Here is a 72,089-nt window from a genome sequence, read left to right as displayed (position 1 = left end):
ACCTCGTGAATGTCGAAACTCACTTTCGCAAGAGAAAAAAGGGGGCGCGACATTAACTCTTGGCCTGTATTTTGTCCCAAATCGACAACCTTCAACGAAACTTATTTTCTTTAATTCGTGTACCCTTTCCTTCATGTCACTTACTTATTGCTTGTTATAAATAGAATAAATATGTTAACCTCTAGATAATCTCATTCACGAGTCTACGTCAATTAACTGAAGATGAAATTTTAATATATGAAAGACGTGAGATGTAACAAAATTTCACTATCGTACACTTTGACTTAACTCGAATAACCTTTTAGCAATAGCATTATTTGTTAGATTAGTTAGTGTATGATGGGAGTATTTGAGAAGAGGTTATTTTGTCCCTTATTGGAAAAAGAAAGAAAGGAAGAAGTGTTTAAAAGTACTTCTTTGTCTTATATAATTTTAATATTTTTAAGAATGTTTTGAAGAAAAATTAGAATTTGACTATATTATTAAAAGTCAAGAATGGGCACTTGGGCAATTGGGCTTCAGGCCAATTAAGTAGCCTAAAATTAATATTTAGTCATCTATTATTTTATTAATTAATTAATTAAAAACGTTCTTAATTAAATTTCAAAAAATATTTTTTAACGGTTTTTGTTTTAAATTCAAAAAAGGTGACTATTGGTTTTAAAATCTGCCTCTTATGAAGAGATGAGTCTGTTAATTCCAACAGACTCCTACAATAACAACAACAACCACAATAAAAAATTCAGTTTAGTTCCATAAGTGGGGTATGGGGAGGGTGGAGTGTATGTAGACGTACTGGCCTTAATAGAGTTAAAAATGAGAGCTTACCTGATGACTTACTGGCCTGAATAGAACTATGCTGAGGTATCCCACATCGAGCCATATCTTCAGTTTGAAATAGGTAGGGGTATTTAGACTTCATTTCTTCCTCTGCTTCCCACGTCATCTCTTCCACCTTCTTACTTCTCCATAAAAAATTCACGGATGCTATCTCCTTATTTCGTAGCTTGCAGATTTGTCGGTCTAGGATGGCAATCAAAATTTCCTCGTATGACAAGTCCTCTGTAATCTGTACATAATCCGTGGGCACTACTCAGATAGGATCGCCAATGCACTTTCGTAACATAAATACGTGAAATACCGGATGGACAGACTCCAATTCCAAGGGCAACTCTAACTCATAAGCTACTTGGCACACTCTCTGAATGATCCTATATGGTCTAATATACCTTGGGCTAAGTTTGCCTTTCTTGCCAAACTTCATCACATCTTTCATAGGTGACACCTTTAAAAATACCCAGTCATTAACCCCGAACTCTAAATCTCATCGCCGCACGTCAGAATATGACTTCTGACAACTCTGAGCTGTCAACAGTCGCTCCCGAATAAGCTTTACTTTTTGTATGGCCTGCTGAACCAGGTCTGGCCCATGTAATCCAGATTCTCCAACATCAAACCACCCTATAGGAGATCTGCACTTATGACCATACAAAGCTTCGTATGGAGCCATCTGGATACTGGAGTGGTAACTGTTATTATATGCAAACTCGATAAGAGGTAGGTGTTCATCCCAACTTCTTTTAAAATCCAGCACACATGCTCGTAACATATCCTCGAGCGTCTGAATTGTGCGCTCGGCTTGTCCATCAGTTTATGGATGAAAAGCTATGTTGAGATTCACCTAAGTCCCTAGACCTTTCAAAAATGACCTCCAAAAATGTACTGTAAACTGGGCCCCACTGTCATATATAATAGATATTGGCACGCTATGTAGTCGCACTATCTCTTTAATATATAACTTTGCATAATTTTTTGTTGTTTATGTAGATCTGACCGATAGGAAATAAGCCGATTTCGTGAGCCTATCAACTATCACCCATATGGAATCGAATTTACAATGAGAACAAGGTAAAACCGTGATAAAGTCCATGTTTATTTCCTCCCATTTCCATGTCGGGATCTCTATAGTCTGCATTAGCCCTCCGGGCTTCTGGTGCTCTATCTTCACCTCCTGGCAACTAGGGCATTGAGTGACACACTCAACACTGTTCTTCTTCATATCGTTCCACCAATACACATCTTTAATGTCATGATAATCTTTGTCGACCCAGGGTGAATGGAGTACCACGAATAATGTGCCTCTGACATAATCCTGTCTCGTAGCCCTGCTACACCTGGAACACACAAACGGCCCCTGTATATGAGAATTCCATCTCCCTTGAGTTCTAACAACGGCTTCTTCTGCTGCGAAACTTGCTCTCTCAACTCGACCAACTCTAGGTCCTTGTACTGCCTCTCCTTTACTTCAGCTATGAGAGATGATTTTGCAGTATTTTGGAGTACAACTCCTACATTGCCAGAGTCTACTAACCGAACCCCTAAACAAGACAATTCATGAATTTCTCTGGTTAATTGTCTTTTTTCGGCCTCTATATGTGCTAAGCTACCCATAGATCGGCGACTTAAGGCATCTGCTATAACATTAGCTTTCCCTGGATGGTAGAGAATGGTAACATCGTAATCTTTCAATAACTCAAGCCATCGCCTCTGTTGCAAATTCAACTCTTTTTGCTTGAAGATATATTGTAAGTTTTTATGATCTGTGAACACATCAACATGAACACCATATAAATAATGCAGCCATATCTTAAGTGCATGGACAACCGCAACTAATTCGAGGTCGTGGGTCGGATAATTCCGTTCATGATTCCTTAACTGCCTTGAACTATACACAATTACCTTCCCGTGTTGGATCAGGACACACCCTAACCTAACACCCGAGGTATCGCAATACATGATATAACCATCTAGGCCCTCTGGAAGTGCTAGAACTGGCGCTGAGGTCAACTTGTTCTTAAGCTCCTGGAAACTTAGCTCACAGGCCTCTGTCCACTGAAACTTAGTTACTTTCTGCATCAACTTCGTTAATGGTGCTGAAAGAGAAGAAAACCCCTCTATGAACCTCTGGTAGTATCCTGCTAAGCCTAGAAAGCTATGAATCTCTATCGGAGTGGTAGGTCTAGGCCAGGACACAACCTCAATCTTCTGAGTGTCTACCTTTATACCTCTATCGGATACAATGTGCCCCAAGAATGCTACAGACATCAACCAGAACTCACACTTAGAAAACTTAGCATACAATTTATTATCACGGAGGGTTTTGAGTACCTCTCGCAGGTGGTCCACATGCTCATCCTCTAAATGTGAATAAACCAGAATATCGTCAATAAATACTATGACGGACAGATCTAAATATGGTCGGAATAGGCTATTCATCAAGTCCATAAATATGGCAGGCGCATTCGTCAACCCGAAGGACATGGCAAGGAACTCGAAGTGGCCATATCGGGTCCTAAGGCTGTCTTGGGAATACTTTCTTCCGAACTCTAACTTGGTGGTACCCTGAACTCAAATCTATTTTTGAAAAGCATCTAGCTCCCTGCAACTGATCAAACAATTCATCTATCGTTGGAAATGGATACTTATTGTTAATAGTTACCTTGTTCAGTTGCCTATAATCGATATACATCATCAGCGAGCCGTCTTTCTTCCATACAAACAGTACCGATGCACCCCAAGGTGAGGTACTAGGTCTGATGAAACCTTTCTCCAATAAATCTTTTAACTGCTCATTCAACTCCATCAATTCGGCATGTGCCATTCTATACGGAGGGATGGATATTGGTTGCGTTCCTAGAAGCAAATCGATGCTAAAATCAATCTCTCACTCTGGTGAAATACCTGGAAGTTCATATAGAAATACATCTGCGTACTCCCTTACTACCAGAATAGACTGAAGTGTAGGTACCTCAGCATCTGCATCTTTAACTCACATAATATGATAAATGCACCCGTTTGCGATCATTTTCCTTGTCTTCAGATAGGAAATAAACCTACCTCTGAGTGTCGCTGTATTACCTAGCCATTCAAGGACTGGACCACCCAGAAAATAAAATCTGGTTGTCTTTGCTCGATAATCAACTGTGGAATCACAAGCTGCCAACCAGTCCATGCCCATAATAGCATCAAAATCCAACATCTCTAGCTCAACTAGGTCGGCTGAGGTCTGACAACCACAAACTGTCACTGTACAACCTCGGTAAACTCGTCTAGCGATAATCGATTCTCCGGCCTGTGTAGATACTGCAAAAGGATCACTTAGTATTTTAGGCACTATACCAAATTTCCTCGCGATAAATGGGGTAATACATGATAAAGTAGATCTTGGGTCTATCAAGGCATAAACATCGTGAGAACAAATGGTCAACATACCTGTCACAACGTCCGGTAAGGACTCTTGGTCCTGTCAACTTGCTGGCGCATAGACACGATTCTGGTTACCACCTGAACTAGAACCTCTACCTCTTCCTCGACCTCTACCAGCGGAAGACTAAGACTCGCGCCCTGAAGGATGCACGGACATAGCTAATCCTGTTGTTGAATTCACTGGTTTCGCCATTCCCCTAAAATCTCTATTTGGGCAATCTCGCATCATATGCCTCGGACGTCCACATGTATAGCAAGTATCGGAACTACATCGACATTGGCCCAAATGTCCTCTACCGCAGATGGCAGACCATGGCGGAAATGGCCATGTCTGCCCTGAACCTCGGTGTCGCTGCAAATATGACGCCTAGGAGCTTTCACCTAGTATTACTAATATAAGGTTCATACCTGTAAACCTGTGACTGAGGCGGCGGAGGTCTAGGTGGCCATTTGAAGTACTGTGGCTTATGACTACCCTGAGACTGCTCCTAAGATTTGGCAAATCCATCATCTTCTGCTACCCTGACTCAGTCATCTCCGTACCATCCTGCCGATGCCTACCCCTTTCTATATTCTGGGCAAATGCCTGAATTTGGGAGAAATCCATATTATCCTATAATACAGCGGGGCACATGCCTCGGTCAACTCTGGGGCCAACCCTGCTATAAACCTGTGGATTCTATCCCGCATAGTAGAAACTATGGATGGTGCATATCTGGCCAATGAGTCAAAATAGAGACTATACTCTCGAACACTCATATTGCCCTGCTTGAGGGCTAGAAACTGACCGAGTCGGGCCTGTCGGATCTCTCGCGGTAAGTACTGGTTAAGGAAGGCATCTAAAAAATTCTCCCAAATAGCAGGAGGTGCATCATGCCCTATGGACCTTTCCCATCCCTCATACCAAATGATGGCTATATCTCGGAGTCGAAAAGCTGCTAAATCAACTGCCTTTTTCTCCATGGCATGCATAACCCGAAAGATCCCGAGAAGCTGATCTATGAAATCCTGCAAGTCCTCCCTTTGATCTGTCCCCATTAACTCTTGGGGACTCAATGCAATAAACTCTCGGACCCTTGAACTCCCAGATACTTTGAAAGGTCCTGTACTAGCGGATGCCCTAGTCTGTTGTTGGGTAGCTACCAACTGTGCTAACAAATGCACCACACTCCTCAAATCCTGATATGATGGAAGTGGATGGGGAACTGGATGTGCGGTCACCCTAGGAATCTCCTCAGGTGGCGGAGGAGCCAGTAATTGCTGGGTAGAGGTCTCTCCCTGCGACTCCGATTGGGACCCATCTGCTGGGGGTACCCTGCTAGTCCCCTCATCTACTACCGTTTCTCTCTTCTGGCTAGCCATAGTCTTCCTAGTTACCATCATCTATGCATGCAAACGTCAACACGTAAGTTTAACTCAAATTTCCTATAACTCAGTGCTACAACACGATTTAGATTTGAAAGAAGGGTAACTAACTCGCAAATGCCCTGTAGTCCCCAGTTTATATAATGTGGTGCACCACACATCTATAAACAAGACTCTACTAGACATGGCTTGTAGACTCCCTAGAACAGAACTGCTCTGATACCACTTTTATCACGCCTCGAGCCTGGGGGCGAGACCGGCACCCAGTGCCACACCTATCCTTGCGTATCACTTGCGACTAAGAGACTTTGAACATGTAATATCATACTTTGGTCATGGGCCACATTACAAGATAATGTGCAATGCAAAATATGAAACTAAATAGTGACTAACGATGACTAAATGTCAACATAAAGCTGGGCCGGCAAGGCCGTCATAATTACTACAACTGACAAGCCAACAAAATATATGTACAGGGCCTACAAGCCCAGCATACTGCACTAACTAAGAGGATATGTCTAAAAGCCTCTACTGATAGATGTACTATGATCGGAACAGGGCCCCGACCTACCCATAACCTATCTACATATATACACAAGATGTACACAAAACATCTAGACCGGGCAACTCCGAAGGACGGGGAGCTTACCGATAAAGTTGAACTCGGGCAAACACCTACTGAGGAGGTCTGCCCTTCTATCTGTCTGAACATGCACGCATGAAATGTAGCGCCCCCAGAAAGGGACGTCAATACGAAATAATATACCGAGTATGTAAGGAAATATACTGAAAGCTAAAACCGAACTGATAATATAATAATTGAAAGCAACTGGGAGTCAAGGAAAACCTGAAGATATGCTCATATGTTGATGCTGACTCAACTCTCTCAATATAGTAAGTAAAATAATTGTTCAGCCTTATAAGGCTCGGATTGATTATATATATATATATATATATATATATATATATATATATATATATATATATATAGTTAGTGGTGGTGATCGCCTTCCATTTACCCTAAGTTGTTTCTAGTACTGAACTTTCCATTAACTTTAGAAGTTGAACATTGTCTTATATGTCTTGTACAACATTAAAAGGGTAGCACGATGTATCGTTATCAAACTTAAGTAATTACGGGGTCATTTCAAAATGAAGGAAGAGTTTAGCCCTAACGTATCTGGAGTAGGGAATAATTCGTATGATATTCTTGGAAAAGATTGCACCGTACTCCTTTAGAACCGCAAAATTTCTTGCTAAAACTCTAAAATTCTCGCTGGAATTGTTAGAATTTTAAAAGCCACATTGCTAAGGCATGAATCTAGTATTATGTGATTTTGAGAATGAAAGATTGAAGGGATTTTATGGATGGGTAACGTTCTTTTCATTCTTTAATGGAAAGACTTTGATATACAAAGTCTTGGAAATGATAAGGTTTGGTAAGCCTATGACACCTGACCAAGGAATGACTCTTGGTCATTTCCTCATAGTGTGGCTAGCTGCCACGTGGGGTGAAAGGGTTAATTTTAATCTTTATCTACTTATTAGGTAATTAGGTAATGTCTCATTACCTGCTAATTAACCAATTACTCGCATAATTAAAAATTATTTCAAATTACTTAAAATTCTACATATTTTAAATATACTTTATATATCTTACTATTAAGGTCATATGGTACCTTATATGGTACTAGTCCATAAACATCGGGTATTAACGCTCGGCCCGTATTTTATCCCAGATCGACAACCTTCAACGAAACTCATTTTCTTTAATTCGTGTACACTTTCCTTCATGACACTTACTTATTACTTGTTATAAATAGCATAAATATGCTAACCTCCAAATAATCTCATCCCCGAGTCTACGTCAATTAACTGAAGACAAAATTTTAACGTACCAAAAACGCGAGATGTAACAAAATTTCGCTATGTGCTACGATTAGACGGTTTTCTATGAATAATTCGTATCACTATCGTACACTTTGACTTAAGTCGACTAACCTTTTAGCAATAGAATTATTTGTTAGATTAGTTAGTGTATGATGGGAGTATTTGAGAAGAGGTTATTTTGTCCCTCGTTGAAAAAAAAAAGGAAGAAGTGTTTAAAAGCACTAATATGTCATATATAATTTTAATATTTTTAAGAATGTTTTGAAGAAAAATTAGAATTTGACTATATTATTATAAGTCACGAATGGGCAATTGGGCTTCGGGCCAATTAAGTAGCCTAAAATTAATATTTTAGTCACCTATTATTTTATTAATTAATTAAAAATGTTCTTAATTAAATTTCAGAAAATATTTTTTAACAGTTTTATTTTAAATTCAAAAAAGGTGACTATTGGTTTTAAAATGTGCCTCTTATGAAGAGATGAGTCTGTTAATTTCAACAGACTCTTACAACAACAACAACAACCACAACAAAAAATTTAGTGTAGTTCCATAAGTGGGGTATGGGAAGGGTGGAGTGTATACAAATCTTGCCCCTGCCTTTAAAAAGGTAGAGGGGTTGTTTCCGGTAGACCCTCGGCTCAGGAAGCAAAAAAGGAAAGGTACAATAACAAACAAACCAATCTGACAACCGAAGCGAAAAAACAAAACTAACACTAAGTAATACAATCAGAAAACCGAAACAAGGCAGGAACAAATAATAACAACAATCTAGGGATAAAACACGAAGGACACTAAGTGATGTATCAAAGCTACTGTGACAAACAGGATAATACTCAACTACCTAACCCTCTACCTTTCTTCTCAACCTCCACACCTTTCTATCCATGGTCATATCTTGATTCAGCTGGAAAAACACCATATGTAACGATCCAACCGGTAGTTTTGAGCTTTAGCGCGTTCTTCGGCTGTTTGAGGCCATGAATAGCTTCACTTCAGGTATTATGACTAAAACAATGTTAACTATATTCCCCATTTCCAACCTTAGATTGCTCATTTATCCTTCCATATCAACTAGAATTTATATTTTTGATATGCATGTAGTATGACAAGATTAGTTTTTCTTTTGCTTAGTTAACAACGAGCTAGGAAAGTTTTAAGTGGCCAATAATATTTTTTTCAAAAGAAAATATTATTTTCAGTGGCTAATAATCAGTTTGGTTACTTTAATATATTATTAATTATTAAATTGCTCTTCAGTATAGAAAAAGGTCAAATTTTAATACCCAAAAAAAATTGGCAATACTAGCAAATATCATGAATTTTAAAAATTTCATGGACTATAATGATGAAATCGAAAAATAATGTTAAACCTAAATTTAAAAACCTTAACATATAAACTTATTGAAGAAATTCCTGAACCTAAGGAAAGTGAAAGAAAAGTACTAAAAAATATTCATGTAACGTTAAAAAAAGAAGAGCTAGAGATATAGAGAATTTGCATTTCAATTACGAGATTCCTTGTCAAATATCAAGATTCTTGTACACTCTAAATAAACAGAAGTCGTTCATATGATCAAGAGATTATATCACGAAAAAATATCTAAAGATTTGGAGAAATATTTTTTTCTAAAAAAATTGAAGGACCGACCCGCCTTAGCCCGCGACCCTCTTAGGGTTGGGCTGGGCTGGCCATTTTAAGGCCCATATTGATGGAGAGCCCGCTCGCCCTAGCTTAGCAAATTTAAAAGCCCACGAGGTTTGGGCTGGGCTAGCCCGTTTTGAAGCTCTATTAATACACCCTATTTATTACAAACCAAAATTATTTTAAAATATCATTTTCTATAGCTACCTTTTATATATTATAGCAAAACAGATATTTATGGTATAAACTACCATTGAGGCATGAAATACGCTAGTTATGTTTTTCCTCTCTCTTTCTTTCAATTAACATAAGATTCTCTCAAATATTTTCTTCTTTCTCTCTCTCTTCCTTCTCTCTCTCTTCGAGCAACTCAAGCCTTAGTATTGATGGCCGACGAGAAAGAAGAATCTCTCTCTCTCTCTTCGAGCAACTCAAGATATACGCCATAATAATGATGGCCGACGAGACATTAGAATAGAGTAGTAGGCAGCCAGGAAACAGAAAAGAGTGAATTTTTCGAACGGAAAGGAGCAATGTAATGAACTCTTATCATAAATTTGTTGTACGGATCCGACAAACTTTCTTCTCTTCTTGACTGGAAAACGCCATCTCCGACGAACTTTCTTCTCTTTTTTGCTCTTTAGTCACATACAATGATACACATACATTATATTTTGTACAAGTTCACTCAAACGCATTGTATTTTTATATAAATACCCTCGCGGGCACCTTGAGGCGAAAGTGAGATGAAAAACGGTTAAATAGCAAAAGGTCTGTGGGTGGAAAAATACTTCGAGGTACCGCAGGAAAGCAAGGGTAAGGTCTGGGTAATTCAAACAATTGATGGAAGTTCTGGGCAACAAAGTATGGAAATTGAAAGCTAGTTATTTGGACAGATTGGGCTGATTAATCCAAAATGTATGTCATAACCAATGGCACCAGTTGTCTCGCTCAGATAAGTTTCTTTTCTTTCTCTTTTTAAAACAGTCATCTGATTTTGGATTCTTCTTATCCTTAACTCAAAAATCATCGCATTTCATTTTCTTTTGAGGGTTTCATCTAGCTGAGATGTTTCAGTACCAGTTTTGGTCAATGCAAGCAGAAAGGACTTCAAATCTCACTACCAGCTTCCAGAATTGTAAAGCTCAACGTGGTCAGAGCATGTCAAAAACAACTTGATGTCAAGTGGAATACAGGGAATTAACGGAAGTTTCATCCGTGAAATAATTGAGGAATGTCGTGGGAAAGGCAAAAGCTTAAACAAAAGGTTAGAAAAGTGAAATAACGGCATGGGTGTAAAACAGTTAGGTCGCCAGATGTTGGGAAATTTAAAAGTTGGCCAGAAAGTCAAGCGGTTCAGGGTCAGTGCATGGAAGGCAGTCAACACAAAGCAAGGCAGTGGAAGGATTTTTCAGCAAGAATGCCATCAACTAACCACCGTTTTAAACTGACGAAATTTTCTTTGATTGAAACAGGGGCAGAAAGTTAGCCGTTGAGGAGGAATTCTCCAAGAAGGAAAAACAAGCAGTAATCAGGTTTGATCGCAAAGTGCGGTTTGATTAAATATAAGAAAATCCTGAAGAGCATAGGGGAATATAATTTGGTTGCAAAGTTTGCATGATTAGAATAAGTGCAAGTTGTCAGGACCTTCCTGGATAATAGGACGTAATTCATATACCCGGGTAGATACCTTGATACAGTGAGAAGTAACACCTTAGGTTCATAATTGTTTGGAGCAGTCAGGAGCCCGCCTGGATAACAGAGGAATACATTCAATTACAAATTCAGAAATCAGGAGTCCGTCTGGAGAATAGAGACATACCATTCAAATTTTAAGCAATCAGGGGCCCGCCTGAAGAACGGAGGTGATACAATTCAAGTTTTTAGCTTCCCATCAATCTCTTTGTTTATTTTGAAATCAGGAGTCCTCCTGGAGAATAGAGACATACAATTTAATTTTAGCAATCAGGAGTCCGCCTGGAGAATAGAGACATACAATTTAATTTTAGCAATCAGGAGTCCGCCTGGAGAATAGAGACATACGGTTTAATTTTAGCAATCAGGAGCTCACTTGAAGAACAGAGGTCACACAACTCAGATTTTAGTTTTCAGTCAATTTCTTGGTGTGTTCGAAGTCAGGAGCCCGCCTGGAAAATGGAGGTGTTAAATATTTTAAGCAGTCGAAGTCAGGAGCCCGCCTGGATAATAGAGGAGTAGTTTCAATTTTAAGTTCAACAGTCAGGAGCCCGCCTGGAGAATGGAGGTGTTAAATATTTTAAGCAGTCGAAGTCAGGAGCCCGCCTGGATAATAGAGGAGTAGTTTCAATTTTAAGTTCAGCAGTCAGGAGCCCGCCTGGATAATAGAGGAGTAGTTTCAATTTTAAGTTCAGCAGTCAGGAGCCCGCCTGGATAACAGAGGAATACATTCGAGTTCGAGTTTATTCAAGTTCCACAGTTTGGAGAGAGGGAATAACATCTCAATTCACCAGGGGAATAGCAACATGGAATTTTATCGAGAAAGCACAAGACAATGAGGCAACAAGGAAACACAAGACAACAAGGCAGCAAGGAAGTACAAGAGCAACAACAACAACAACAACAACAACAACAACAACAACAACGACCCAGTATAATCCCACAAGTGGGGTCTGGGGAGGGTAATATGTACGCAGACCTTACCCCTACCCCTACCCCGAAGGAAGTACAAGAGCAAGTTTGAAGAATTTAGATAGGATTTTTGTAATTCATAGAGCATAGTTAGTTTAACTTCTTTTATCTTTGACGTGGTGTAATAAGGGAGGTCAGCAAGCAGTAACAGCAGCACTAACAGCAGCAAGCGCAGTGCAATCACAGTTCCTGGTAGTCCCAGCTACCAGACATTCCTGAACTACACTGACCTGATTCCTGTTTAGCCCAGGATATGTAGGCAACATCCGAAGCAGGATGCGGTCAAACTTTTCAAAAATGCTTCACACGGAATTTTCAAACGGACAAAAATCGCTCGTATTTGCTCACTTATCTTTGCCCGAAAACATTTCATGTTTTCAAGCAAAGAGGGGCAGCTGTGAGCACGTGATTTTTGCCCTAAATATGATTATTCCCAAAATCCCAAACAAAATATTTTTCCTTTATTTTTACAATTTTTGTGCATTTTGGTGTCATTTTCTGATAATTGTTGCATTCTATTTGCGCATATTAATTTTTATAAAATACAAAAATATGCATTTTTGCATTTAGGTTTTAGTTTTATATTTTTTAGTATCAATTAAGGTTTAATTTGTTTAGAACAAAACATGAAAATCACAAAATTAGTTCACTTTTGCATTTTAATGATTTTTTTTGGGAATTCGTCATGAAATAGTTTTTAAACAATTTTAGGAATTAATTAGTCTTGGTTTTGAAACAATCAGGATTTCATGTTAGTTTTACATCTTTATAAAAATTAGAAAAATTATAAAAATATTTAAAAGTGAGAAAAAGGAAATAAAAGAGAAAAGAAAATAAGAGTGGAAAAGGTGGTCTTAAAAAGACCCAAAATTTGGGCCACTTCTTTGCTAAATTTGCCTGGCCCAATGCCCCTTTTTCACTCATCCAAACCAGCCCAAGTACCAGCAACCCGGTCTGTTTCCCCTTCTAATCGAAACGATGTCGTTTCGTGGTCTCTGAATCAGGACCGCTGGATCTCACCAATCCAACGGTCCAGAACTAACGAGGATTCTGATTTAAAATGGTTGGAGAGCCCCCCAGTCCCTCGTCTTCCTCACCCCACCTAACCTCTCAAACCCTAATCCGCGCCGCCCCTAAATCCCTCGCCGGCGGTGAACGCCACTTACACCGTTCAAACCCAGATTAACACTGTAGATCCCCCATGAATCCCTCTTTCCACTCCCGTTATTAGTTTTCCTCGAATGTTGCCGGAGCTCGTCGAATCTTCGAATGAAGTTTCCGGTCAGATCGCAGGTTTATCCAAACCAGCCCAAAATCACACCACACAATCCCCGGTCTTCCCTCAACCCTAATCCATAATTATTTTCCTTCAAATCTCTGTGAAGCGGCTCGAATTTCAGATCTAAGAATTTCTGGCCAAAACCCTAAACCAAAATCTTTATGATTTCGAACCGTAATATCCTTAACCATGTGTTCTCTAGGGATGTTGCCTGTCAAAAATCTGAAAGGATTCGGATGTCAGTGACTGGCCGGAGTTTCTCGTGCTTCCGTGAGTTTTTCCTGTTTCTTTTACTTGCATGGTTGAAGTTTTAGTTATAGTCTTGGTTTCATTAAGTGTTCTGTTAATTTTACGATTTATTTTTGTGTATTAGTATAGTTCTGTCAATTTCTGTTAGTTCTGAGTTTGATGTTTGAATGGTCGATTGTGAGCTTATTGGTTAAGAATTAGTTTAATTTCATTTAATGTTGATCAGTAGCTTAAGCTTTGCTTTGATTGATCCTGGTTTCTGGTTTTTCCTAGTTTGATTGAGTTGGTGATTGAACAATTGGGATTGGGTAGTTTGATTAGTTAATTTTTGAGTTCTACTTAATCAGTCTTAGTTAGTTTTGGATTAATTTAGGGGATTGGTTATAGCTGTTAAGAATGTGGGTAGAATCAGTAACTTTGAGAAGCCTTCAGGGGTAGTTTGGGCATGGAAAAGGGTAATTCTGATAGGAATAGTAATTTCAAAGTAATGAAAGGGCAGTATAGGTATTGATTGGGTAGAAGAATACCCTAGGGCCTTCTAGAATAGGATTTTAGTGCACATTTCAGCACAATAGAGGTGCTTACTTGTGTGGCAAGTTAGAAATAGAGGGGGTAAAAAAGCTAAAAGAAGGAGGGACTAGAAGGAAATAAAAATTGATGGGCTGCCTATAAATAGTCATGGCATTTGCCTGGTGAAAGAGAGGAGAGGGGAGAAGAAAATCAGAGTGGCATAGCCATTACTAGTTCAAAAATACTTTTTTTTCCATTTCGAGTTTTAGATCTGAAGAGAGGGTAGATTTCTGGAGGAAATCACTGTTACATTGAAGACGTTGTTGTGGTTTGCTGGTAAAAAGGAATTGTTGTTCTGCTATTTTTCCTGCTCGATTTGGGTTATAAGCTGGTTCTGTTGTTGGATTCTGTTGACTGTTGCTGTTCGATATTGCATCTGCCAAGCTGATCTCCCTCTTTTCCTTGCTTTTACTTTTCCAGGTACATATTCCTCAAACCATGTAACTTGGGGCTCAAGGTGGAAGTGGAATAAGGAAATGGAAAATTTGTTTGACATTTGTGATGTCCAATTATGTTCAACCATAGTTTGTATTACCTCACTATACAAATTTTAACTGTGAGTTTGTTTGATTGAGTGCATCTGAGAGTGGTATGTTTGATTAATTCGTTCCATGTGGGTCAGATCCAGCCCCTCCATGTATCAAACATCCAAGCTCATTCATGTATAGCTTAGGGTGTGATACTTTGATTTTAACATATTCACACCTGCGTCTATTGAGTAAGGTTGCAAACGAATTTGGGTTTACGACTAGATTTGAGATTGTTTCTATCTTTGGTTGAATTTAGGAACTGTATTTGTAGTTCTTAGAATGTTGTGTGAGACTTCACGATCTAAAATGGTCCTTTAAATAATGGCCTAAAAAGGTTTCATCTTTGTTAACTCATGATTAATATTCTGCGTTTCTCTATATATCTTTACCTACGTCGCAAGGGTTCGAAACTGGATTTTATAGTTCAGCTCTAGTGGTTAGTTTATTATCTTTGTATAGCTATCTCTTTGAAGTCAGAAAAGATGAGTGAAGTTGAAGCTGTTAAACGCTAGCATGTGAGCACGCAAATTGAAAATTAGCACATAGGATCATAATTGTTTAAAAATCCGATAAAATTACTTTTCTTAAAATCGGGTGCACATTGATGCGGCCCAAATCTAAATCTCGATGAAATCGAAATGTGTTGACAATCACGGACGCATTGATTGCGATGGGGTTCAAAACGCGTTTTCACGACATCGTAATTCTTAAAAAATGAATAATGATAGAAAAGAGGTTCGCAAGTTGGGACGAGCCTCACCGAACGAAAATAAATAAATGTGGGGCCCTCAATAAATGGTTATTAAAAATTATTAGAATTTGGGAGGGCCATTTAGCGAACTTCACGGCTTTTCCCCAAAATAATATTACGTTAGAATCTTGAGGTGCGATTTTAATTAAATGACCTTCTTAAACTCGGGTGCGCATTGATGCGACTCAAATCCAAATCTCGACGAAGTCGAAATGTGTTGATAATCACGGGTGCATTGATTGCGACGTGGTTCAAAACGCGTTTTCACGACGTCGCAATTCTTTTAAAAAATAATGATAAAAAGCGGTTTACGAATAAAAGGCACATAAGCTAGCATGTATTGAAATTAGATAAAATCAAATACGACAGTTAAGCGACCGTGCTAGAACCACGGAACCCGGGAATGCCTAACACCTTCTCCCGGGTTAACAGAATTCCTTACTCGGATTTCTGGTTCGCGGACTGTTAACAGAGTCATATTTTTCCTCAGTTCGGGATTCAACCGGTGACTTGGGACACCATTAATCTCCCAAGTGGCGACTCTGAATAATTAATAATTATAACCAATTCCGATTGTCCTTTAAATGGAAAAACTCCTTTATGCCCTTACGAGTGTAGGTGAAAAGGAGGTGTGACAGTAGTTATTGTTATACAAGACATTATTAAAGTAATGAAAGTTGGAGGCAAATTTAAAGTGTGTAACATTTGATAAATAAAAGACCATTCTAATTTATCAAATGCTTTTTCAAGATCCAACTTTAGAAGTATATTTAGATTGTTACCCTTCAATTTTTGAAATCTATTAATGATTTCTTGTACTATAATAGCATTATCAGCTGCTCTCCGATTTTTCTAGAAACTAGATTTAGTTGGATGAATAATATGTTCTAGAACTGGTTTTAATCTATTAACTATAATTTTCGTAATAATCTTATAAATCGTATTACCAAGACTAATAGGTCGAAATTGTGATATAGTGGATGCATTCGTATTCTTAGGAATTAAACAATGAAAGTTGTATTAATTGAAGGATCAATTTGATGGTCCAAGAATACTTTATGACAGAAATATTTGACTAAGTTGTCTATGGTATGCCAATATTTCTGATAAAATAGTGGGTGTAGACCATCTGGGCCAGGAACCTTCAGAGGTTTAAAGGAATGAAGAGCATTAAGAATTTCAGAATCTTGTAAGGGTGATGATAAACAAGACTGTTCATGTCGTGTTAATATATTAAAAGGCTATAGCAGGGTTCTTCTACTAGAATTTATTTTTTGAGTTGTGAAAAGATGATGGTAGTATTGTGTAATGTCATATTTAATCTGATGAGGGTCAGTTATCCAATTGGCCCCTAGATCTTGAAGCGCAGTTATACGATTATGTCGTCTACGATTTAGAGTAATAAGGTGGAAGAATTTGGTGTTGGTATCACCATCATTTAACCAATCAATTCGTGATTTTAACTTCCAAAAATCTTCCGCAAGCTTGAGAATGTTATTAAATTCTAATGTTAATGAATTTTCTAGGTTATGCAAAAAGGTACTCGTTGGATAATTGATAGAAGCTTGAATACCACCTAGACGGGCCAGTAACTTCTTTTTACGCCTAAAAATATTTTCAAACGTTGATTTATTCCAATCTTGGATTTTTTCAGTGAATTGATTTATAGAAGGGAGTAAGTGTAAATTTTCTAGCCAAACTTTTTCAATTACTGATGAAAAAGAAGGGTGTGTCGTCCATATAGTTTCAAATCTAAAAAAAAATTCCTAGGCAGTGAATAGTGTTGTAGTTCAATTTTAATAGGGCAATGATTGGAATGAGTGCGGGGAAGGTATGTAGCCAAAGCATCAGGATAATTTGTGATCCAATCATAATTAGCTAGAACACGATCAATACGCTCGAGTAAATTAAAACGATTATACTTAACATTTGTCCAAGTATAACAACTACCTTTATACCCTAAGTCTATTAAGTGACAATAATTGATACAGTCTAATAACTTATTAGCTCTTGAATTATTAATAAGTAACCCACAAAATTTATCTTCAGCATGCAATGTCTCATTAAAATCGCCCCCTAAAATCCATGGTCCCTTATAATTATCATAAATACACATGAGGTTTTCCCATAAAGACAGTCTATTTGCTAAGTCAGTACTTGCATAAACCGCACTAAATAAAAATTTAAAGATAAAGGATGAACCTGAACATGGTAATGTATTTCTTGTGTAGTAGTGGTCACCTGTTCCACATTGAGCACCTCAGAATGCCATAGTATAACAATGCCTCCGGATTGACCTGTAGCAGACACTTCAACCATACCCATGAAATTAAAATCATCCTTTAATATTTGATGAGTGTGACAGTGAGTTTCCAATAAAACCACCAATGATGGTCGGTTGTAATCCAATAAAGATCTAAAATTTCTTTTGAACTCAACTGACTGAGCACCCCTACAATTCCAAATGATGAAATTCATATGACTAGTTATTAGTTCAAGTTGACTACTATTAGGAATCCTTGGATTTCCAATTGAATCTCCTGGACAAAGCCTTAATATGGTGTGTAGAAGCATGGCATACTTCCCCACCTATGGATTTGTTGTTGGCTTTAAACGAAACGATGTTGCCAGTAGATTGAGGGGGAACCTTATGAAGATTTTTTTTTCGTACTCCACCTTCTGGACAAATATCTTGATGCCATCTAGACATGCATGTATTGGACATGTTTCTCCATTGTAGACGACTGCTTCATCTAGTTTTGCTTGAAATATCACATCTTGTTCGAGTGGAGGTGGTGATTGTGTTGGGGAAAGAGGTGTTACTGGTTCCAAGATTGGGGTATGTGGTTGTGGATCCCAGTAAGGCTAAATCCAAGGGGTAGCTGGGGTGAGTAGGGGATAAAAAGGCATCTGCAGAAGATGTGGATGGAGATGAGTTAGATCCCAATATGGTGTTGGTAGAGGGAGAGAATGGTATGGTGCAAGGTAAGGTGCTTGCATCATTGACCAATGGTAACGAGAGTAGAGTTCTGTTCCTAACTGCATGCCCTCCGCTACTATTTGTGCTAAGTCCCTCGGATGGTTGATAAGTATGGTCACCTCCTGTTGATTGACCTCCATGGTGAAGGTTAGTGCATGGTTTTGAAGGCCCGCCTCCAGCCAAGATGTTAGCATTATTGGTGCATGTGGGGTTTGAGCTGTGCAGATGATTGTATTGGGATCCATTATTAGATGTGATAGAGGATGGGAGAAAGGATTTTGGTGGTGTTGAAGACTATAGGTGTTCTGCCTCGTTTGGTTTTGTGGTCTATGTAAGTGACTGAGTAGGTTGAAGGGGAGCATCTTCTAAATTGAGAGGAGTTGGTAGTGGGTTAATTGAAGTAGTAGAGTCCGGATTTGATTGAAGAACTATTGAAGGAACTATAGTAATGGTAGAACTGCGCGGTTTGAATGACTGATTTGGGGATGGTGTGTTGGAATTGTCTTTAGAAATGGGGAAGTCATCATTACCTAGTTGCATGGGGGCGACAGTAGGTTTAGTCGATTGGGATGATATTCCGATATCCAAAGTAGGTGGTGGATTATTGGATAGGTTTTGTAGGTGGTTTTCTTGTGGAGCAGAAGAGGTTGTGTTTGGGTATTGGGGCATATCTTGCATGTAGGGTGGGAATACATGTCCATTTGTATGGATAGTGATAGGTTTGGGTTGTGGAGTATTTTTTAATTGGGCCGAGTAGTTTTGTACTCGAGTAGAAATGTTTAGGCTCTTTTCCGTTTGATTTGGTGTTGGATTACCATTCTCAGACTCATTAGTGAGTAGATTAGCAAATTTATTATTATTTAAAAAAGGGGAAGGGGATAAGGTTGACTTAGAACTATTTGGATTAATATTAGTAATTGTTAGATTAGTGAAAGGAAGAGAATTAGGGGTAGTTAACCCATTTTTACCTGAAAAACGTGTGGAAGTAGCCTCCATTGGTTGCATTACTTAAAATTGATTTACAAGGAAAGGGTGTCTTTTCATAATTGATTTTTTAGAAAATTGAACAAGCTTCCATTCTTCAGTAGATTGCAATGAGGTATTTGAAGTGGTAGGGGTTGTATTGATTAAGTGTTCCTTGCTTAAGGTTTCTGTAGGAGGATCAACTTATAGTTGATAATTGCAAGCCCTTTGATTATGACCCATCCGACCACACTTACTACAAAGCAAGTTTAAGCCTTCATAAAGGATATTTTGTCTATAATTTCCAATGTGTGTCCGTAATGGTTGATCCAGAGGTACCTCAACGCATAGTCTTGCATATCTACCTCTCGTCGTTGAAGAGGTGCAAGTATCAACAATTAACAATTTTCCAATTTTATGACCTAGCTTCTGTAGTATTTGATAATCATAAAATTCCGTAGGTAATTCAGGTAAGCGCAACCAAATAGCAGAGGAAGTGATTTTAGTTTCAGAAGCCATAAACTTAGGCTCCCATTGACGAACGTATAGAAAATGATTTAAAATGAACCAAGGACCATCCTGTAAAGCATGATTTTTATTTTCCTCTTTCTGAAATTTAAGGAGGAAAAAATCTGACCTTAAGTCAATGAGAGGGAGATTTTCAGTTGGTTTCCATAACGTATATATTTTTTATCGAAGTATTTGATGTCCAATCTTACGACCAAAAACTTTAATAATCACTGCATGTTACCATGGTTTGTAAATCCTGTTTTTTTATTCCAAAGAAAGTGGTATAAATATGGAAGAGTCATTTGGTGCCTCTAATTCAGCATTAATTTCCAAATTAAGGTGTAATGGTTCTTGAGGGATAGACGGTGGAGAAGAAATATTATGTTGGGTGAGGGTTTGTAGGTATGATTTAGAAAGTGAAGAAGAAGTGGAAACCGGTTCATGCATATCAATATTCATAAGACTAGGCAAGTTGATGTTGGAGTTGGTTAAGGAATTATGGGATGATATTAGAAAGGATTTCATTTGAAGATCAAGTGGTTTTGGTGGCATGGAATTAGAGGATTCGTATTGTTGGGAGTATTTTGTCATTGGAAAATATTTTAGATGTTGATTTCTAGTATTTGAAATTTGGATATAATATAACTAGACATTCCATTTTACTCTTTGTGATAAGCAAAACATAGCATATGTTATTTATATTTTAAGATCACAAATTTCTAAATTCTTATCATCACAAAAATATTAAAAAGTATTTACGGCCAAAAGTTGTTTTTAAATAATTCTTCCTTAACTTCGCACCGAATTAAAGTGTGCCATATAACTTGAAACGGAAGGAGTATATAAAAAATAAGAGAAGGTACACAGATTACTTACTAAAGTTAGATCTTTGTAAAAATTAGAAAATTACTCAATAAGCAATACTCCTTTAGTCCTAATTTATCTGGTGGTGTTTAACTTGACGGGTGTTTAAGAAAGAAAAAAAGAAATTTTTTAAAATTTTATGGTCTAATACAAACCGTAAATATTAAGGGCAAAGAAATTATTTCTAAATGAGGGAGTATAACATTCCTTTTGGCACTTAACTTTTATTATACTGTGTTTCTTAATTTTCCCCCAATAATAACAGTTTATGGGGACTAGATTACTATCGATAATATTTGTTAATAAAAAAAATACATATAGAAGAATATAGTAAATGGAAGTTATCATCCATCTTGCCCTTTCTGTAGTAAGTATTTTATTAAAATCGCGCAAAACGTAGATAAATTTATTGGCAAAATATTTAGTTTACTCATTAACCTTGTAGCGAAATACGTGTTACACACTTTTCTTTTACGGAAATTTTTTACACACTCAACTTTTTAAAAGTGTGTCTAAGACAAACCATTTTTGTCAGATAACGTGAAAGTCACGCCCTAATAGGGTCGTAACACGTGTCATTAATTTTAAAAAGGAAAAAAAATATTAGAAATTAAAATTAAAACCCATCTTCTTCATCTTTCCATTTCTATCTTATGCACCATTGTTGCTACCACCATAGTTGTCTGTGAGAAAGTTTCCAATAACACCAAAATTCAATCACATTATCCAAACAACTAGCCGAAAATAATCGAGCAACAAATTGAATTCAATAACCTAATAATCAACAAGATCCAATTGAATTTTCAAGCTCTTTCGATACCCAACAATGGTGGATTCTAGATTTTTTCACCAAACGTTTAATACTATTGTTAAAACTTTTAAATCTATTACAAATAAATAGTTTTCATAATATTTGGACAATAAACCAACAAAATTCGCTCAATTTTAGATCTAAAATTGATATATTCTTTTAAAAATTTTATTTTGGAAAGAAGACCAGAGGGAGGGGAAGGGTTCCTATGGGGAAGGGAAACAAAAAATGAAATTTTTTTAATGGCTTCACACATTTTTTGTGTGTAAATACGCAAGTGCTATCTAGTCAAAAGTAATATGTGTTAGACGTACTATTAAAAGGTTGAATATGTAAAAAAAAATCCCATAAACGAGAGGTGTGTGTATTTTGAAACTATGTAGTTTGCCTAAATTTATTAGTTTTAAAGTAATTGTTGTATCTGGACCAGATTAATAGCCCGTTTGGCCAAGTTGTAAAAATCAACTTATTTTGAGAAGTGTTTTTTTTCTCAAAAGTACTTTTCTGAGCAGCAATTAGTGTTTGACCAAACTTTAAAAACTGTTTCTAAGTATATTTTTCTCAAAAGTGCTTCTCAAAAAAGTGTTTTTGGAGAAAAACTACTTTTTTCTGCTTCTCCAAAACGGCTTCTGCTTCTCCTCAAAAGCACTTTGTTTTCTTTCCAAAAATTTGGCCAAACACCTCAATTTTTGGCTAAAATTACTTTTGGCAAAAAAAAATAGCACTTTTAGCCAAAAAAAAAAAAAACTTGGCCAAACAAGCTATAAAACGACTTGAAGATTAGAAAAAGAAAAAAAAAAAAGAAGAAAGAAGAAAGCCATTTATTTTCCATAATTAAAACACAAGGAATCTGAATATTTCCAATTGTAGAGGACCAAACAAAACCTCCGAAAACTTCTCCAGAATTCCAACAACCGAATCCCACAAGTTATGGATCCGTCAATTACACATAAAATCACTTCCAAAAACCCTACTTTTTGACTCAAAACAATGTGCTGAAGCAGAAGAAAGCAGTAGGCATGGACAAATTAAAAGAAGCCATATTGAAACTGTCAAACAGTGAACCAAATGGGCCATTATCACCGACCCGGAACTCCATTCTTCAACAGCGCCTTTCCCATTTGCTTTCTTCTCTTCATACTACCCCTGATCATCCTCCTTATTCTTGGGTAAGTAATTTTTCATACTAATAATTTCATGATTTTTAGTCAGTGGTTACAAAGTTTTACTGCACCCATTAGTTAATCTTTTATGAAAGTAATTGTGAACTTAATTATTTAGAGTTAGAGACAAAAAAAAAGAAAAATGGTAATCAGTCAATGATTAGGGCAGCCCGGTGCACTAAGCTCCCGCTATGTGCGGGGTCCGAGGAAGTGTCGGACCACAAGGTCTATTGTAAGCCCCTTACCCTTCATTTCTGCAAGACAATGTTTCCACGGCTTGAACCCGTGACCTTCTAGTCACATGGCAACAACTTTACCAGTTACGCCAAGGCTCCCCTTTAATGCTATAATTACTCTCTTGAAAAAAGATGATATAATTACTCTCTTGGGAAAAAAAATGAAATAGTTATTCAATATTTGTTAATGCGTGCTTGTCAGATTCTTGTCAATTCTGGTCATTTCATGTTAATTGGGTTTGTATGTATATGGGCAAAAGTGAGATTTCTTTTGTTATTATATAATGTTAATATCTTCCTCAGACAACTAGCCAAAAAGATTTGCTTTTGAAAGTTCTTTTCTTAATTAATAGCTTGATTAATCAAACTAGCAATCCAAGTTCAGACCTAGGAGAGTTGATAAGCAATTTCTCTTCCCATTCATTTCTTAAGGAGTAACTGTGAATAGTTTTGAATCCTCAGTTTCCACATAGTTGAAGATTTTCCTTTTGGTCTAATCACATGTTTTCTTCTTGTTATAGATGATTCAAAGGGCGTTGCAGGAATTGAATGAAGAAGGAGGCTCGAGTGAAGACTCAATATCTAAGTTTATCAAGAAAGAATATGACAATTTGCCAATGGCTCATATGTTCCTGCTGAAACATCATCTACAGAAGCTGTCTGAAAATGGTGAAATTCTTTTGATTGACGGAGGAGGGCGCTTTTTGCTTGCTGGTGGTGGCAACAATAGCTTGAATCCAAAAACAAAAAGCAAGAGGAAGTACAAGAAGAGGAAGGGAAGGTGGGGTTGGGAGATTAAACAAAAGAAGCGGCGGCGCAAGGAAAAGAAGGAGAAAACGCATGATGATGTAAAAGTTGTTAAAGAAGAGAAGAAGAAGTTGGATGAGCAACAAAATGAAGTCAAACATGGGCAACAAAATGGAATGCACAGGGAGTTGAATGGGCATCATAATCAACCGAACACAGATGAAGATAAAGGGCTATTAAGTGAGAGGCAAAATGGTGTAACTGCAAAGCAGCTGATTGAATTGTCAAAGATGAAAGAATCTCACGAGAATGTACTTCCAACAGTTGAACCATCATCTGAAAAGAAGCAGCAGCTGTAAGAAGAGACATCTACCCCGGAGAAGCTAAATGAGGATGATGATTCTACAGGATTTGAGGCAATGTCAATTGAGATGTCATCTCAAATAAATCGTGAACAAAGACAACTGAAGCGCTGGAGCAGAGACCGATCTGAACCTAAATCAGTAAGTACCTCTAAAGTGGAACCATGCCATTATGTGCCTCAGCTGGTAAACATTTAGTACAAATGGAAGAACCTTTGGCATTGGCAACAAGTGAGGAGGCACTGAATTTGACTGATCCTCAGCATGAGGTGCACTTGGAACTACCAAAACGTCAGCTTTGTCGGAGCCCTCCTAAGTACAAGGAGGATGTGGCCAAACTAGGTACTAGTACACTTTCGGCCCTGGCAACAAATGAAGAGGTGTTGCCTGATAGAAAAACAAATGAGGAGGTATTATGTTCGAATGATCCTCAGCATGAGGTGCACTTGAAGCAACAAATACAAAAGTGTTGTGGGAGGACCCCAAAGGGCAATGACGACGGGGCCAAACCAGGTACTACATTTTTGAAGAAGTTGGGATTATCTAAGAAGTCAAAGAAGAAACAAAATGGTCGAAGTCTAGGAAGGCCTAGGAAGACACAGTAAAGTGAGTATTGCAGTTCCTTGAATCTTAAGATGATTAATGGTATAGATTGAGATAAATCCCAGAAGTTCAAAAGTTAGTGAATAACAGTAGTTGCTTGTAGTTCTCTTATGCTTGGCCCTGTACAGTAGAGGTACAATAGTGTAATTCAAGCTAATAACTTGAGTGACATACTTACTTTAAAGAAGCTATAACTTTATATTAATCGCTTGTAGTTCTCTTTTCTTTTTAATTTTGCTCTATAAAGTAGATGTTATAAAAGTAATCCTGCAATGAAGAATTAATCTGAGAAAAGGAAGTTGGTGCATGGTTTTTAATCCATTTAGAAGCTTTTGTATTACATCTCTATGAGGTAGAGACCTTGATAGAATTTGTAAAGTCCTAGAGGCTTAGCCATTCTGAGTGCTGTAATTATTTAGTTCCAAGTGCACCTCATGCTGAGGATGAAGGATTTGATTGTTTAAGGTTTATTGAAGTAGAATGGAGTTTCTGGTTCTGTTCGGCTATTTCACTTTGGTAGCATCTCTTTAGCTGTTGAACTACCTATGATTTTGCCTCCTTTGCTGGAACATGTCTCTGTGTAGCCATGAAAAATTTTCTTCTCTTCCTATGGAGCTAATTGGTTTTAGGGAATGAGTGACTCCAAAAAGAGTAAGAGTGCAGGAGATTTTGTCTATGATATAATAATAACTCTATAAATATAACGGAATAAATAAAGGAAGAGAGGAGGTTCAGTGACGCTGTAGAAATGTAGTGCAAAAGGGGGACAAATGAAATGGACATGAAACTGAAATTCTGAAGAAGAGAGGAATTGAAACTGAAAGAAGGTTTGAGGGTGAACAGTGTTTAAAAAGTGATCGCTTTAAGCGAGAAGCGACAGGCCAGAGATTTTTCGAAGCTGAGGCAACACGACCAGCAAGCGATCGCTTCGGTCCAAAGGGGTCACTTTTAAAAAACAAATGTTTGGGTCTTTTTTTTATTATACAAAATAGACCCCAAAGTGAACGAGAAGACATTTCTTTCTCTTCTTCATCGACGTTTGAAGCTGCTGCTGCTAGGGTTCCACGACCAGACGACATCTAGGTCATTTTTCTTCTCCTCCTTTTTTTCTCTCTTCTTTCCTCTTCTTCTTCCCATCCAGACGTCTGCTCATAGCTAGGGCAGGCGGTTTTTCTTACTTTTATTCTTCTTATTTACTACTTCCTCCGTTCCAGTTTATTTGAATTTATTTTCTTTTTGGTCCGTTCCAAAAATAATAACCCCTTTCTTAATTTGGAAATAATTTAACTTAAACTTCCAATTCTACCCTTAACGAGAAGCTTTTATAATCACACAAATACTCTGGACCCCTTTTTAACTTATTTATGACCACAAATTTCAAAAGCCTTCATTTTTTCTTAAACTCCGTGTCCAATCAAATAGGTTCACATAAATTGAAACGGAGGGAGTAGTATTTTTACATCTATTTATTAATTTTTATGTGTATTTCAGTTTATAAAATTAATTATTATATATATATATATATATATATATATATATATATATATATATATGTGTGTGTGTGTGTGTGTGTGTGTGTGTGTGTGTGTGTGTGTGTGTGTTATGTTTGTTTTTTTAATATCTTAATAGGGATTAAAAATGTGCCAAAGTTCAGAAAGACCCAACTTGACGATATGGAGATGAAGTTAATGAGAAGAATAGTATACATGTTATATGCAAGTTTTGTAACAAGATTACAATGGGGGGAATTTATCGCTTTAAATTCCATCTTATTGGTGGCGATAGAAACGTCACAAGTTGTCTGAAATGATCGCTGGAGGTGAGGAAGGAAATAAAGAATTTTGTTGAGAAGAAGGAGCAAAAAAATCAAATGATTCAACCATTTGTGACCAATCTTGAAGAAGAAGATGATGATGATATAGAAGAAGGTGAAAGTTTGTCACTTCCAACAAAACGGGAAGAGATGCAATCTCTCCGAGCCATAGAATGATGGGTACGAGTAAGACTAAAGGTCCTATAGATTGTTATTTTCCAAAAAAGCCAGAACCAAAGAATGGTGGAAAAAATGTGCAAAAAATTGCCAAGGACATTTTAAGGGATCGTGCAGTTAAAGTTTTTGCACGATGGGTCTATGATGTTGGGCTCCTCTTCAATTATGTCAGCTATATTGACACTTGGAGACTTTATTGAGGTCGTTGGTCAATATGGACCTGAAATGAAGCCCCTCACTTATCATGACATCAGATGTCCTTATCTAAATTAGGATGTGGAGGAGACCAATAAAATTGTGGAGGAACATAAAGTTCCGTGGAACAAGTATGGAAGCTCCATTATAATGGATAAGTGGACGACAAGAACTGGAAAAATGATTATTAATATGTTGGTGAATTCTTCAAGGGGAAGTTTATTTCTTGAGTCGTTTGATGCTAGCGGCGCGTCCACTGACCACATCAAAATGTTCGCCTTGTTTCAGAACACCATTGAAAAGATTGGCCCAAGCAATGATGTTCAAGTGGTCACTGTAATGCGAATGAAAATGTTAAAGCGAGTGGTATGGTGCAAGGAGCATACTCGAATGTCTATTGGACTCCATGTGCGGCTCATTATATCAACTTAATGTTCGGGGACATTTTCAAGGAAAAGCCCTTTTCTACAGTTTTTGGCCAGGGCTTAGGGTACATTTTAATATTTCTTCGCGACCCTTGTTATTGAATATGATGAGAAGATTCACCAAACAAAAAAATTTGGTGAAACCGGACAAGACAAGGCCGGGCAAGACAAGGTACGCCACTGCTTTCTTAACTTTGCATAGTATCCACTTGCAAAAAAACAATTTAAGAAAGTTGTTCATTTCAGAGGAATGGAACAATAGTAAATTTGCAAAGGAAGCTGGGGGGGAAAGAAGCAACACACATTATTCTTTTTAATTCTTTTTGGAATAATGTACTTCATGCTCTTAAAATTGGGGCCATTTGATTAGAGTACTTCGTTTGGTGGATGTGAAACAAAAATGGGCTACCTTTATGAAGCTACGGGTAGGGCCAAGGAGGCTATTCAAGCATCATTCATTGATGGCAGAAATATGCAAAGATCTTTCAGATAATTGATTCAAGATGAACGGAGCAACTTCATCGACCTTTGCATGCAACTGGACTTATTCTGAACTCGTTACTCTTTTATGATCAGTATGAGAATAATTCACTAGCTAAAGAAGTGTGGAAGGAATTCCATGAGTGTGCTATGAATTTGACTCAAGATGAAGAGCTGGAAGAAAAGATAGTAGATCAGTTTGCTATTTATAAAGCAGCTGAAAGACTTTTTTAAGTTGTGACTGGCTATTAAACAAATAATGACGAAGTTGTCAGGTGACCGGGTGCTTCTATATTTTATATCTCTAACTTTTAATGTATTTTTTATGCTTATTAACTCTTGAATATATTTTTTTCACTTCTATTGTTGAGGGTACCAATATGGTGCAGAGACTCCGGATTTACAGACTATCGCCATCAAAGTTCTAAGTTTAACTTGTAGTTCATCCGGATGTGAAAGGAACTTGAACATTTTTTAACACATGAGAACTAAAAGGAATGATTTTGTGTATTGAGATGAGGTAAATTATAACTCAATTGTCCTAACTTCTACTAATTAGTTGACACATCTTGTTTGCAGATTCATACGAAGAAGAGGAATCGACTAACCTTGAATCCTCCATAATCTAGTGTTCATAAAATACAATAAAGCATTGAGGCGCTGCTACAAACACTGCAATCTAATTGATCCAATTCTTTTGGACAATATTGACGAGGCTAATGAGTGGCTAGCCGGAGTCCTCTAAAATTTTGACGATGAAGAAGTATTTGAAGGCAACTCTAATTTCACTTGGGTGATGTTGCGGAGGCTAGTGGAGTTAGGGAGAACCCTTATGGTTTAAGGGGGAATACTTTAAGTTCAAGCTCGAATAGGAAGGGAAAAGTGTGGGTACTACAAGTCGATCCTGTTACACCCCATGTTTTCGTATGTTAAAGTTCCGTCGTAAGTTAATCGACGTAAATTTGGGAATGAGATTATTTTTGGATTATAAGTATTATGCTATATCAAACAAGTGATGAGTAAATTTGTGAAGGTGAGAGGGTAAGTAAATCGAAGAAAAGGAATTTCGTCGAAGTTTATCATTTAGGGATAAAATACGGCCCGAACTAAATTACCCGGTACTTATGGACTAGTACCATACAAGGTAGCACATGACCATAATAATAAGGTGTATTAAAAATGAGTAGCATTTTAAGTAAGTTGAGATAATTCTATTATGTGGGTAATTGATTAATTATTAGGTAATTGAAAATTACCTAATTAATTAAACAATTTGTGAATAAGCTTAATAAGTTTTGGATAAGCTTAATAGCCAAAACCGTGGCAGCTACTCAAATATATTTGGTGACTCTTAAGTTTTCATAAAAGGTGGCAAAAGCTACACTTCCTAAACGTAAAGAGTTCATAAAAGTGAAGGAGATTAGATGAACTAAGCTATTCCATACTTCTTTAATATTTTTATATTGATAGGTGTTCATTCCATTCTCACAACCCTTTGAAATAAAGAACAAGAAAAGGAAAATATTAGAACATCTGATTTGCTCAATTAGCCATTCTCGTTAAACAGAAAAGCTTTCTCCGTCATTTTGGTTCTTGACTATATAGAAGAAGTCAATGATCACCCAATGTTTACCAATTTCAAATTATTCTTTAGCAAATTAAGTTCACTGAGGCAGTGAAGATTTTCATTCTTCAACTAAAATCCAACGAGATTTCTTAGCACATTAGCAACGTAAAATTTTGCGGTTTTAAAGGAGTACGGTACAATCTTCTCCAAGAATATTATGTAGAATTTTTTCCTACTCCAGGTATGTTAAGGCTAAGCTCTTCTTTCATTTTGGCATAATCTTGTCATTACACAAGTTTGATAACGAAGCATAAAGAAAATTCATATCCCGAAATTTACATATATTTTGCTCGGCTCGCAAGTTACAATATTCTCTTTATCGGGACTTCATATTCATTTGAGTATTTCATTCTTCCAGTCAAGAGAGCAGAGAAGTTATATATATATATGTAGTATTATTTTATATATATACAGTATTAAAAGTATTTTCATTACCATCGAGCTATAATCGATAGGCAGGCCCCTATTGGGCAACCTCTGATCAGATGGTAAGTTATATGATGATCCTACTGTGGCCGAGCGCATATGAGCGAGCCCAGTTGGTCGAGATACAGAGCCTAGTATGGCCGAGCGCTTATGAGCGAGCCTACTACGGCAGAGCAGATATATATGTATACCGAGCCTACTGTGGTCGAGCACTTATGAGTGAGCCCAGTTGGTCGAGATACAGAGCCCAGTATGGTCGAGCGCTTATGAGCGAGCCTACTACGGCAGAGCAGATATATATGTATACCGAGCCTTGTAGGGCCGGACAACTATTTTACTTACTATATTGAGAGAATTGAGTCAGTATCAGCAGGTAAGCATATCTTCAGATTATCTTTGACTTCCAGCTATTTGCAGTTATTATATTATCAGTTCAGTTTCAGCTTTTAGTATATTGCCTTACATACTCAGTACATTATTTCGCACTCACGTACCTTTTCTGGGAGCGCTGCATTTCATGCGTGCAGGTCAGATAGACAGACGAGTAGGCCTCTTCATTAAGTGTTGCCCGAGCTCAGCTTGATCGGTAAGCTCCATGCCTTTCGGAGTTTCCGGGTCTAGAACCTTATGTATATCTTGTATATATACGTATATATGTCATGAATAGGTCGGATAGCCGTTCCGATCACAGTATATCCATTAGTAAAGGCTTGTAGACATATCTTGTTAGTTAGTGCAATATGTTGGGCTTTCAGGCCTTGTATGTATATTTGGTTGGTTTGTCAGTTGTAATAAATATGACGGCCTTGTTGGCCAAGCTTTATATTTCATATTTAGTCAGTATTCGTTGTCGTCTTGCAATGTGTCCCATGGCCAAAAGTATGACATCATATGTTCAGAGTCCCTTAGTTGCAAGTTGGTACGCAAGGATAGGTAAGGCACTGGGTGCTGGTCTCGCTCCCCCAAGTTCGGGGCATGACAGATCCCTAATTGATGAAGAGAAAGTGATCATGAAGAGGAAGAAGAAGAGGAGGGGAAAGAAGAAGATGACGAGCAATATGAAGATAATAGAGGAATTCAAGATTTTGATAATCTTGAAGAAGAACAAGAAGAGTAGAAGAATAAGATGTTGATTCTAGTAATTTAATGGTTTTGATTTTGTTTGTCCTGTGGTTTATGGAGGATTTTGTGGTACCTACTTTTAAGTTTTAAACTAAACTTTTTGATTATTTATATTGTCTCTTTGTAAGGTTTACATTATGCTTTTTAAGAATTGTGTTTCACTTTAATGAAGTGTGCGCTTCGCTTTTGAAGCGAGGTGAGCCCCTATCTCTTTTTTGCGCTTCTTGCTCTCAAAATACTGAGGATGAATATTGTGTTATATTGATTATAGTTTATGCTTGGCGGGGTGAAAAGTTTGCCATTGCAAATGAAAAAAAGGAGAAAAGAATTTGCAATATAGATTTCTTTTTACGGAAAAGAACAAGAGCCTCAAAGATGAACCCGATTTGTGGAGTTCTCGGATTATTAATACAAAATGGACCCAACTTGTAGGATGGAATACAAAAAATGATACAACAACAATGTAAAAATTGCACGAGCGTTCTATTTGGTCTCCACCATTTAACCTATACCCATGTTTTAAACAACTTCAGGTTTTTTTCTCCACTTTCTTCTTCTTCTTCTTCTTCGGGTGACAGTGATTTTATATGGTATTTTTGAACATATTTTAAGGTAGTTTATGATGTTTTACAGTAATGAGCTGTTATGGCGCTTTATTTTTTACTATTGTTTAGAATTTCTTCTTTTTCTTTCTCTTAATTGCAAAATGAGTTCGTTAGATTTATTGTTGTTTTGACAAATTGATGATTGGGGTTTGTTGTTGATGATATTTGGAGGTTATGTTTTAAATTTGAGCTTATTTGGAGTAGGTTTAGGTATCAAAACGTATATTGGATTGTTATAATTCGAATAACAAATTTCTGTTTCTGGGCAATTTGCACTTCAGGCCAATTTGACCTTAAGTGCATGAAAACGTTGGTTGCACTTCAGACCTTTTGGCCTTATGCACTTCAGACCTTTTGGCCTTAAGTGCATCTAAAGTGCAATTTTTCACTTCAGACTTATTTGCCTTAAGGATAAGGAAAATGTTTGTTGCACTTTAGTCCTTTTGGCCTTAAGTGCATCTGAAGTGTAATTTTTCACTTCGGACTTATTAGCCTTAAGTGCATGAACTCATTGGTTATACTTCAGACCTATTTGGCCTTAAGTGCATCTGAAATGCAATTTTTTACTTCAGACTTATTGGCCTTGCACTTCAAACCTTTTAGCCTTAAGTGCATCTGAAGTGCAATTTTTCACTTTAGACTTATTGGCCTTGCACTTCAAATCTTTTAGCCTTAAGTGCATCTGAAGTGTAATTTTTCACTTCAGACTTGTTGGCCTTAAGTGCATGAAACCATTGGTTGCACTTTAAACCTATTTGGCCTTAAGTGTATATGAAGCATAATTTCTTCACTTCAGACTAATTTTTTTTTTTAACTTCAGACCCGGTAAATCTGAAGTTGATCGTAAAGTGGGTAGACTGGCAATATTATTTTCAAAGTGGGTATAGGTTCAATTGTGACCTCAAAATTAGATATAGATGCAAAATCCCCTACAACACCAACAACAATGAAATATACATAGTTGAAGATTTTCCTTTATGGTCTAATAAAATGTTTTCTCTTGTTATAGATGATCCAAAAGGCCCTGCACGAATTCGATGAAGGGGGAGGTTCGAGGGAAGACTCAATATCTAAATTTATCAAGAAAGAATATGGCAATTTGCCAGTGACTCTCATATGATCCTGCTCAAATATAATCTACAAAAGCTGTTTGAAAATGGTGAAATTCTTATGATTGACGGAGGGCATTTTTTGCACAATAGCTTGAATCCAAAAACAAAAAGGACGAGGAAGTACAAGAAGAGGAAGGGAAGGTGGAGATGGGAGATTAAACAAAAGAAGCGGCGGCGGAAGGAAAAAAAAAAGGAGGAGAAAAGCATGATGATGTATTAGTTGTTAAAGAAGAGAAGAAGTTGGATGAGCAACAAAATGAAGTCAAACATGGCCAAATATTGTTATCCCTCTTGAGAAGCTTGAGTTGGGTAGACAACGTTAGAGAGTAAAATAGATTTATAAGAAGTTAATTGTCAAGTGGTGAAGTGCTTTTATTCACCTTATTCTATTGTGTTGATGTGCCACTGTATTTCATTATGTAATATACAATTAAGATATCCAATTTCTACTTTGCTGATTTATTCAACCAACATAATAAATGATAAAGATGAACTTTTCACGATGTTCATTAATTTCATCAATATCAGACAAGTAATGTGTATTCTCTGGATGTTGTCGTAACAGGTAACACCGGAAGGCTGTTCTTATACCTATCGGGGGAGACTTCAACCCCTTTCTACAAACACGACAAGTAGCATGTATTGTCATTCAACAAGGGAGATACAAAGAGCAACAGCCATCCCTGATATTAGTGAGATAAGTTGGATTACTGTATTCATCAATGTAGTCCTGCCACTACTGTTCATTTCAGCCAACACCCCAGCAACCGAAATGTAGATGAAGCCGCCAGCAGTAAAACCCTGCAACATTATATTAGAATTTAGAAATAAGAAAGACATTCTTCTATGTACTCAAGCTTATCTGACCGATAGCTTAAAAAAGAATCTCACTTCAATCAATGACGACTGACCAGAATCTTGTCCCAACGTCAATGCCTACATAGCAAGGCAATTTTTAGTTTAATCAAATGCGACAAGAAAGCAGAAACTTGGCTCATGCCAACAGATTATACTAACCAGTGCAGTTCCGGCTAGTGCCACTAGTGCAGATAAGAAGTTAAAGAAGAGAGCTTTGGAGACGCTGAACCCCGACCTTACCAAGATTCCAAAGTCACCTATCTGCATAGCAAACACATAATAAGGTTTAGGGATCATCACATTCACATGAGAGAACATAAAGTAACGGACTCAAGAGGGAAAAAATGCCACATTACAAGATGCAGCAGATGTGAGAAACAAGACGGAGATAATTTTATCCAAGTGGCTGATAAGCTAAAAGGACCAAAAGTACCCTTCCTTAGAGTTAGAGATTGCAATGAAGTTGTATCTGATATCTAATTTTTGTAGGGAACTTGTGATAATAGAGAGAGCTTTTCGTAGTTGAGAGAAAGAGAGCAACTCCGGGTGGCTAAAATGCAAATGCTTATATGGGCAATCAATTAAAAACATGCAACAGTATTGACATGGTAATGTAGAAATACTAGAAAGAAATATAAATGACCTCTTGAGGGAGCTCATGAGCGAGAAGAAACAAAGTTCTTGACCACCCACCAACTGATCCATAAAGGAGGAATGCACTTCCCAATGCCATCCCATCAGTAAAATTGTGCTGCAGCATAACAGAAAACATCTCAATGTATCGATGTTCACCAGCCAGATATGTCTAGTTGTTTGTGAGAAATCATAAACAAGCTTATGTAATACGTACAACACCATCAGAGAAGAGGTTGAGATAACCAAAGACAAGGCTTGACCGTGATTTAGCTTGTTCCTTTCCAACTGACTCAGAATTGGTAGAGCAATTTGCAGCATCTAAAACAGTATTGTCGTCAGCAGCACTGGAGCCAGTATTCCTCTGCAATAGTTAGCATATGAGACAAATAGCAACAACAAATAACCGCAAACAAATAAATATTTCAATGACTGCATCTGTTCAAAGAGATTTTCAATCTGGGAACAGATACACTGCAGAATTGTCAAAATGGATGAAAGATACATTAAACCTTGTCTAAACTTAATCTGACGCCATATCAGAACAAACAACAAAAGTCAACCTGTATCTTATAGTAAGTAGTTACTTAATTACAAATGGAGGAATTAGTGGTTAGAGAATTTTCAGGTGCAAGGAAATAACTTTACGGAACTTCTAGTGAGCATGTCATGTATCAAATTAAAACCCAGTTTAATGTTAGCGATTTAAGCTGCAAAGGTTTTGCAACATTTAAGGTATGGAACTAACAATTGCTTATTTATGCGTAATACTGTATCACAAGATTGTATTTAGTTCAAGTCAGTATGGAGTGTGGAAAGAAACAATACGGCAACAATTACATAGAGAAACCTTGCCTTGACAAAGTAGTTGTTTGTGCTTTGGTCAGCTGACAGCATGTTATGTTGAGGAAAAGGTCACATGACCCCCTCTAAATTATGATAATATTGTTAGTTTCCAGTCTTTGTTTTAGTATTACGGGAAATTTCAGAAGTGCAGATTATCCTGACAAGAAATACACTTTACTGGATCTCAGCCTGGCAAAATATGGAACAGCAAAATATTGTGGCATGTCCTGATTCTACCTTCCGGAGAACAGCTCCTCCACTTGGCTTTTCCCCATTGGGAGAGTCAGCAGACACACCGTCCACGTCACTCCCTCCAGCTGTCTTTTCTGATAGGTTTCCGCTCTTCTTCAGAGACAGTTCCTGGTCGTTGTCATTAGCATCATCGTCATCCTTCAATTTTGTGATGTGAGTATGACGATGATGATGATGATGATGATCATGACTCCATTCATCGGCTCCTCCAGAAAAATCTTCAACATACCTCACAAGCTTCTCAACAATAAGAAAGAGCACAATTCCAGCTGCCAAAACAAAAGTATCATGAAACATTCAGCAGGGTGGCAACAGCAGCTGTACAGTCAATGACATTACCAGAAGAGAATCAAATCTCAGGCTCTTAGAAGATGAATTTAAGTTTAATACAAGTTAGAAAGTACAAATTAGGAGTTATCTGAAGAAATCAAAATACAGTAAAAGAAAGTTAATCCAAGTTGTGAAAATAAGAATTCACACCCTACCCTCAGAGAAGATAAAAAGACACCACCCCTTTAAAATGATGAAAACTTTTGAGTTATATTGCTGTCCCACATAGGTGGTGTAAAGGTTTCCAAAAGGGTTTTATAGAGGTCTTAAGCCTCTCCACACATTGCTTTATGTTTTAGGTTGGACGCTCGGATCTTTTTACATTTGCCGTCATGTCATCCTTAGTCAGCACCATCAAGCTAATGCCAGCGAACATCTTGCAAATTAAAAGGTGGAATCATGATATTTAAATAATAATAAATAAGCATTTACTTCCATTGGAATTCGAACATACTTCTTTTCCGATATTTCCAATTTTGCAACCATGGGAAGCAAATCCTCCCCAATACTTTTCATGCAAATGCAAAATAAACACGTAAATTTCACAAAAATGAACAATGAAATTTAAAAACAGAATCAAGTCGAAGAACTTACCCAGAATGGACAATCCAACAGAAAGATCCTCCAACGAATGCGCATGTGAATGACCGGAGTGATCATGAAGATGATCATGTTCCACATGGTGATCATGTGAGTGGGAGCGTCCACCACCTAAAAGAAGTAATCTTTTTTGGTAAAATTATTTAGTGCCATAAATAGTTAAAGGCAACAATATTTGAGTGTGGGATATAGCCAGGATATATGTCTGATCTATCATGTTCCTTCCCTCAGACGATTAGCTATATTCTAACAGCAACTTTAAGGATACTCATACATACTTAATAGGAGTAGTACTTTATTACTTCCTCCGTACAAATTTGCTTGCTACAGTTTGATTGGATATTGAGTTGAAACAAAGAAGACTTTTGAGTTTTGGCACCTCAAATAAATATTGAATCCGGATAGTCTGACAAGGCACGAGTTTAAGAAAATAAGAAGACTCTTTGACGCATCGGATAAATATTCATAAGATGCCAAAGACAGCCTTTTACCAAATAATTTGCTCTTGTATGCAGTGGGGTCCACAACAAGTCATGTCAATTGAAAAAGAGGAATGTAAGAAATAACAGGGTTCTCAATCTAGAAAAGAGCCAATCTTATTAGGACGGACAGAAAAGGAAATAGTGCCAAACAAATTGGGATAGAAAGAGAGATATTTTTTTTCTCAGAAACACGATACTCATAACAACTCACAATCTTAGCTCAGGAGAATAAGGTTCATGCTAAGTAACTGTAACGACCTGACCGGTCGTTTTGAGCCTTTTGCACATTTCTCGTCAGTTCTCGGGCATGACTTTCCCCGTGTGATGTATTATGACTTATGTAAATCGTGGTTTTGGTTTTTAGGGTAATCAGAATGAATTTGGAAGAACAGTTCTCAGTTTGAAGCTTGAAATTTGAAAAGTTTGACCAAGATTTGACTTGTTGGTATATGATCTCGGATCGGAATTTTTATGATTTGGTTAGCTTCGTTAGGTGATTTGGGACTTAGGAGCGTGATCGGAATGCATTTTGGAGGTCCGTGGAAGGTTTAGGCATGAATTGGCGAAATTGAGATTTTAGCGTTTTCCGGTTGATAGGTAAGATTTCGATATAGGGGTCGGAATGGAATTCCGGGAGTTGCAGTAGTTCCGTTATGTCATTTGGGATGTGAGTGCAAAATTTCAGGTCATTCGAACGTGGTTTGGTTGGGTTTTTGATCAAAAACGGAATTCGGAAAATTTTAGAAAGTTTGGCTTGAATCCAGTGTGTGTTGGTTGATTTGATGTTATTTGAGGTGTTTTGAATATTGGAACAAGTTTGGATAAGATATTGGGATATGTTTGTGCTTTTGGTTGAGGTCCCGGGGGCCTCGGGGTGATTTCGGAAGGTTGACGGAAGGATTTGGAATTTGAGTTGCAGCTGAAGCTTTTGGTTCTGTCATAACCGCACCTGCGGTTGGGAGGCCGCAGGTGCGATGATCGCAGATGCGTAAAGCAACCGTAGATGCGGCCAATGTGAATTTCTTCAGGAACCGCAGAAGCGGTGTCGTGGGCGCACCTGCGGTAGCGCAGGTGCGAGTGTTTAACCACAGATGCGGAGATTTGTCATTTTAATGAAGACCGCAAATGCGGTGGAAAAGTCGCAGAAGCGGTAATGGGACCGCAAGTGCGGAAATACCTGGGTCAGAAAGTATATAGTGTTCCTTCGTGATTTTGCTAAAGTTCTCCATGTTTGACGACGGGAAGCGAGCTAGGACAGTGAATTCAAGGGAGAATCGAAGAGAATCAGTTGGGTAAGTTCCCTAAGCCTCATTACTCGGGTTTATGATCATTTTTCCATTGTTTAATCATGGTATTAGTGGAAATTAAAGAAGAAAATTGAGAGATTAGGGCTTGAGATTAAGAGACCATTGAGTAGGGTTTGAGGGGCCATTTGAGGTCCGATTTTGATGTTCTTGATATGTATAGACTCGTGAGAGGATGAAGATTCCATTGATGTTAATTTTATCGAGTTCCGAGACGTGGGCCCGAGGGCTGGGTTTGAGCAATTTCGGGATTTTTAATGTAAATTGGATATCAAGTAGGTCTTGTTCCCTTAGCATATTTTAATAGTTATGTACTGATTGTGGCTAGATTTGGAGCATCCAGAGGTCGATTCGTGAGGGCAAAGGCATCGCGGGCTAGAGTTTGGACCGAATCGAGGTAAGTAATGATTGTAAATACTGTTCTGAGGTTTGAAACCTCGGATTACACATCGTTGTGTTACTTTGAGGTGACGCACACGCTAGATGACGAGCGTGGAGTTATGCACCATTGGGGATCGTGACTTGGTCCATCCCGTACGACTGTTAAGTCGCGTATTTGATTTGAAATCTTATTATATTCCATGTTCTAGAGATTTATATTATATTTTGGGTTGTATGCCATGTTTGGGGCTTTGTGCCGACCTGCTGAGACCCTTAGAGGCACCTTCACTATTTTTCCTCACTCTATTTGTTTTGAAAGCATATCCTCAGTCATGTTTTACCAGTTTATTGTTTGAATCTGGTTTTATCCCTTTATTTCTTAAAATGTGAAAAGCTGGTTGGGCTGAGTTCCTTGTTTTACTGATGGTCCGAGTGATCGTGAGGTTGATGACTGAGATAGACCGAGGGTCTGATTGTGAGGTTGATGACTGAGATAGACCAAGAGTCTGATTGTGAGGTTAATGACTGAGAAAAATCGGGGGCCTGGTAGTGAGGATTATATATTTATGGATCAGGCTGCATGCCGCAGCGATATAGTGCTTAGGCTGTAGGAGCCCCTCCGGAGTCTGCACACCCCCAGTGAGCGCAATCGAATATATATATGGATCGGGCAGCACGCCGCAACGATATATGGATCGGGCTGCACGCCGTAGCGATTACTATATGGTACCTATTGAGTGTAAGTGCTGAGTGTGAGCGTTGATTGGTAAGAGTTGAGTCACGAGTGACTGAGAGGCTTGCCCGAGGGGCTATATATATATACAGGTACATGAGTGATGCTTTGTCTGAGGGGCCTGGTTATGGACTACTATTTTTCACTCCTCCTTAAAGTGAGTTTTTATCGAATATGTGGATTTAATTACTGCTTTCATTCATCTTTAAACCGAGCCTCTATTGAAAATGTTGAACAAATGTTTTAAATAATCTTTCATTTAAACTGAAGTTTCTAAGTTATGAAAAGGGTTGTGAAATTTCTATTTTGCTCGAGGGGCTGTATGCGAACTATGTTTTGCCCGAGGGCCCGATTATGGTTTTCATCTCTTTTATTATAAATGGTATTGAACTCCTACTGAAACTGTTGGAAGGCATTTTCAAATGACTTTTACCGAAAGCTAGGTTTAAAATGAGACGATTGACTCGTATTCCGATTTGAAAGCCTGTTGTGTTTATTGAGTTTATCATAAATGTGGATTCATCGTTTCCTATTGCTCAGTCTTTATTTACTCTTATTACTTACTGGGTTGGAGTACTCACATTACTCCCTGGACCTCGTGTGCAGATTCAGGTATTTCGGAACCCAGTAGCGGGTGTTGATTGCTCAGACGCGGAGTCATCAGAGTTAGCAAGGTGGTTGCACGACGTTCGCAGCACTGCTTCCTTCCTCTCATTTTCATTATTGTACTTAGTACACTTTTGACTGTTTTTGTTGTAGTCAGACCTTGGTAGTTGCTTATGACTTGTGACACCCCGGTATCGGGCTGTGTTTGGGTTGTATTTCGCACATTATAAAATCTTTTGCTTAGTCTTTGGTTTATTTACTCATGCTTAGACTGATTGTTAATGTTTAACTATTTAAATTACGGAATTGGGACTAGTTGGCTGGCCTTGTCTTCACGAGAGGCGCCATCATGATCGGGTCCGCGTTTAGGGTCGTGACAGTAACATGCATCAGCACAACATTCGGACATAGACAAGAGCACAACAATGTTATTCAGTCTCTCCAACATGAACTAGACTGAGAGTAGTGAAAGGTGGAAAAGGGAGTTACCCACGCACTCAGGGACAGCAAGATAGACAAACCTACCTTTGATAGTGTAAGCTAGTGAGTTTTAGGATTACACATCGAAGAAACATGCCTGATGTAAAGACATACTCCCTTATGTCATTTTAACAGTTACCAAGCTAAGTAAAACTAAATTATGATGGAGAAAAGCTAAGAGTTTCTGGTATTTAAAGGTAAGTGAGCCTAAATGCAATATGCAATGTTACTTATTCGCTAATTTAAGATTAAGAATCATACCAAAAGCATGTGGCAATTGGTGAAGGAAAGCATCCCCCAGCATGGCTCCTGCCTGTGTAAGTCATGAAGTCTGAAAGAATGAGAAAACTTTTATCCTAGTAAATAATTTTAGAAACAACCGTCCAATAACTTTATTAAGCATATTCAAATAAAGTAGTATTACTTCCAAATCGGAAACAGAATTCATTTAGCAGGCAGCATCCATATGTATGGTAAGACGGATATCCTGATAAATTTAAGGATCATTTTCACATATAAGGGAAAAATTACAATTAAAAAATTCAAAATGCCAGTATATTATTCATTATAACAAATAAGATAATTCACAAGCAGAAGACTGCCAGTAGAAGCTTTTCCATCTATCTGATAATCATCTCACCATCTGAAGCCATTTGTTACATTACATACACGATTGTTAACATATGAAGATGTGTGTGTATGATCATCTTTTTTAAAGTTCCACAGAACTTTCAGAGAAGACTTAGTTTCGAACAACTATAAAGTATACGCTACTGAGATATAATTATAGCTAATAGAACACTTCCTCATCACAAATCAATTATCCTACTCTCATTTCTAAGCTTTCTGGAAAAGCCTTTCCAGATAAGAAAGACATTTTTCCTACCTTCTCTAATACTTTTCAACATCTGCCACTAACAACGAGAAACAACACCTACATTACGTTTTCAAAAGTTGACTACAAACAAGTTAAACTTTTCCTCCAGTTTTCTTAAAAGCAATAAAACCTCATTTTTTACCTTTGAGACCTCCGCCTAGTAAATCTAGAACAATCAATAGTGGATGGAGGGAATATGTGCAACAGGAGGACTTTCCTGATTAGCATGATTAAAACTGTTTCTGATAATTAAAGAAAGCGATTTACAAATAATTGATCAATAAAATCGTTAATCAAAGTTCACTTTGTTGTAACTTACAATAAACTATTCAAGGAGACATATAAAACTAAAAAATTGCTAATTCCATTTAAGCTGTTAAGAACTTAAAATTATGTAGAAAAATAAGTTGCACAAAAAAAGGCACATTTTAGTATAATACGAAATAAATCTTTTTATTTGTGAAAACACCACTTGCTAATAGTTAAGTTAACCATCGGATTTAAAATGTTACTATCGATTTGGAGAAAACTGTAGCAATGGCATAAATACTATTTCATTATTTGGACAATCAAAAAAAATATCATATCATTATTTGCAAATTTTGAAGTTCAGTAATTGCAAAATAATTGAACTTCAGCGTATAAAACATTGAAATACTGGTTTGAATGTGTATTTCAAGTGAAATACCGGTTTCCACTCACAAATGGTCAACTTTCACAAACCTTTTTCAAGGTGAAGTTTATGTCCAAACATAATTTCACCTACCACAAACAATTTTTTCAACTTGAACACAAAGAAACAGAAGAAATTGAACGAACCATGGAAAATATTCAGGAAATTCTAACCCATAAAAGATCATTCTCACCCCAAATAACGCCAAAGAATCAACAACAGCTTTTGACGGCTTCCCTTTTACTGCAGGAAACAAATCATTCTGATTAGGTGTTTCGAAATGAAGATAAGATAAGCAATGAATCTTAAAGAACAAGGGCAGAAACATAAAGAACTTAAGCTACTTACAAAATATTACAGGCAAAATAATCAGGCATATAAGAGAAGCTAAGCTCACCAACAGTGAGCAACCCATTGCATTGACCCAAAGACCTGTCAATGAACCCAAAGAAACGTTCTCAGTGACAACTAAAGACACCCATTATAGAGATCTACCAAAAACGGTCCCATATGTCATGCGCCAAAAAAAAGTAATTTTACATATATAAGAGCAACTGTGGAGACTGAGAGCTCAATTATTTTGCAAATTATTTGCATATTAGGTGTTACATGCTCCCCCCACCCCCCATACCCACGTATGGGATTAAACTGGGTTTGTTGTTGTTGTTGTGTTACATGTGCATTTTTATAATTTTGTATATGTCGGCAAGTTAAAACTTTCTTGCGAATGGCTTAAAGCAAAATATACATGTCTTTCAGACGAGATCAAGAGTCATATCAACAATGATACTTGAATTAAAGAGATACTCAAAAAAAGGTTCAAGCAAAGAGACGTGACAGCACAAAATGCCTATCATCTAATCAACCACGCAATTAAAACAAAACATCTTGCATCCTGTAAAAAATAAGCATGTCTAGATGACAGTGACAATTTATGGATCACACAAGTCTAACTGTACGCACAAAACAAGAGAATGCCAAAATAATTTATTGAAGTTCGCATTGTGAGTTGACTTATAAATAATGTGACACTTTATATCCACCTTTCGATTAAAACTGTTTGGAAGACATATAATGTGATGATCAAATTTTTATTACGTGATATTTGTTCAGGCTATGGCAGCGTTCAGCCGTTGTTTAGCTCTATGGCAAAACCATAAATTACGTTTACAGTATGCATTTTATATTGTAGATGTGATTCATTTCCATCGTCACCTCCTTTGCCGCTGAAATAATAGCTAATGAAAACACGCTAGCACCAATTAGTTGCCATACCAAGAGAAAAACCTTATTAACATTCAGTACTTCTGCTTCAAATTGTTGCGATAATAGCCTTCAACCTCTTCTAGCATTGGGAAAAACAACATCCTTCTGCAACATACTTATAAAGATATTTTCTTTCAATATTAAATATGAGAAAAGGTAGTTTTTAACCTCTTTAAAAAAAGAAATTAAGCAATACCATAGGAAGCACCATTACAAAATCAGTGTATGCTAAAATCCAACAACACCACCAACATCTCAATCCTAAGCTTGTTGAGGTCAATTGTACGAATACTCACTATCCATTTCACTCCATTTGAACCCTTACATTCTGATATTTAATAGTTTAGGGTTTGTTAAAGCAGTAGCGGAGCTAAAGGGAGCCAAGGAGGTTCAATTGGATGCCCTTCGGCAGAAAAATTACACTGCGCAAACAGGGTAAAAACAAATTGTTTTGGTTCTATATGAACTCTTGAATGAAATGGAGCCTTAGTGCAATAGTAAAAGTTGTCATCGTGTGACCAGGAGGTCAAAGTTCAAGCCACGGAAACAGGGTATAAATGCAATATAGGGAGAGCTTAGTGCACCGTGCTACCCCTTTTTCATATGAACTGCTGAATCCCCTTGACATAAGAAAAGATTCAGTCTAGTGCAGTGGTAAAGGAGGTTCAAAAATTGCCTTAGATCACGAATTCAAATCATGTGATAGGAGTATGAATTTCTGGCTGCGCCATTGAGCTAAACTCCAAGAACAAATGAAAATGACACATATACGCAATAGAAATATGAATATAATATATACCAAGACCAGTAAGATCCTTGGCTCCATCTCCATTATGATGATGGTGCACATCCACGTCATCATGGAACCCAAATCCTAACAGCTTTAGATCCTCCTCTTCTGCTAATTCTTCTGGAAGCTTCCTCTGCTTAACTTCACTCACCCCATGATGATGATGATGATGATGATGCCCCTGATGGTCATGGTCATGGTCATGCCCATGACCATGGTTACACTGGTGAGCTTCAGCTGATAAAGAAGACCCAAAAATCACTAACCCTAAAGAAATAGAAATGATTAAACAGAAGCAGATCTGTTTCAGTAAAGATTCAATCTTTGACATTTTTTCAATCTGGGCACGAACAAAATCAGGTAAAACCCCTAAATTTATGGAGGGTATAGAGGCAGAGGGTGATAAGGGCGTGTTTGGGAAAAGGGCGTTTGGAATCAAGAATTGCGATTTTTGCAAGTGCCTTCGATGGTGAAGACACAAACAGCGCAGAAGAAGAGTATTATTATGCCTATTATAATGCCGAATGTTACTACATCCATAGTACAAGGGGTTTGACTTTGAAAGTTGGGCCTCAAGTGTGTAACAAAAATGGAGTTTGGTCCTCTGAGAATTGCAGAAAGGTTGTACTGAATTTAAGGATAACATAGTGAGTGATAGTACTATGGTTTTTGTCTTTTAATTACTCCTATGAGAATTGAGTGCTAGGGTCAAATCACTAATCATTAGACTTTGGTAGATACTGGACTTTTTTATTTTTCACTTGATATTTGCTATAATAAGAGTTTCTTTAAGTATGTTCTAGTTAGAGTGTAAATAGGGGTGGCCCCCTCTCATAAAGCAGGTAAAGCAACGGCTTTAGGCCTCATATTTACGGGGACCCTATTTTTTGTTATACCTAATAGGCTATGTATAAGTTTAAAAAAAGATTATGTGAAGTGAAAAGATTTAATTTCTTTCTTTAACAAGTATAGAGAGGATTTGCAACTGCTATGATTTTTGTCAAGAAAATTACACTTGAAATGAATATCAAACCCGAATTTCGTAAGAAACGTCTGATATATAGGAAGTGACAATTTGATGAGAATGTTGATAATAAAATCTCAATATCTTTCGAAGAGTCCTTTGGAGTTGATTACTTTATACATAGTAGACAAGGCTATTTTTTTCACTTCAAAATAGATTTGAACAATTCAAAGTATATGGAAATGTTTTTTGTTTCTTCTTTAGCAGTAAAAATTAAGATCACTAGATGACTAAAATCTTGAAAAAAATTGTCTTAATCTTGAATGTTCCTTAAAGCATAATATTCAATTCGATATAGATTATTTAGATTTATTTTCGGAATTAAAAGTATTAAGAAAAATAGAACTATTAGAAGATAACAGTTTAATTGATACACTCTGTCAAATAAAAAGATTTGATTATTTTTTCAATGCCTATATTGTTTATGGAATAATGTTAATAACTCTTGTTACCAGTGCTTCATCATAAAGAAGTTTTTAAAATTAAAATTGATAACATCTTACCCAAGATCAATAATATCTCGAGAAAAGTTAAATGGATTAGCTATATTGTCAATAAAGAAAGACTTATTAGGAGTTATTGATTAAAAGAAAACTATTAATAACTTTGTATCTAAGTTAGCTAGAAAAATAGACTTCAAGTAAATAAATAATTTTTTTATAAAAAAGTCGAGGCCCCTCGTAAAGTTTAACTTTAGGCCACAAAACTTGTTGCGCAGCCCCTGAGTGTAAATATTATACTCGAAAAGAAAAAAGTGTATAGTACTTCGACTCCCTCGATTTTCATCAATATATATATATATATATATATATATATATATATATATATATATATATATATATATATATATATATATTGACAATCTGATGTGGCACCTCTTATATGCTAGAATAGCCATTTATCTTTTTCCTCCTTTTTTTGGCTTTTTATCTCTTTTTTTTTCTAATTTATCTTATTTTCAAAAATCTAAAAGTGTCTAAATGCTACCTAATTAATGAGAAAAACATGTCCCTTCGATTACATCTGATAAAAAGTGAGGATGAAACACATTAAAGTAAAGGGAAGATGAAAAGAGAGACTTTTCATTTTTCAAAACGGTTTATTTTAGCATATATAACAAAAGGGCTTTAACATTTGTAACCAATAACAATGGGTCATTTCCATAATTTTGTCTGCTCTTCTTCTCAAATGAATTTTTTTTAACATAAGACAAACAAAGATTATCTCATGATACTTTTGAAGGTGTTGTATGTAATGAGAAGGGTCAAGTGACATATATTTCTCTACAACATAAAAGGCTTTACGGAAAGGTGTAATTCCTGATATGGGAGAGTATCCAAAAGCAATAAGAATTATATGGAGAAAGAATCATATTTTTATACTGAAGATGAGATGTTCTTCCACTGTTACTGTAGGGAGAAGGTGAGAGGCCGGTAAGGGAAGAAGGAAGAAGGATTGAGGTACGAGTTGAATTGAAAAAGAAAAAGCGGAAAAGAAAGGTAAGGGAATAGCAAATTAATCCAACGACAAGAAGCCGACTTTTTTTTCTGTTTCTACTTTTATTTTTTCACAAGATTTTTTTTTATTTTATTTTTTCATATGTATTTTTAATAAAAGTTAGTGTTCTTAGCATTTAATTTGGAATACTAAAGTAACTACAATATTTCACTGATTTTATATATGTTATTCATGATAATGTGTGTCTCATTTAAGCAAAATTTTCCCTCCCAAAATTTTCCCTCCCAATTAAAGGGAGACAAAGAAAAAAAAACTAATATTCTAATTTTTTCTAAGTTAGAATCTCAATTTTCAAAATATCTCTCACTAGATGACAAATAATATTTATAAATATGCTATCAAACGATTTAAGTCCTTGAGCTTTAACAAAGATGATAAAAGAAATTAAGAATGAGAAGTCACTTTTGGATAGCAGCAATTTGAGGATAAATACACTTTTGACAAGATAAATTAAAAATATCAACTTTCTTTTTAATGATTTTATAGTTTTTAGTTTGTCAAAGTTTTGACAAGAAAAGAAGATCATTTTAAAGTACACAAAAATTAAGAAAGGAGTAACAAAGAAGAAGTAGTTACTTGTTATGAATAGTTTGTACATTGGATACTACTTTGGATACTACATTGGATACTACATTGGATGCTACATTGGATGTCCATGTTGTGAATAACTTAAAGATTAAATTTCCTATTTTATGTCCATCATCTTTACTTTTTATGCCTATAAAAGGCCATGTAATTGCAATGAAAAATTACACCAAAGTGAAAGAAGAAAACACTTCTCCATTCTCTCTATCTCTTCTTGTTTACATTTTACTGCATTGCTTTTATTTTATAACACGTTATCAGCACGAAGCTCTAATTTTATTCTTAACTCCCGCTAAGTTGAGCCATATTTTATTAAGGTATGTATCATTATAATCATTTTATTTATGGCAGTACATATCATATGCTCATTGTTTGCAGATTACTTGTGCGCTTGGGCATCTTAAATAGTTTAAGTACATTGCAGTGATAAAATAACTATTTCCTTCCGTGCTCAACTCTTAGAGGACCTCAAAGTCATCAAACTAGCTATGCACTAATGTTATACTTATAATATTCATGAACTCCCTAGATCAAAACATATCTTTAAGGCATTTTGAAGAACTGTGAGAAATAAATTGACAAGCAATAATTTTATAATTTAATTACTTTATATTTATTGGAACATATAAATAATGTTAGTCACGTTCAGTTCTATTAACACATATATATCAATAATATAAAGTGAAATGAAACAAGTATGTAATTTCTACTTTATGGCAAGAATAAAATGAAATAGTAGATTGTTAACACGATATAACTCTATTTTCATTTCTTTTACCTTAATCGTTTTGTTTTCATTAATTGTTTATTATTATAATTATTTCTCTAACTTATTCATCTTTTATGATAGTTTTCACTATGTCAAATTTATCAAAACTTTGAATTTGTGGCACTTGACATCATCGGGAGGAACTATTTATCATGGGTTCTTGATGCTGAAATTTACCTTGACGCTAAAGGTCTTGGAAATACTATTATACAAGGAAATGAAGCATCAAATCAGGATAAAGCGAAGGCCATGATTTTCCTTCGTCATCATCTACATGAAGGGTTAAAAACTGAATATTTAACCGTAAAAGATCCACTTGAATTATGAATTAATTTGAAGGATCGATATGACCACCTAAAACTTACGGTATTACCGAAAGCTCGGTATGAGTGGATACATTTAAGGTTGCAAGACTTTAAAACCGTAAGTGAGTATAATTCTGCTATCTTTAAAGTAAGTTCTCTATTAAAATTATGTGGAGACACTATCACAGATGAGGACTTATTGGAAAAAACATGTTCTACTTTTCACGCTTCAAATGTGGTGCTACAACAACAATATTGTGAAAAAGGTTTTAAGAAATATTCTGAGTTAATCACATGCCTACTTGTGGCTGAGCAGAATAATACTCTTTTAGTGAAAAATCATGAAGCCCGTCCCACTGGGTCAGCTCCATTTCCGGAAGTGAATGCTGTAGCAACATATGATAAGTTTGAAAGAAAACAAAATAATTACCGTGGTCGTGGACATGGTCGTAAACGTGGACGTGGCAGGGGCGAAACAATTATCGTCATTATGGTGGAAATAAATTGGAGAACAATAAGGGTTCTCAAATTAATCATTCAACAGGTAAAGCTAGTATGTGTCACCGATGCGGTATGAGAGGTCATTGGGCACGCATTTGTCGTACGCCAGAACATTTTGTCAAACTTTATCAAGCCTCCCTCAAGAAAAAAGAAAATAATGTGGAGGCACACTTGACCTTTCAAAATAATGATGATGAAGCAGGTCCCTCAAATAAATATGATTCTAAGGCACATCTTGCATATAAAGATGATGATTTTGAAGGCCTAACAAATATTACTCATTTAGAAGTTGGGGACTTTTTTGAGGATATTGACTGAAGAACTAATCATCTTACTAGGGAATGAAGCTATAAAAGTTGTTATGTTTATGTTTGCAACTAGTTTATTTTTCTTGAGTATATTTTCCTAATGCATCATGTGTTGCTAGTTTCTACATTTCTAATGTATTTCTTAATGTTTTTTTCCTGTTTGTCTTTCATATTTCTTATGATGTATTATTTGTCTTTTTTATGAAGAATATGAAAATTCTCCAGTCTTCAGTTGGACTCAAGATTAATAAAGATGATATATGTCTTCTGGATAGTGCTACAACACACACTATTTTAAAAGATAAGAGATATTTCTCTTATTTGGTAATGAAAGAAGCGAATGTTAATACAATATCCGGTAGTACAAGATTAATTGAAGGTTCTGGAAGAGCCAATTTATTACTACTAGGAGGAACAAATTTGGCTATTGATGAAGCACTATATTGTAGTAAATCTCAAAGAAACTTATTAAGTTTCAAAGATATTCGCCAAAATGGCTATCATATTGAGACTACAAATGATGAAAAGATTGAATATCTTTATATTACTACAATAATGTCCGGTAAGAAATATGTGCTTGAAATGTTACCTGCTCTTTCCTCCGGCTTATACTACACAAGTATTAGCAGGATTGAAACACATGCCGTAGTAAAAGAGAAGTTTACTAATCAAGATAATTTTATTATTTGGCATGACCGGTTGGGCCATCCTGGTTCTAATATGATGCGTAAAATAATTGAGAATTCACATGGACATGCAATGAAGAATCAGAAAATTCTTCAATTTAAGGAATTCTCTTGTGCTGCGTGTTCTCAAGGAAAATTAATTATTAGACCATCAACTATTAAAGTTAGGATAGAATTCCCTGCATTTCTGGAACGTATACAGGGTGATATATGTGGTCCCATTCACCCTCCATGTGGACCATTCAAATATTATGTGGTTTTGGTAGATGTATCTACAAGATGTCACATGTGTGCTTACTATCAACTCGCAATATGACATTTGCGAGATTGTTGGCTCAAATAATAAAGCTAAGAGCACAATTTTCAGATTATGCAATTAAGACAATTCGTCTTGATAATGCCGGTGAGTTTACATCCCAAGCCTTTAATGATTATTGTATTTCAACTGGGATAACAATTGAGCATCCGGTTGCTCATGTTCATACACAAAATGGTCTAGCAGAATCATTGACCAAATGCCTCCAATTAATTGCTAGACCAATGCTTATGAGAACAAAACTTCTCATTTCAGTATGGGGTCATGCTATTTTGCACGCAGCAGCACTTGTGCGGATAAGGCCCACAAGTTATCATAAAGTCTCCCCATTGCAATTGGATTTTGGTCAGGAGCCAAATATTTCCCATCTTAGGATCTTTTGTTGTGTGATATATGTTCCAATTGCTCCACCACAACGTACAAAGATGGGTCCTCAAAGAAGGTTGGGGATATATGTTGGATATGAATCTCCTGCTATTATAAAATATCTAGAGCCGATGACTGGAGATTTATTTACGGCAAGATTTTCTGATTGCCATTTTAATGAATCAGTATATCCAACATTAGGGGGAGAAAATAAGCAGCTGAAAAAGAAGATAGATTGGAATGCATTATCACTGTCTCATTTAGATCCTCGAACAAATCAATGTGAACAAGAGGTTCAAAAGATTATTCATTTACAAAATATTGCAAATCAATTGCCAGATGCATTCACTAACCTACCAAGGGTGACTAAATCAAATATTCCAGCTGCTAATACTCCAATTCAAGTTGATATCCCGACAAAACAATTAATTAAAACAAATGAGTCTAAGCCATTGTCACACCTCCTTTTTTGCGCGCCCAACCCCGAAGGGTAAGATGCGCGGGTGGAGTTTTTCCAATTTAAGTGACAATATTCGAAATGGGATTATTTATTTAATTCAGAGTCGCCACTTGGGAAAGGTTTGGCTTTTGGTGTCCCAAGTCACCGGTTTATCTTGAATCCCAAATCGAGGAAATTTTCGACCTTTCCAAATGAAGTCTGCGAACCAGAATTTCTAAGTAAGGAATTCTGTTGACCCGAGGGAAGGTGTTAGGCACCCTCGAATCCCGTGGTTCTAGCACGGTCGCTTAAATTGTTATAATGGCTAAATATCTGATTTAAATACATGTTGTGACTTATGTGCTTTTATTGAGTTTAAACCGCTTTTATTATTATCATTTATTTCTATAGAATTACAATAGCGTGAAAATGCATCTCGAACTACGTCACAATCAATGCACCCGTAGTTGTTAACGCGTTTCGACTCCGTTGAGATTTGGATTCGGGTCACATCAATGTGCACTCGAGTTTAAGAACGTAATTTAATTAAGCCGTGCCTAAAAAGTCTAACGCGTTATTTATTTTTGTAGAAGGCCATGAAATTCGCTAAACGGCCTATCCTGGACTCTAAATAATTATTATGGTTACTTATTGAGAGCCCCGCAATTTTGCATTTTTATTCGGCGAGGCTCGCCTCTATTTTAGAAAGGGTATCCTAAAGTGGCTACATTTCTAATGCATTTGTCTCTAAAAATAAAAGAAAGGATTACGTGCTAATTACATGCTTGACCAGCTTCGGATCCTTACTTAATTATCTGATTTTTATGAAGCGTGAATTATTTAGTGCCTTATTTCATGGATGAGCATGTTGTTAAATTGTCAGGGGAATTTAACGTACAAGATTAATAGAACTGTTAAAAAGCTTATGATAAATGTTCTTCAGATCTAAGTTTGAAACTTGCTTTTTTTTTAACCAAATCAGTAGAATTAACTTATCGGAAACTATTACTAATAGAGTTTGAATAGGATCCTGTGAACTATCTACAAAGATTCAATAAGACTAAGCATCATATTTGGCAAGCTTAAAGCAATCTTTTCTATTCATGCAGAATGTCAGTTAAAAAGTCACCTAATTATCTATGTGTTAAAAAAACACTCATGCATTCCTTATTAGACAACCCCTTAAACAAACGAAATCACAATTTATGACAAACTAAGCTACGGTTAAGTACAGGGCTGCCTAACGTGTTTCTTTATTGAATTACAAGCTAAACAAATTACACAGATCTTAATAACATTTGTAGAACTGTAACTGCAGCAAACGAATGATTAAACTCCTGCATATCTTTGATTTCATGCTTTCATTGTTACATCAGATGCAAAGTCTTAGTATGTACCTGGATGTCGGATACAACAGAAGAAGCAAGGGGTCAGTAGGACGATAGAAGCAACACCAAACCAAACAGCAGTAACAGCAGGTACAAATAGGACAACTCCCAGTGCAAGATACAATTAGAACCGATAAGAAGTGGTAGAAAGGTAGCAACAAACAATGCAGTAGGAACAATACTCCAAGACAGACCAAATCCAGGAGAAACGAACAATATGAATCAACCAATGAACTCAGCTGATACTTGAAAGAAAACAGAGTTGATCGAACAGGTTGAACAAGACTGAGAATCAAACAAACAAGACAGAAATAATTGCTGATTTTCTGTTTATCCCTTTCCCTATCTCCTTTCTTTTCAATAATCCAATATCAGTCTTCAGTTTTGAACTTATACTTGAGTTATCAGAAAGAGACCTTTTCCAGTTTTTACTGTTTTCCCCCAGAACTTCAGTTCTCAAAAATTCAGTCTGGGTTCTCCCTGTGTCTCTCTATGTATGTCTGTGTGTGTATACCTCTCAGTGTGTATCCCCCTCCCTCTCTTTCCAATTCTCCTCTATGTATCTGTGTGTATCTATTTGTATGTATTTCAGCTCTCTCTTTCAAAAACTCCTCACAGTGTGCCTCCCTCCCTCTGTGTGTTTATCAGATGTCCTTTTATCTTTGTATGTCCTCCCTTTTATAAGCCTTTACATTACCCCTTTTTACAGCCTGATAGATTAAAAGAAAACCCTCCCATGTGCCTTCTTCTTTTCAGTTCCACTTTAGCTAATTAAGTATTAAACCAACTCCCATGATATTCCCTGGCAGATTCATTTCAAGTAATGTTTATTATTTTTGGGGCTAAAGTAGAGCATGGGTAGCAGAATATATCTGACAACATATGCTGTCAAACCATTTTTAAATCAAAAGCCCTTTCATGCAGGAAACCAGGCTGTGCACAATGCACATGCTGTGCACGAGTGCACATGCCATCAATTCAGATTTCAATTACAGACCAAGCCTTAGGTTTCTGAAATCATATTAACAACTATAAGTAACTGAACTTGTTTCTTAATTGATTCAGGCAATGTTCAACAGAAGCAAATCGATTTATTTTTATTCAGACAGTTGAAACTAATTGACGACATATGTCGACTCGACTATATTAGTTATAACACATACAATCGTAGCCAAAATCAGACATTTAACAGTATCACACAAGGTTCGAATTATACTGACTAAGCAGAATTGTACTCGAGGGGTCAGCTAATCAGCTCAAATTTGAAGCTCAACTATTCGCACAGCACGTACACATATACACATTCAGTAACAAGTAAAAGCAAGAAACAAATCAAACACAAAGGCTCGGGCAAGGTGGACAGGACACAGTTAATAAAACTCAAAACACCAGATTCCACCAAACATGGACAGTTTTTAGAACAATCACATGGACCAAAACAAATAAAGAAAAGAAAGAAACTCACCTTAACCTTAAAAAATCAAAACCTTAACTCGGACTCGGACAGACCTTTCTTAAGGCTGAACGGACTTTAATCGAAGTGTTTCTCAGATGAGAAACACTTTGATTAAAGTCCATTAGACCTTAATCTCTTCGGTTGAACGGATATGGACCAGTGACGAAGAATCACAAAGTTCCAAAACTCAGATCTGGGATTCATGCTTCCCTGATCAGATTCGGACCAAACCAAGTATGGTTTGGTCACGAGGGGGTCTGGGGAGTGTCTGGTGTGAAGCTGGGGTCGGTTGGTGTAAATCGGGTTCCGACTCGAATCTTCAAATGAAGATTCGAGAAGGTGGGATGGGATTCGAGGTGTGTGGTTGGTGGATTTGGGTTCAGGATGGTGAGGAGCATCTATGGTGTTGAGGGTAGGGTCACCGGCGTCCATGCCGCCGGCTTTCATGGTGAAGGATACAGGGGCGGCTCTAGGGTTTGATGGGGAAGATGGTGAAGACGGGAGCTGGGGTATCAGATGGGGGGCAGGGTAAGGTTAAAGGGCTTATATATGGAATGGGTGGGTTGATCTCAGCCGTTGGATCAACTGAAATCAATGGCTTGGATCTAAGGGCTTAGGGGAAACGGTGTCGTTTCAACTAAAGGGGGTTTGGGTTGGTCCGGGTGGAACGGGTCGGGTTTTGTTCGTGGGTATGGGAAATGTGATCTTGGCCGTTGATCAATCTGAGATCAACGGCCCAGATCAGGCTGGATTAAAACGGCGTCGTTTGGACACCCTGAGTATCAACTCGGACTGGACCGGGCAGGCCTGGTTTGGGCATTGTTTGTTTGGGCCAATTTTAACAAATTGGCCCAAATCCGGAAAAAGGAAAGGCCTCTTTTTTTTCTTTTTTTTTTTTTTTTATTATAAAAAATACAAAACTAAGTAAAATCAAATTAAAATAAACACTTAATACAATTATTTGCACACACATTAAAATAATTCAAAACAGGTAAAAATCAAACAAAATAAAATCACGGACAAAGATGCATGTTTATGCTTTTCTATTTAACAACCATGTTACGGTTCAGATTATGCATGACACGTACATTTTTTTGTATTTTGTTTTAATAAAGTAAAAATGGGCCAAAGTCATAAACAATTAACGAAGTGCCATGTAAAAATCCAAAAATTGTACAACGGGATCAATTGTTGTTATTTTTTATTTCTTTTGGAGCGATTGTCTCGTGAAGCAAAAATCACGCGCTCACAGCTGCCCCTCTTTGTTCGGAAACACGAAGAGTTTTCGTGCAAAGATAAAGTGAGCGTGTATGAGCGATTTTTTGCCTATGGACTACTCCGTGTGAAACACATTTTTTGAAAGATCTGACCGAATCTTGCTTCAAAGATTTCCTACATATCCTAGGCTAAACAGGAATCAGGTCAATGTAGTTCGGGAAGTTTTGGTAGCTGGGACTACCATGGGATTGCAATGCTTGCTGCTACTGCTGTTGCTGTTGTCACTGCTGCGTCACTGACCGCCTTATTACAACCAAACGAAAATTGAAAACTGAACTAACTACTTATATGCATGTCAACTGCTAGTTAAAAGATTCCTATCTATGATTCTTTTACGACTTGATCTTGGGTCTTAGCTGATTCTGCTTGTAGACTCCGATCTGAATCTTGATGCTTGCGAGTTGCGACGAATTGTTTAATCTCTGGAATACTGCGTGAGACGCGATTGGCAGGGTTCAGGACCTTAACCAAATGTTGGAGTCAATTTGCCTTCCATTTACTCCGATATCTCGGGACATATTCTCCCTTTTTTCTTCTTTTTCTTCGTTGATTCCGAACCGGGACTCATCTCGTGGGTCATTTCGATCCATGTGGCTCGAGGTTAAACCTGCGGGAGAAAACAAACAAACGAACGAAATTTTCAGCCCCAGTTTCACTAGGAAAATTTCGTTAATTATTTGCCAGGAAGTTCATAAAATTGATGAAGGAAGATAAAAATGTTCAGTTCAGGGTTGGAGCCCTAATACCGAATAGCTGGGGAAAGGTTCAGCTTAGGGTTTAAAACCCTAATGCCGAACAAAGGAAAAATTCAGTTTAGGGTTTTAAAACCCTAATGCTGATTGCATGGAAAAGCTCAGTTAAGGGTTTAAAACTCTAATGCTGGCTGAATGGAAAAAAATTCAGTTTAGGGTTTAAAACCCTAATGCTGACTAAAGGAAAAATTCAGTTTAGGGTTTAAAACCCTAATGCTGATTGCATGAAAAAGCTCAGTTTAGGGTTTTAAAACCCTAATGCTGGCTGAATGGAAAAGGTTCAGTTTAGGTTTTAAAACCCTAATGCTGACTAAAAGGAAAATTCAGTTTAGGGTTTAAAACCCTAATGCTGATTGCATGAAAAAGCTCAGTTTAGGGTTTAAAACCCTAATGCTGGCTGAATGGAAAAGGTTCAGTTTAGGGTTTAAAACCCTAATGCTGACTAAAAGAAAAATTCAGTTTAGGGTTTAAAACCCTAATGCTGATTGCATGAAAAAGCTCAGTTTAGGGTTTAAAACCCTAATGCTGGCTGAATGGAAAAAGTTCAGTTTAGGGTTTAAAACCCTAATGCTGACTAAAGGAAAATTCAGTTTAGGGTTTAAAACCCTAATGCTGATAGCATGGAAAAGCTCAGTTTAGGGTTTAAAACCCTAATGTTGGCTGAAAGGAAAAAGTTCAGTTTAGGGTTTAAAACCCTAATGCTGACTAAAGGAAAAAGTTCAGTTTAGGGTTTAAAACCCTAATGCTGACTAAAGGAAAAATTCAGTTTAGGGTTTAAAACCCTAATGCTGATTGCATGAAAAAGCTCAGTTTAGGGTTTAAAACCCTAATGCTGGCTGAATGGAAAAAGTTCAGTTTAGGGTTTAAAACCCTAATGCTGACTAAAAGGAAAATTCAGTTTAGGGTTTAAAACCCTAATGCTGATTGCATGGAAAAGCTCAGTTTAGGGTTTAAAACCCTAATGCTGGCTGAATGGAAAAAGTTCAGTTTAGGGTTTAAAACCCTAATGCTGACTAAAGGAAAAAGTTCAGTTTAGGGTTTAAAACCCTAATGCTGACTAAAGGAAAAATTCAGTTTAGGGTTTACAACCCTAATGCTGATTGCATGAAAAAGCTCAGTTTAGGGTTTAAAACCCTAATGCTGGATGAATGGAAAAAGTTCAGTTTAGGGTTTAAAACCCTAATGCTGACTAAAAGGAAAATTCAGTTTAGGGTTTAAAACCCTAATGCTGATTGCATGGAAAAGCTCAGTTTAGGGTTTAAAACCCTAATGCTGGCTGAATGGAAAAAGTTCAGTTTAGGGTTTTAAAACCCTAATGCTGACTAAAGGAAAAATTCAGTTTAGGGTTTAAAACCCTAATGCTGATTGCATGGAAAAGCTCAGTTTAGGGTTTAAAACCCTAATGCTGGCTGAAAGGAAAAAGTTCAGTTTAGGGTTTAAAACCCTAATGCTGACTAAAGGAAAAAGTTCAGTTTAGGGTTTAAAACCCTAATGCTGACTAAAGGAAAAATTCAGTTTAGGGTTTAAAACCCTAATGCTGATTGCATGGAAAAGCTCAGTTTAGGGTTTAAAACCCTAATGCTGGCTGAAAGGAAAAAGTTCAGTTTAGGGTTTAAAACCCTAATGCTGACTAAAGGAAAAAGTTCAGTTTAGGGTTTAAAACCCTAATGCTGACTAAAGGAAAAATTCAGTTTAGGGTTTAAAACCCTAATGCTGATTGCATGAAAAAGCTCAGTTTAGGGTTTAAAACCCTAATGCTGGCTGAATGGAAAAAGTTCAGTTTAGGGTTTAAAACCCTAATGCTGACTAAAAGGAAAATTCAGTTTAGGGTTTAAAACCCTAATGCTGATTGCATGGAAAAGCTCAGTTTAGGGTCTAAAACCCTAATGCTGACGGAAAGGAAAAAGTTCAGTTTAGGGTTTAAAACCCTAATGCTGACTAAAGGAAAAAGTTCAGTTTAGGGTTTAAAACCCTAATGCTGACTAAAGGAAAAATTCAGTTTAGGGTTTAAAACCCTAATGCTGACTGGCTGGGGACAAAGTTCGAGAATACTAAACGATCTCCTTTTTTATTTGAATTTTCTTGTTTTAGTAGAAGATAAAAGGGAGTTTCGTGGAAACTTACCTTTCGAGTGAATTCCTTATTGCCAAAATGTTTCTTGTACCCATGTACCTTCTTCTTTGGGCGACACCTGCTTCTTGCACGGTTGTCTTGGATTAAACCTGTTTGAACTTTTCAGACAAAGAACAATTGTTAGTTCGGAAATGACGGTCGGTTTGGTGACCTTGATCGTTCCCGGTTGCTTTGTTGCGTCTTCATTTCTGTTGCGAAGTCCCGTCGTTGATTTGATTCATATGTCGGAACTTTTTTAGACTGCTCAGGCTTGCATTTCCAGATTCTGTGATGATTTGCCTTGTAAAGGCTCCTTTCTTTCCTCTTTTTTTTGTGTCCCGTTTTTGCTTGGAGGTTCTCAACGGGGATTTTATTGGAGGTAATCTGTGGGAATTTGTACAAAAGGAAGCTCTGCGGGGGGAATATTTACAAAGTGGATTCTTTGTGCGGATTTTGTACAATGGGGCATGCTGGGTATTTGTTTCAAAACGAGTTTCCCAGGGTTCGTTGGGGTAAGCTTGTTGGAGAATATTTACAAAGGGACTCGCTGGGGATGTGCTGAGGAGATTCCAACGGGGATTTTTTTTTTTTTTATATTGGGGAGACTCTGTGGGAGATTGTACAAAGGGAGACTCTGTGGGGATTTGTACAGAGGGAGACTCTATGGGGATTTGTCCGAAGCGGACTCGCTGGGGAAGATTTCTCTCTTTCCTCTTTACCATCAAACGTCATGATTCATCAGGCTTGGGCAATCGTACCAACGAAATGATGCGTTTTCCCTCATGAGACGGGATTCCGTGCAAACAAACCTGCCACCTGCCCTTTCCGGTGTATCCTGAACTTGGGGTTAAAACAACAAAAGGGATTCGAAGAGAAATAAAGAAAGGAGAAAGCGAATTTTAGAAAAGGAGTGCCCCCTTCGGGACGAGGAAGACTTATCTGAGGAAGATAATGCTGGCTTTAAATGACATGACACGCTCTTTGGACTGGACGCCTGACTTTCCATGAGCCTGCGTTTCCCTCAACCAGCACGGATCTGTGATTCCAAACCTGGTGGAACTTTGCCGAAACCTCCTTGGGGTGGAGTCATTCTTTTTCGGCCAACAACGCCCTTTGCGGGTTTTCGCTGGCTGACCTCTCTCATTTCTCTTCCTGTCATCACTTGTTAGCACTCTTTGTGAATTTTTACTAAACAAGCTCTCTCATTTTGGTTTCTCTTCTCCCGTCGCCTCGTGGTCCCCTAAGGTTTTCACCGCCGAGACTCTCTCATTTTATTTCTCTCAATTCAGAGTGTGCCGGTTTCCATTTGTGATGCTTATTGGTTTCCCACTATCTTTGGTAATTGATTTGAAGGCTTGTACTTGGTAAAGAGAGGTAGCTGATACTAACTTCTAAACTGCTCGACGTGCCCCGGTTTCAATTTCAGGGTGAATGGGATTTTATTGTTGGTGTGACTGAACCTCGGGGAGAGGCTGCCTACGTATCCTTTCGGAATCAAGTCAAACGTAGTTCAGGCCTCAATCAAATTTTTTTTTTTTTTTTGCAAGCGGCTCAAAGGTTTGTAGAGAGAATTGGGTAGTGTTTGGGGAGTAGTGGGGAATAAAACCTTCGCCATTTTCAAATGTGTCATGACCACTGGAGTATGATTTAGACGTAGTATCTCTTGACTGCATCTGCATTTACTGCTGTGTCGGGGTCATTTCCTTCGATATCACCTAAATACAATGCTCATCTCGGTAATATCTTCCTTATGATGTACGGGCCTTTCCAATTTGGAGCAAACTTCCCTTTTGCTTCCTCATGATGCGGCAGAATACACCTCAGTACCAATTGACCTACTTCAAAATTCCGGGGTCAGACTTTCTTGTTGTAAGCACGGGCCATCCTTCGTTGGTATAACTGTCCGTGACAAACTGCGGCCATTCGCTTTTCGTCAATCAAGGTCAATTGCTCTAACCGAGTCTTGACCCACTCGCTGTCCTCGATTTCTGCTTCGACAATGATTCGAAGCGAAGGAATTTCTACCTCTGCCGGTATTACAGCCTCGGTCCCATAAACCAAAAGATAAGGAGTCGCTCCCACCGATGTGCGTACCGTAGTGCGGTACCCCAACAATGCAAATGGTAACTGCTCATGCCACTGTCGGGAACTTTGGATGGTCTTCCTCAAAATCTTCTTGATGTTTTTGTTTGCCGCTTCCACAACACCATTGGCTTTCGGCCGATAAGGAGTAGAATTCCTATGCGTTATCTTGAACTGCTCGCATACATCTCCCATCAAGTGACTGTTCAAGTTTGCTGCATTATCTGTAATGATAGTCGCAGGAATACCGAAACGACAGATAAGATTTGAGTGTACAAAATCCACTACAGCTTTTTTAGTGACCGACTTGAGAGTGACAGCTTCTACCCATTTTGTGAAGTAATCGATGGCAACCAGTATAAACCTGTGTCCGTTCGAGGCCTTTGGTTCAATTGGTCCAATGACGTCCATACCCCAGGCGACAAATGGCCAAGGTGCAGACATGGGATGCAACTCCGTGGGAGGTGCATGAATCAGATCACCGTGCACCTGACACTGATGACACTTCCGAACGAAGCTAAAGCAATCCTTTTTCATGGTCATCCAGTAATAACCTGCTCGAAGGATTTTCTTTGCTAAGACATATCCGTTCATGTGAGGTCCGCACACACCTGCGTGTACTTCGTGCATGATCTTTCTCGCTTCCTCAATATCGACACATCTTAGGAGATTGAGGTCCGGGGTCCTCTTATATAACAATTCACCGCTTAGAAAGAAACCACTTGCATGTCGCCTAATGGTCCTCTTCTGATCTCCAGTAGCGTTCTCGGGGTATTCTTGTGTCTTCAGGAATTTCTTGATGTCATGGTACCAAGGCTGCGTATTTGATCCCGCCTCGATTACACTGCAGTAACCGTGTCTTTCCTTGATTTGGATTTCCAAAGGATCGACGTGGGCGTTGCCCGGGTAGGGTAGCATTGAAGCCAAAGTAGCAAGTGCATCTGCCAGTTCATTGTGACACCTCGGAATATACCTGAACTCTATTGAGGTAAAGCGCTTGCTGAGGTCCTCCACATGTTGTCGGTATGGGATAAGTTTGACATCCCGAGTTTCCCATTCACCTTGGACTTGTCGGATAATCAGGTCAGAATCTCCCATAATCAGTAAGTCTTTGACATCCTGATCGATTGCCATATGCATGCCCATGATGCAGGCTTCATACTCAGCTGTATTATTTGTGCAAAAGAAACGAAGTCTAGCTGTGGCGGGATAATGCTGACCAGAAGGCGAGATCAAAATTGCCCCAATCCCTACACCCTTGGCGTTCATGGCTCCGTCAAAGAACATCTTCCACACATGAGCTTCCTCCGAGATCACTTCTACGGTGTTTACTTCTTCATCTGGAAAGTAGGTATCCAATGGCTGGTATTCCTCATCAACCGGATTTTCGGCCAAATGATCTGCTAACGCCTAGGCTTTTATTGTCGTGCGAGTGACATAAACTATGTCGAATTCCGTAAGCAAGATTTGCCATTTAGCCAGTCTCCCAGTAGGCATTGGTTTCTGAAATATATACTTCAAAGGATCCAATCTACTTATGAGGAACGTAGTGTGGGCTTGGAGATAATGTCTCAGCTTTTGAGCAACCCATGTGAGAGCGCAGCATGTCATTTCCAGCAGAGTGTATTTGGCCTCGTAGCCGGTGAATTTCTTGCTCAAGTAGTAGATTGCTTGCTCCTTCTTTCCGCTTACGTCGTGTTGCCCGAGGACGCAACCGAAAGAGTTCTCCAAGACTGTCAGATACAAGAAAAGTGGCCTTCCCGGTTCTGGAGGGACCAAGACCGGGGGATTCGAAAGGTATTCTTTGACTTTATCAAAGGCTTCTTGACACTCAGCTGTCCATTTGATCGCCGTGTCCTTCCTTAACAGCTTGAATATGGGCTCACACGTGCTTGTCAGCTGGGCAATGAACCGACTGATGTAATTCAACCTGCCCAACAGACTCATCACGTCTTTCTTTGTTCTCGGGGGAGGTAGATCTCTGATGGATTTTATCTTAGTTGGATCTAGCTCGATTCCTCTCCTGCTTACGATGAAGCACAGAAGTTTGCCCGACGGAACTCCGAAAGCGAATTTGGCTGGGTTCAGCTTCAAGTTATACTTCCTTAATCTCTCGAAGAATTTCCTCAAGTCTTGGATGTGATTATCCTGCGTCCTGGACTTGACTATCACATCGTCCACGTACACCTCTATTTCCTGATGCATCATGTCATGGAAAATGGCAGTCATGGCCCTCATGTAAGTAGCCCCAGCATTCTTCAGACCAAATGGCATGACCCGGTAACAGTAGGTGCCCCAAGGCGTGGTGAAGGCAGTTTTCTCGGCGTCCTCTTCATCCATCAGTACCTGATGATACCCAGCGTAACAATCTACAAAAGACTGTATCTCGTGTTTGGCACAATTATCAACGAGGATGTGGATGTTGGGCAGCGGGAAATTATCTTTAGGACTTGCTCTGTTCAGATCTCGGTAATCTACACATACCCGAGTTTTTCCGTCCTTTTTTGGTACTGGAACCACATTCGCCAACCATGTTGTATATTGGACTACCCGAATCACTCCCGTTTTCAGTTGTTTGGTGATCTCCTCTTTAATCTTGTCACTAACCTCAGTTTTGAACTTTCGTTGCTTTTGTTGAACTGGAGGACAATCAGGATGAATCGGCAATTTATGAACCACTAGATCAACACCTAGCCCCGGCATGTCATCATATGACCAAGCAAACACGTCTTTAAATTCAAAAAGAAGTTGAATTATCGCCTCTCGCATTTTCTTGTCCGTGTGAATGCTTATCTTGGTCTCCCGGATTTCTTCCGGGGTTCCTAAATTTACCGGTTCAGTGTCATTCAGATTTGGCTTAGGTTTATTCTCGAAATATTCCAACTCTCGGTTTATTTCCCTAAAAGCCTCTTCTGCATCATATTATGGTTCTAGGTTCATTAATTCGCAGTTAAATAGCTCATTGTGATCTGGGCGTGAAGTCCGCAAGCATGTCATATTTAAAGCCGCATTATTAGGACTGAAAAGAAAGATAAAAAAGGCAAAATAACAAAAGATTAGAACAAAAGAAAGAAAATGGGAAAGCAATGATGATTTTTTTTTATTTTCTTTGGAAAGTTGGAAGACAACAATGTTTACAACTTAGGAATTCAAAACAACAATTGAAAGGAAGAAAATGCTCAAGTTATGTCCTGGAGATAACTTGTGACACAGGAAAGGTGGCAGGACAGGTCTACCCGGACTTCCGTCTAGTCGGGAATGGCGTGGCCTCCCAGTTTTGGAGTTGGGCGTTTGGCCCCATGTACAACATCTCAACAGTACTTGTGCCTTCACCTGGTTGAACCATGTGGACCTCGTAGAGCATCTCTCTCATCGCCCCACATATCTCCTCGATTTCCTCAGCTGTGAAGACCCCATCATCTTCTTCAACGTACCTTGGCCTGATGAAAGTTGCATATAAATCCGACAGTGGTTGAGATAACTTCCAACCCTCATTTCTCCTTTTCTTTGCCCACTCTTTGTCTGCTGGAGTAGGTTTGAAACCTAGTCCAAAAGGTTTCTTGGTGACTGGCAAAGTAATGGGTTCTGTTATTCCCTGAAGAGTTCGTCCAAGTCCCTTCCCTGGCCTAAATTCATGCCGGATCATCTCCTTGGCCACCATAACCGAAGCGTTAGACAAGAAAGGCTGGGGGCAGGGTATTCCCTCTTCGTGCTGCTCAGCCAGTACGATCTCAAAAGCTTGATAGACCGTATGTTCGCTCCCTTCTCTCGGTTCAAGATACGGGATGGACGGGTCTCGATAAATGGCATGCTCATCTTCCCCATGGACCACGATCTCTCGGTCTTCGTACTCGAACTTCACCATCTGGTGAAGAGTGGAGGGCACGGCTCCTGCCGCATGGATCCAAGGTCTGCCAAGGAGAAAATTGTAGGATGTATCCATGTCGATCACCTGGAAGGTTACTTGAAATTCGACTGGTCCTATGACCAACAACAGGTCTATTTCTCCCATGGTATCTCTCTTGATGCCGTCGAAAGCTCTTACGCAGACATTGTTGGGTCGGATTCTTCCGGTCCCAATTTCCATCCTTAGTAGCGTGGAGAGCGGGCAAATGTCAACACCTGATCCCCCATCCAACATTACCCGCTTGACATAGTAGTCCTCGTATTTAACTGTTAAATGGAAAGCCTTGTTGTGTGCCGCTCCTTCCGGGGGTAAATCATTCTTGCTGAAAGAGATTTGGTTGACAGCGAAGAATCTTTCTGTCATCCGCTCTAGTTGCTCTACCGAGGTTTCAACTGGTACATATGCTTCATTCAGGGTTTTTAGTAGGATCTTTTGATGCTCGGTTGACCTCATCAATAATGACAGCATGGATACTTGCTCAGGGTACTTGCGCAGCTGATCTATCACTTCGTAATCCGGCATTTTCATTTGTTGGAAGAACACTTCCGCTTCCTCAACACTCACGGGCTTCTTTGGCGGGAAGCGCCTTTGTGTGGCGTTGTTCAGTTCTTGGGTATTTGAATACCTTCCAATGAAAGTATTTTCTGGAAGTTCTCCCATGACCTCTTTACCTTTTGTACATCACCAAAGTCTTTTGATAATTCCACGGCACTGTGGACGGGTTGGTCATTGGCTTTTGTGGCACACGTCCGATAACCACTGGCTCATTCAGCCGAGGTGGTTGAATCGTCCCCCGGACCACATAGGCCCCTTTCGGCACGTACATAGGTTTTGTCTTTTTGATTCTGAAGTTCTGCGTCTTCTCAGCTTGACCTCGTGGTATGTAAAGAACTTCATCCTTTACCAGTACCACTTTCTTCTCCACCTTCTTTTCGGGCACTTTCTTTATAGCCTTGACCTCTTCCCCATTTTCTGGTTTTTGGTTCGTTTCAGGCCTCTTTCCCGTGTCGACAATGGCAATTATGGCTTTCAGAGCAGGGTCGAACTCTTTGTCTTCACAAATCATTCCGATCAGCGGCCCATTATTGTGAGCGGGCAATGGATTGTTAGTCACATTTGGGATCTCTTCGTCCCTCAGCACTATTTTCCCCTGCTCTATCAAATTTTCGACCACTCTTTTCAATGACCAGCAGTCATTTGTATCATGTCCCTCGCCCCCTGAATGATAGGCGCATCTGACTCCAGCTTTGTAAGAAGGTGACGTTGGGTTTTGCCTCGTTTGAGGGATTGGTTGTAAGAAACCCAACTGGACTAGCTTCGGGAACAAAGTAGAGTATTGTTCACCGATGGGCGTGAAAGTTCGCCTTTGAGGTGGCTCCTGAGGGCGAAAGTTATTCTGCGGGGGTTGTGGGTTATAGTGGTTGCGGTAAGGAGGCTGATTTCTGGGAGGTGGAGCTGGGCCTCGGTTGGCTTGTTGTGGTGGATGGTTATAAGGTTGGGCATTCATGACCATATAAGGTTGATGAGCATATGCCAAATTTGAGTGGGGGTAGTAGTGTTGTGGGGCTCTTTCCAGAAAATGGGGCCTGGGATGACGATACTCCCTTGCTTCAGAGGCTGCCATAGTCGTTTCTTCCTTCTTCTTCCCCCTTGTCGTTCCTCCGGACCCACTTTGGACGGCCTGGGAGGTTGCCCTTATGGCTGCTTGACTCAGAATCCTACCTGTTTTCAAGCCATTTTCCACCATCTCTCCAATCTTGATCGCTTCCGCGAATGGCTTACCCATGGCTGACATCATGTTTTGGAAATAGTCAGACTCTTGAGCCTGGAGAAAGGTAGTGACCATTTCCACTTCATCCATGGGAGGCTTCACTCTCGACGCCTGTTCACGCCACTTAATAGCATACTCTCTAAAGCTTTCCGAAGGCTTCTTCTTCAAATTCGACAGAGAGTTTCGGTCTGGCGCAATGTCGATGTTATACTGGAATTGTTTTACAAAATCTCTGGCGAGATCATCCCATATATTCCATCGGGACATTTCCTGATCCATATACCATTCCGAAGCTATCCCTACTAGACTTTCCCCAAAATATGCCATTAGCAGTTCTTTTTTTCTGTCGGCTCCCCGCAATTGGTTGCAGTATTTCTTAAGGTGCGCAATGGGGTCACCGTGCCTATCGTATTTCTCGAACTTCGGGGTCTTGAAACCCGTTGGCAGGTGCACGTGAGGGAACATGCACAGGTCAGCGTAAGAGACGCTCTTTTGTCCGCTCAATCCTTGTATATTCTTCAAACTTTGTTCAAGGCTTCTCATTCTCTTGGCAAACGATGGTGCTTGGAATGTAAAAGAGGATGAGTCAAAGCTTGGCTTGTACGTGGTAGGCTGTGCCGTAACCGGGCAAGGCGATGCAGTAAAGATGTTCATGCTTGCATCAGTGGATGACATTCGGGGATGAGGCTCGGAAGGCGATCCAGCAGAGAAGGCTGAGGTGGCTGAGTACCCGAATGGGGTAGCAGGATAATTTATGGGGACATTAGAAGTCCCACTTGACCTGGAGAATAATTTAGGGAATCCGGGGACGACACTTGGCGGCTCTTTCCCATTATTCCAATCGTCCAGCATTTCCAACATGCGGAGCCGTAGGATTCTATTTTCCTCCGCAGTTGCGGATTCAGGTGTGAGGACGGCTGAGATCGAGCTTTCCTCAGAAACAGGGATTGTTTGCAATGGAATTTCTGAAGACATTTCCACACTTCCTTTTGACCTCGTGAAGTAAGTGTGAGTACTGCTTATGGTCCTAACAACAGGTAGTTGAACACTTCTCCTTGACCTCGTGAAGTATGAGTGCGAGGCCAGACTTTCACCAAACCAACCGTCTTTTCAAAAACCCTGGATATACTCAACGACAAACGCACGGTTAATTTGTAGCAAATAACAGATAGTTAATCCCACGTTGGGCATGATGCACCTATACAGTTAAGTGGATTACTATATGTTTGCTACGAGAGCATGCGTCGTTCCGGTATTTTCCTCTTATTAGTTTTTCCCTTTTTTTTTATCTTTTTCTTTTCTTTCTTTCTTTTTTTTTTTTGTTTTTCTTTTATGTTTTTTTTTATTTTTGCAGTAAAAGAAATGCGACCGGATCCGTTGAGGATTGCCTACGTATCACGATGCCTACGTGAATCAGATCATTACGTAGTTCGAAAAACACAAACGAGCGTAAAAGAAACAACCTCTTTATTTGTTGAAATGTTATGTTACAAACTACATTTTGCAAAAGAAAGAGCGAACTTTGAAAATAAACCTAGATTCAAAATAGACTAAAAATCACCCTGATGGGAAAAACAAGCAGAAGATGCTAAGATACAGCTTTGACCTATGAATGCATTATGGTTTTGAAAATTGGTGTCCGCGGGGCATCGTTCGGCCTCACCGCGGTCCTAGGCGTGAGATCCCTCTCAAGTTGCTCCAGCTCATGCATAGTCTGCCTGACATAACTCATTACTGCCGAGAGGACGGTAATGCTGGACATGTTCTCACATCGTAGACATCGTCTGGTGATGGCATGGGCAATGGCCTTGATCCTATCTCTGGTTTGCTTCTTCTCTACGAGTAGGCGTTTTATCTGATAGTTGCATATCTTGAAAACTTGAGCATCCTGTATATGCTGGTGTTTCAGTCGCCGTACTTCCAACTTCATCTGGGCTATTGAGTCGTACCAGTATCTGCTCTCTATTTGGAAATCCTTGGCCTGATTAACTGCTTTGATCTCAAGTGCAGCCATCTCTCTCTTTATTTTAGCAACAGTCTTCTTGTGGTTGCCTTCCAATTGATTCAGGTATCAGCGATGCTCATCTGCTCTTGCATCCCACTGTGCCCTGAGCTCCCCTATGACGTTTTCAGATTTCTCCAAACCATCTTGCCATTCCCTGATTTCACTTTTTAACCTTTTTATCAGCTGCTCGTCTGATCGACGCCTCGGCTGTTTATCTGTATCCACCCTTATCTGTTTGATTTGGCTTCTGAGCATTTCGTTTTCCTGAATTAACCTGTTCCGCTCTCCCAGATTGGTAGCAGCTTGCACGTTGTGCTCATATTTCAAGCCTTCTACTTGTTGCTTTAACCTGCTGATTTCGGCGCAATAGCCTCTTTCCTTCGCTAACCAATCCCACTGTCTTTGCGATGATTCAGTGAAATTCCGGATGTGGGGTCTCTTAGCTGGCCTTTCATGCTCAAGTTCCCTTCTATACCATGCAAGGTAACCTGGCGCCGTCTCTCCTTTGGCTCGATCCCACACGCAAGTATCTGATTTCAAATATTGACCCTCACTCCAGATTTGGCGAATCTTTGCTTCTGGGAATTGTCCGTTAGGACTTATCTCAACTGCTTGAGCGCTAAGATCTTCCTCATGAGGTACTGTCCGGCATCTTCCGAACTGTCTCAAAACTCGGCCGGGTGCGTAAGGTTGAATGCTCTTAAGCCCCATCAGCAAGAAATGAGTTTTAGCTGCCGACATATATAAGATCTCATCAACAGGCAACCATCCCAACGTCCATTGTATTTGGCTGGCAGTAAGAGCTTGAAAGAACGAGGTCCATGCCAGGACTCCTTTGGGAAAAATGATCTTTTTGGTTCTCGTGTAAGATTCTTCTATGCGGGTCTTTTCCGGGGAACCATGGCTCAAAATCTCGGAATGGTGGCAGAGGTGCTCGGTCATCCATATCTGTAGGAGCAAGTTACAACCTTCGAAGAAATTTCCCCCAGCTTTACAAGCTGTGAGAGCCCGAAAGATGTCAGATACTACCATTGGCGCGAGAGTACTGTCACTTTGTGTGAGTAAAGTGCTGACGACCCCAGATATCTTCAAATCAATGTTTCCATCTTTCCTTGGAAATACCAGAAGACCCAGGAACATTATCATGAACGCTACCCGTCTGTGCTCGTCCCTCTTCTGACGAACTCCTTTGCTTCACAGTTTGTTGATTGGATTATTGAATCCCCCCTCATGACCGTACCTATCATATATGAAACATGGAGTACAAAATCCGGCTGCCAGATCCGGGTTGTGGACTGTTCTAGGTATCTTCAATGAATCTAAGAACTGATGTACCGTGACGACTCTTGGGGCGACCAAGTATTTTTCCTTCAAGGGAAGTTCAGTATTCCCGATGTATCCGGCCATTTCTTCCAAAGTCGGGGTGAGTTCAAAATCAGAGAAATGGAAAACATTGTGCGCCGGGTCCCAATAGGTAACCAAAGCTCTTATGATATCTCCCCAAGGCTGGATTTCCAATAAACCCACAAGACCTTTCAGATATTTCTTAACCTCATTTTGTCCTTCAACACCTAGATCATTCCACCATAGCCGTAACTTGACAGGGATTTTGGTCATTATTGAAAAATGTTCATTTTGCATCGTGCTCATCCTGCACATTTATTAAGGTGATTTTAACAAAAATGACTGACTCAAAATATTTTACAGATGGGATCAAGTTTTGAACACGGCCTTTAAACACTTCGGGGACGAAGATTTTAAGGCTGTGTGGGTCTACTGGATAAAAATGCTAAGCAAGACCCAAAGGTGGCTGTTTATGCAAAGTCAGCCTTCCGGCGTCCCTTTTCGGGAACATTCGGCTATTTATGACAAAACAACGTCACCTGACTTATTTATGACTCTTTAAAAATTTGACACATCTCTTTATTTATTTATTTATTTATTGATTTTGGCTATTTTAGCAAAATGGGGTTGAACCCGACGAGGGTTGCCTACGTATCTCACATCCGGTGAGAATCAAACCGGCGTAGTTCGGGCATACCGTAAATAGGGAAAATCGAATAAACCTAGAAATCAGGAATGCGTTATTTTTTTTTACATTTTTTGAAAAGAGATAAAGATTAAAGAAACTATTTATTATATATTTTTTTTAATATTATTTTTTAGGAAAAATTTGGACTATTAGTCTGAATTCATAAAAGGGGTACTACGAAAGAAACAACACATTTTTTTTGAATTATGAATTTTCCGTTTTTTTTTAACTTTTAAAATAAATACCTTCTCTTTTTTTTATTTTGAAAGTGATAAAAGAAAATTTTTATATATTTTTTCTAACTCTCAATAAAAAGACAATTCTTTTTTTTTTAGAAAAATTCCGGCGAGGTTTTGATACTACTTGGACATTGGTTTTATTTTCCAAAATAAGTAATTATCTCCCCTACGCTGCTATTTTCCTTTTTTTAGGAACCGGTCGACATGCGGAACCGAAGCAAATAAATGCACAACATAGATAGGAATGCAGCAATGATTGGTCTTTTCATTTCAGGTTGCCTGTCCTAGACGGACCTAACCCCTGTGTTGAGTCCCCTAAGTCAAATGCAACATGATGCAAATAAGCGTTCCTACTAGGGATCCGGCATGAAGTCAAGTTATTTTAGGTTCGTAACCTGGGTATTTGTTCTAGACTGTGTACCCGAGCGGACAACTCGAGTCGAGGAGGGGGCTACGTACCGGGGACCCGCGAGATCGTCCGGCTTTGTAACTTGTCCGACCTCTTTCTTATTTCAGGTATTGACACTAACAGAATAGGGAGTCTCGACCAGCGAGCGTCTCCCCAGAGGTAAGAAGAGAAGGGTTTCGGCACAGTTTATATACAGTTCAGATAATATCAAAGCGGTAAAAGACAACATTTAGCACGTTATGCAAAAACATGTAATAAAGATCAGATAATAAAGCCAAATATAGCAATTATTCTAAGCTCGAATTCTTGAACCCTGAACCAGTGGTTCTGGGTCACATATTCCCCAGCAGAGTCGCCAGAGCTGTCACACCTCCTTTTTTGCGCGCCCAACCCCGAAGGGTAAGATGCGCGGGTGGAGTTTTTCCAATTTAAGTGACAATATTCGAAATGGGATTATTTATTTAATTCAGAGTCGCCACTTGGGAAAGGTTTGGCTTTTGGTGTCCCAAGTCACCGGTTTATCTTGAATCCCAAATCGAGGAAATTTTCGACCTTTCCAAATGAAGTCTGCGAACCAGAAATTCTAAGTAAGGAATTCTGTTGACCCGAGGGAAGGTGTTAGGCACCCTCGAATCCCGTGGTTCTAGCACGGTCGCTTAAATTGTTATAATGGCTAAATATTTGATTTAAATACATGTTGTGACTTATGTGCTTTTATTGAGTTTAAACCGCTTTTATTATTATCATTTATTTCTATAGAATTACAACGTCGTGAAAATGCATCTCGAACTACGTCACAATCAATGCACCCGTAGTTGTTAACGCATTTCGACTCCGTTGAGATTTGGATTCGGGTCACATCAATGTGCACTCGAGTTTAAGAACGTAATTTAATTAAGCCGTGCCTAAAAAGTCTAACGCGTTATTTATTTTTGTAGAAGGCCATGAAATTCGCTAAACGGCCTATCCTGGACTCTAAATAATTATTATGGTTACTTATTGAGAGCCCCGCAATTTTGCATTTTTATTCGGCGAGGCTCGCCTCTATTTTAGAAAGGGTATCCTAAAGTGGCTACATTTCTAATGCATTTGTCTCTAAAAATAAAAGAAAGGATTACGTGCTAATTACATGCTTGACCAGCTTCGGATCCTTACTTAATTATCTGATTTTTATGAAGCGTGAATTATTTAGTGCCTTATTTCATGGATGAGCATGTTGTTAAATTGTCAGGGGAATTTAACGTACAAGATTAATAGAACTGTTAAAAAGCTTATGATAAATGTTCTTCAGATCTAAGTATGAAACTTGCTTTTTTTTTAACCAAATCAGTAGAATTAACTTATCGGAAACTATTACTAATAGAGTTTGAATAGGATCCTGTGAACTATCTACAAAGATTCAATAAGACTAAGCATCATATTTGGCAAGCTTAAAGCAATCTTTTCTATTCATGCAGAATGTCAGTTAAAAAGTCACCTAATTATCTATGTGTTAAAAAAACACTCATGCATTCCTTATTAGACAACCCCTTAAACAAACGAAATCACAATTTAGGACAAACTAAGCTACGGTTAAGTACAGGGCTGCCTAACGTGTTTCTTTATTGAATTACAAGCTAAACAAATTACACAGATCTTAATAACATTTGTAGAACTGTAACTGCAGCAAACGAATGATTAAACTCCTGCATATCTTTGATTTCATGCTTTCATTGTTACATCAGATGCAAAGTCTTAGTATGTACCTGGATGTCGGATACAACAGAAGAAGCAAGGGGTCAGTAGGACGATAGAAGCAACACCAAACCAAACAGCAGTAACAGCAGGTACAAATAGGACAACTCCCAGTGCAAGATACAATTAGAACCGATAAGAAGTGGTAGAAAGGTAGCAGCAAACAATGCAGTAGGAACAATACTCCAAGACAGACCAAATCCAGGAGAAACGAACAATATGAATCAACCAATGAACTCAGCTGATACTTGAAAGAAAACAGAGTTGATCGAACAGGTTGAACAAGACTGAGAATCAAACAAACAAGACAGAAATAATTGCTGATTTTCTGTTTATCCCTTTCCCTATCTCCTTTCTTTTCAAGAATCCAATATCAGTCTTCAGTTTTGAACTTATACTTGAGTTATCAGAAAGAGACCTTTTCCAGTTTTTACTGTTTTCCCCCAGAACTTCAGTTCTCAAAAATTCAGTCTGGGTTCTCCCTGTGTCTCTCTATGTATGTCTGTGTGTGTATACCTCTCAGTGTGTATCCCCCTCCCTCTCTTTCCAATTCTCCTCTATGT

General features: G+C 38.2%; 2 protein-coding genes across 3 annotated transcripts; one reads left to right on the top strand and one right to left on the bottom strand.

Moving 5' to 3' along the window:
* The first annotated feature begins 22,167 nt into the window (after window positions 1-22,167).
* On the top strand, window positions 22,168-28,500 carry LOC107807395 (uncharacterized). 2 transcript variants are annotated; one of them, XR_012700323.1, is made up of 3 exons: window positions 22,168-22,509; window positions 23,261-24,454; window positions 26,081-28,500. XR_012700323.1 is itself a non-coding variant. In XM_016631751.2 (2 exons), the coding sequence occupies exons 1-2, from the start codon at window positions 22,360-22,362 to the stop codon at window positions 23,843-23,845; spliced, it is 735 nt and encodes a 244-aa protein (XP_016487237.1). In that variant the 5' UTR covers window positions 22,168-22,359; the 3' UTR covers window positions 23,846-25,084. The 2 variants fall into 2 exon arrangements, 1 of the variants encoding a protein (XP_016487237.1); XM_016631751.2 differs by lacking the exon at window positions 26,081-28,500 and having other exon boundaries at window positions 23,261-25,084.
* A 4,409-nt stretch (window positions 28,501-32,909) lies between these two features.
* LOC107807394 (IAA-alanine resistance protein 1) lies at window positions 32,910-44,236 on the bottom strand. Its single transcript, XM_016631750.2, has 11 exons — window positions 43,554-44,236; window positions 41,837-41,920; window positions 41,682-41,731; window positions 40,200-40,251; window positions 35,947-36,063; window positions 35,008-35,291; window positions 34,142-34,288; window positions 33,935-34,042; window positions 33,451-33,552; window positions 33,325-33,369; window positions 32,910-33,234 (listed from the first exon to the last, which is right to left on the bottom strand). Exons 1-11 carry the CDS (start codon window positions 44,188-44,190, stop codon window positions 33,079-33,081), a joined length of 1,782 nt encoding a protein of 593 aa, XP_016487236.1. The 5' UTR covers window positions 44,191-44,236; the 3' UTR covers window positions 32,910-33,078.
* Window positions 44,237-72,089: the final 27,853 nt, after the last annotated feature.

Source organism: Nicotiana tabacum, chromosome 16 (genome assembly GCF_000715075.1).
Source record: "Nicotiana tabacum cultivar K326 chromosome 16, ASM71507v2, whole genome shotgun sequence".
NCBI classification, from domain to species: domain Eukaryota; kingdom Viridiplantae; phylum Streptophyta; class Magnoliopsida; order Solanales; family Solanaceae; genus Nicotiana; species Nicotiana tabacum.
The sequence above is the reverse complement of the archived record's forward strand: the minus strand, read 5'-3'. Positions and strand labels throughout refer to the sequence as shown.

Excerpts from the sequence above, each read along its gene's own strand:
- LOC107807395 (XM_016631751.2), top strand. The coding sequence starts at position 22,360 with ATGGACAAATTAAAAGAAGCCATATTGAAACTGTCAAACAGTGAACCA. Across the intron at positions 22,510-23,260 it reads ATCATCCTCCTTATTCTTGG|ATGATTCAAAGGGCGTTGCA; the intron begins GTAAGTAATTTT and ends TTCTTGTTATAG.
- LOC107807394 (XM_016631750.2), bottom strand. The coding sequence starts at position 44,190 with ATGTTATCCTTAAATTCAGTACAACCTTTCTGCAATTCTCAGAGGACC. Across the intron at positions 41,921-43,553 it reads CAAGGATCTTACTGGTCTTG|GTCTTTGGGTCAATGCAATG; the intron begins GTATATATTATA and ends GTTCATTGACAG. Across the intron at positions 33,370-33,450 it reads CACTAGCCGGAACTGCACTG|GCATTGACGTTGGGACAAGA; the intron begins GTTAGTATAATC and ends CTTGCTATGTAG.